Source organism: Aricia agestis, chromosome 21 (assembly GCF_905147365.1).
Source record: "Aricia agestis chromosome 21, ilAriAges1.1, whole genome shotgun sequence".
NCBI lineage: Eukaryota > Metazoa > Arthropoda > Insecta > Lepidoptera > Lycaenidae > Aricia > Aricia agestis.
Window position 1 is genome coordinate 5681458 of NC_056426.1, and position 72089 is coordinate 5753546.

General features: G+C 35.8%; 1 protein-coding gene across 1 annotated transcript; it reads left to right on the plus strand.

Moving 5' to 3' along the window:
* Positions 1 to 21683: 21683 nt before the first annotated feature.
* LOC121737716 (muscle segmentation homeobox-like) lies at positions 21684 to 47093 on the plus strand. Its single transcript, XM_042129402.1, has 3 exons — positions 21684 to 22316; positions 45185 to 45369; positions 46587 to 47093. The coding sequence occupies exons 1-3, from the start codon at positions 21689 to 21691 to the stop codon at positions 46821 to 46823; spliced, it is 1050 nt and encodes a 349-aa protein (XP_041985336.1). The 5' UTR covers positions 21684 to 21688; the 3' UTR covers positions 46824 to 47093.
* Positions 47094 to 72089: the final 24996 nt, after the last annotated feature.

Consider the following 72089-nt stretch of genomic DNA (forward strand, 5'->3'; position numbering starts at 1 on the left):
CTTGTTACGTAAATTCTTATCTCTACCATTATCAATTACAGGGTGGCTATATTATAATTCTAGATATTACTAGCTGTCCCGGCAAACGTTTCTTTGCCATATAAAGTATTTCGCCCGTATTATTTTATTGAAGTGACTAAATAAGTATGTCACCATGGCACCGTCCATCGCTATCCCGTCGCACAAACAATGGTCGCCGTCAGTCTCGAGTTGTAATAATTTACTATTATTTATTAAACAAATGCACTTATCCTGGGTACTTTTTATATTATTATTAAAATATAAAAAGTACCCAGTAGCCGATTCTCAGACCCACTGAATATGCACATAAAATTTGGTTTAAATCAGTAAAACCGTTTCGGAGGAGTACGCGGCCTAACATTGTGACACGAGAATTTTATATATTATAAGATGACGCCTGCAACTTCTTTGCGCCAAAATTTGTGTATCGCGCACTGTACACTTTCCTGGGTTGAAAAGTTACATTATTCCTTTCTCGAGACTCAAACTTCAGTGTATCTTTACATCATACACGTGGGAGAGCCATGCTTCGGCACGAATGGGCCGGCTCAACCGGAGCAATACCACGTTCTCACAGAAAACCGGCGTGAAACAGCGCTTGCGCTGTGTTTCGCCGAGTGAGTGAGTTTACCGGATTCCCAATCCCCTACCCTATTCCCTTCCCTACCCTCCCCTATTACTCTATTCCGTCTTAAAAGGCCGGCAACGCATCTGCAGCGTTTCTGATGCTGCGAGTGTCCATGGGCGACGGAAGTTGCTTTCCATCAGGTGACCCATTGCTCGTTTGCCCTCTTATTTTATTTTTAAAAAATCAGCAAAATCGGACAAGCGGACAGCGGTTTGGGCGTGAAGAGGACACACCGTACCACCGTAAAATAGAGCCCAATATGATCCACTACAATGCTTCTAATTTAAATGCCATCAACTGCGCTATAAAGATTAAGAATATTTTTATTTTAGGAAACATTTAGATAAAAAATAATATAATAGTTTGTAACTTGTATCCTTACATAACCATAAAATTAAAAAAATCTATCAGAAGAAAGTTTCCTAAGATTATCTTGGTTCTCACAGTGCGAACTGCGAACTATCTATACTCCATCGTCTATACTGTATGTATGTTTGTCTCAGTAATGATAATGGGTATACCCGGGGCCCACGTTAGTTAATTACAAATTAGAAAACGCCGGTCGCCGATAGCGCAGAGATAGCCGTATACCGGAGGACCATTCTGCTAGAGACATTAAATTGTTTTAATGGACTTATCCTTACTATTTCATACACTACATAGTACATGATACCACAGAATATATTATAATAGTACTCCGATAGATGCGTAATATGTCCGTATGTCCGTCTGTCTGTAACCTCTTCACGCCTAAACTGCTGAGCTGATTTTGTTGAAATTTCGTATGGGGATACTGGATACTTTGAGTCCCAAAAGAGGACATGGGATACTTTTTATCTCAAAATGTACGGCCCCAACGCGATAAACGTAGTAAACGTGAAATGCGCACGGTGCTGACAAATATGCGATCAGCTTTATGTGGTCAGAATCCAACAAGAAGGGTTTTGTGACACTTTGAGCCTGGGGAAATTGGTAAGTGTTTGTCGTAAAAATGTGCGGTTTTTGCTTCATCAACGAGTTTAGACATTATTGATATTTGGATCGCACGTATTGTGTTTCTGGGAAAACTAACTCTTCAAAATTTTAGTATGAACTAAAATATTAGTATGAACTAAAATATATGTAATACAAAACGAATTAAAATGGAGTATACAACCATTTCCAGTACAAATAATAAAAACTAAGGAAACGTAACTCCCATACTATTACCGTTTTAAAGGTTCCTTTTGAACTGTCATGTAACGTCAGCCTGATACCGCTCAAGGCCACCTAAATATGTTGCAAATGTATTGAAATGTGTACCTTAGGTACACATTTTTTACAAGTATTGTAGAACATGTTTTTTGACGGAGTTACTTTTCCTTAGCTTTTATTATTCGTAGCGATTCCAGTAGAATGCCCCCGCTAGGCGTGCACTGAGAGAGCTGTAAAGGTCTAACTAGGGGCGACACACGACACCGGCCCTTATCGACGACAACTTTACTTATCCCACTATACTATTCTGTATACACTATACATTATACGTATATAGAGCTAACTAACCTTGTGTAGGAAAGATTACGCTTGGATTTGTTAAGATTTCGCGAATATTTTCAGTAATTTAAAGAGAATAATGTAATGTAGATTGTGACATGGTGTGACAAGGAGTGGGGTATGGCCCCCCCATACTTAAGCCACACTGTTAAGCTTTGTGACATCACATTTCAAATCTAATAAATTGAATCGCGATCGGGGTCTACAAATCATGAAATGAGTGTGACGTACCTACCTTAATATTTAAAATGATCCCTACTTACAGTAAGGTTGTCAGACGTCCGGATAAAGCCAGACACAGTCAGGCTTTTTGATTGCTTGTCCGGCCAAAATTAAGGGGAGTCCGGCTTTTGTAGAGCTTTGAATCGATAATTTTATAATATGAAAATCTACTATTTTGAGACGGTTTTACACCTAATAAAATGTTAAATTGTATCAAAATTGTTTTATTAAAACAGAAAATTACGAACTCCTACACTAAGGGCCGCGTTACACCGGAATGGCAGGGGCGAGGCGAGCACTTTCATGCCTGTTTTCACCAACCGCCTCCTAACGCTAAGTGGTCCCCTAGCGGCCATTAAGGGTACATATCCTTCAAGATTTCACGAACTTTTGTGTGTCACGTTTGTTCTTAGGGGGTAAGAACTTTTGCAAAACATTACTTTTTTTTTAAATGTGTTTGTTTTAAGAGATATATTTTGACCCGCAAAGATCGCTAGGGAACACTTAGCGTTAGGAGACCGTTGGTGAAAACAGGCATCAGTGTCATAATTATATGACACTGAAAGGGCTTGCCTCGCCGCTGCCATTCCGGTGTAGCGCGGCCCTAAGTGTTCAGATTCTCAGTACTCGATAGCAGGACATTTTTGTACAAATGTCCGGCCGAGCTGGTGGCTTTGTCCGGCTTTTTGGTTAAGCGACATGGCATTTGGCAACCCTACTTACCAGTATAGTAGTGTGGCTCTGTACCTACTTAATATTCATATAACATATTAGTATAATACAGTAGTGGATTAGTGTGTTGACTGTGGCTGTCGACTGTCGGCCATCGCCCAGATTACGTGTACCCAATTAGCCTAAAAGGTTCAAATAATTTGTTGAATCAGCGGTCAAACAGTGAAGACCGTCAGCAAAACAATGGAGTTAAAATATTGCCATCCATACTACGAATAATAAAAACTAAGGAAAGTAACTACGTCAAAAACATGCTCTACAATACTTGTCAAAAATGTGTACCTTAGGTACACATTTTAATATATTTTCAATATTTAGGTGGCCTTGAGCGGTATTAGGCTGACGTTACATGTAACATGAAAGTTCGAAAGGAACCTTTAAAACGGTAATAGTATGGGAGAATACGTTTCCTTACTTTTTATTATTCGTAGCATCCATAGGATACTTTTTTATCCTGGAAAAATGTATGGTACCCGTGTGATAACAATTTTGGACAAAACTACTTTAAAACTCGGAAGAGGCAGTTTTTATCCCAGAAAATGTAAGGGTTAATAACCTTTTTTGAAGTCGATTAAAAACAACAACTCTGGATGCAGTTGCTTAAAACCCTTCATTTACCGGGATAAAAATTGTTTTTTTTTTATGAAATAAGGGGGCAAACGAGCAAACGGGTCACCTGATGGAAAGCAACTTCCATCGCCCATGGACACTCGCAGCATCAGAAGAGCTGCAAGTGCGTTGCCGACCTTTTAAGAGGGAATAGGGTAATAGGGGAGGGTAGGGAAGGGAAGGGAAGGGAATAGTTAAGGGTAGGGAAGGGAATAGGGTAGGGGTTAGGGGATTGGGCCTCCGGTAAACTCACTCACTCGGCGAAACACAGCGCAAGCGCTGTTTCACGCCGGTTTTCTGTGAGAACGTGGTATTTATCCGGTCGAGCCGGCCCATTCGTGCCGAAGCATGGCTCTCCCACGTATAAAGTCCTTTCCCGTGACTCAAAGAATCTCCACGACATAGACAGTCAACACTTTTGCAATTTATAATATTAGAGTCTAGCTAGTGAAAGATGAGACTGGAAAAAGGCGGCAAATTAAAAAAATCGACGTATAGCAACCCTGTCTATAGCCGGAATTATAGTTTTAACTTTTACGAACTACGAATAATAAAAACTAAGGAAATTTATTATTCGTAGATCAAAACAATAATTCCGGATATACACAGGGTTGCTAAACGTTGATTTTTTTAATTTGGCGCCTTTTTCCTGTCTCATCTTTCGCTAGCTAGACTCTAGTATGGATTATTGTAATTTTCAATAGCCGGGTCCACACCAGACGATCCAACGCGCTCCAATCGCGCGCGGCATGGACCCGGCTAAGAGCGCGTTCAGACGTGCGCGTTTTCTACTCGCGCGGATTCATCATTTATAGCAATTTCACATGTGCTGAATACGCGCGAGCAAAAAACGCGCAGAAAACGCGCACGTCTAAACGCGCGCTAACGACAACTTTTTCTCATTCATGGGCCCATCACCATCTTTGCGTTTGCTGACGGTACTTGCTTGTGTAGCTCGATAAATATTGTCAGTCATGGCAATTAGCATTGGCCCTGTGCTTCAACTAAATTTTAAGGTTAATATGCTCAAATGTATTCTGATTATTTGAACACTGGCCCCGAAAAAACAAAACTTATAAGGTAAAACGAATGAAGGGTATATAAAATTCGTAAGTCGTAACATTTTCCGAAAAGTATACAGGATGTAACAAAATAAAGTGATAATACTTTATGGTATGTATGAATCCCCTGCATGGAGTTCACTGTGAAAGTAGTAGCGCTGGAAGAGTAACTTTTTTTATGGATGGGCAAATTGATGACTCTGAGGTGAATCACTATAAAATTACATTATTTTCAGCACTGCCATAATATTTAATATTCACAGTGAACTCTTTATAAGAAACACACTCGCTACACCGGAATGGCAGCGGCGAGGCGAGCACTTTCAGTGTCATATGGTTTTAAACTTTATCTTCATTATTGTAATACATAGTATCGCTTGACTTGAGAAATTGGCCACGGGCGGCCGTAGATTTTCAAGCGATACTATGTATTACATTGTATCGCTTGAAAAATCTCTCTGAAAAACCTCGCCGCTGCCATTCCGGTGTAGCGCGGCCCTTAGAGTCAAAACTCTAATTATCACATTGTTTTGTTACACTCTGTATAACCAGAATCCTTGACGTTCGAAAAGTCACTTAACGGACAAAGACGAAACATTGGATAACTATGACTTCTGTATCTATAAATAAGGGGATGAATATATTGCGTTAAAGGCCACATCCAACCGTGCAATAGCGAATAACAACGATTTGCCACTGTCTGTTGTCTAGGGGTCGATTCAGGGGCCGTACCACGAAACTGTTTTGAGACTCAAACAATCGAACGAAAATGCCGCATTCTACTCTAACAAACGTGAAATGACGTTGTTAGAGCAGGACGCGGCGTTCTCGTCCGATTGTTTGAGTCTCAAAACGGTTTCGTAGTAGGCCTACTTATCCGAACTAGAGATCGCCCAATGGTCGAAATTCGACCTTACTTGCAACGACATTAGGACTACTACCTACATTTTGTAAAAAAATATTGACTTCATCACAGTTTTTTTCAATTCTTGTCTCTGGGACTCAGCTGATCTCAGACTGGCCGTTTAAGCATTGTCTCATAGTATCTAAAATTAAATAAAAAAAAAACAGTAATCCATTTTCAATTTGTCAACTTGTTGTCAACAGACTTCAACCATAAATAAAAGAGTATAACTCGTATGTATAGGCTTGTCACTCAAAAATCTGTCATTTTTCCTAGTAGTGGTGTCGTAGTGTGTGTAACGTTTTATTTGTTAAAAATATATATGATAAAAGCATAATTTTAAAATAATATTAGCTCGATGCACTCCTTCACCATATGAACTATAACTGTGAGAAATTTCATGCACCTACGTTTCCCAATTTTTCGTAAAAAGGGTTACAAAGTTTTTCTCTCACGTATTAATATAATATAGATGTCGCTTCGATCGTAGACTGTTCAGTGTTCACTCGGTCATGAGGATGTGTAAAGTGCACCACCATTCGAAGTCGCATTTGAGATATTATGAGAATCGAGACCCTAAACGAGGATGAGTTGGGAAATTGAGCATTGCATTTGCCTCATGTCTGCTTTTATCGTGAGGGCCACTTTGCTAAATATTAAACTTAGTTGGCGTCTAGTCACCAACATACAATAACTTAACTGCATCAGCTTGCTTGCCGGTTCGCCAGAATGAAAAAGTTTTATTCTATAATTTTGAAAAATTCTTACGCGTTGAATGAACTCTTTGATTGAAAATGTACTTCAAAGTCTTACTACAAAAGATTTAAGCACCTGTTGAACAGTTGATTAGAGAAAAATTTCAGTAAAAAATGGTCTAAGAACAACTGTTTAACAAATGTTTAGTTTTTGTGGTAAGACCGTTCATTTTTAACTCACGAGTAACTATTTTAAAAAAAATGTCTATATGCGACCGTATACTTTACACCGCGGTTTTTGGTGTATTGTAGGAAAAATACTGACAAATACAGCTTGTATGAGTAAAAGTAATCGTGTAAAAGCAGAATTAATAATATTTTACCTATACAAGCTGTATTTGCCAGTTCTTTTCCTGCAATATACCGAAAAAACTGCTATAAACTCCAGTTTATTACCGAGCAGAAACTTTGCACAAACTTTTTTCTACCATCTTGTCTTTGTGCACTCGTGCCAGTTACAAAGCCAGTGGCCACACCAGCAGCTGGACACAATGACTATCTAATTGCTATTCCTTGGGTTTTTTGGGACCACCTTCGTGGATGTTTTGTGGTGTGCTATTGAGAATTAATGGGTTTTTAGATTTATTGGTACTTCATTGAAGCGGTGGTCAAAGTATTTTATTGGTATTATGTTTGGGTAGAATATAGGCAGAATTTAGAAGCATTCTTTGATTTTCCATAGTCATCTGAAGTGGTTTGGTGATTTGACGATGATGATGTTTATCGAACGAACAGAGTTTCCGCCCAGAGCCTGTGGCCAATACGTTTTCTTTATCGCCTCTTTATCATAAAGTTAATATACTTAGCGGAATAGAGAAACAAAGGCCCGAGCAAGAGAGATATTACTATCAGTAACACTGCGTGGTAAAAAGAGACGTGTGATACATGACATCCAGTCGGCACGTGCCCCACGTTGACAATTTAATCTCATAGAAATCATGTTCAATCAGCTTGTGTAAGTGTATGCGTACACACATTTTTACACACAGATGAAACCAATTTCGGTTTCGTTTGAAATGAAGCATGGCTCTCCCACGTCTAAAATAGATGACGTCTAAAATAGAGAATATAGTTTATAGAGCAAAATAGGCCAAAAATTGTGATTTTTGTATGGGAGCCCCCCTTAATTAGGGTTCCGTACCTCAAAAGGAAAAAACGGAACCCTTATAGGATCACTTTGTTGTCCGTCTGTCCGTCCGTCCGTCTGTCAAGACCCTTTTTCTCAGGAACGCGTGGAGGTATGAAGCTGAAATTTATATCAATTACTCAGGTCTACTGTCCCTTGAAGCTGTGAAAAAATCAAACTTCTAAGCCAACGCAATCAAAAGATACAGCCGTTTATGCCGCAAATTTTCGACACTTGCAAGGGAATCAAAACCTACAGGGTGCTTCCCGTGAACTGAGAATCTTGAAATTTGGTACGAAGCAACGTCTTATAGCATAGATAAAGGAAAAATTACGAAAACCATAAATTTTTAGTTACATCACATAATATATTTTTTTTTAATAATTTTAAACTTACTACCCATTTCCTCATAAACGCGTAGAGGTATTAAATTGAAATTCATACCAAATACTCAGGTCTATAATACCTTTAAGCTGTCGGAACCCTCGGTGCGCGAGTCCGACTCGCACTTGGCCGGTTTTTTTTTATTTTATTATAATATTATTATTAATTATCAAAGTACACATATAATTAAGACCTTGGTGAAAATTTCAAGTGCCTACCTGTTGCCGTTGTTGAGATAGAGCAAAAAATCACGTTTATTGTATGGGGCCCGCGCGGCAGAATTGTGCTATGACGTCACAAGCGGTCGCGGGACTGTTAGCGGGAATCGATATTTTTGACTGCAACAAAAACTAGTGTATTTGTATACACACAGGCTTTACTGTGACAAAATTTCAAGCAATTTGGCATACCTAGTAACATTCCCCATTCTATAAAGAATTGATAAAGAAAACGTCTTATCCAAAGGGCCTCAAAAGCATGCCTCTACGTAGCTACTAGCTACCATCAAAACCTCATTTTTTGAAGTCTTTTGAAATGCAAGATGCAACGTCTTTGTACCCACTTCAAAACCATTTCATCATCTCCAGAAAATTCTTTTATAAATTATAGTAAATTCAAAATTAGGTAGGTACTTTGAAAAATTTTGGATCCCTTTTGACGAAAAATGCGGAAACGTAGGTTTATGAAATTTTGCAAAGTTATAGTTTATATGGTGAAGGAGTACACCGAGCTAATATTATTTTGAAATTATGCTTTTATCATACTTTCTTTAACAAATAAAACATTACACACACTACAATGTGCACACTGTCATCTAATTATAATAATCGAATAATAATCGAATTATAATACTCTTTTGTTTTAAATGGTTGAAGTCTGTCGTCAAATTAAAAATGGATTGTTGTTTTTTTTATTAAAGCTGAAATAGTCAATACCTACATACTTTAAACGGGGAGCCAAAAGATGAAGATAATAATTAAGGTCGAATTTCGAACATTGGGCGATCTCTAGTACACATAAACCAGCGTTATGATGTACCTAACTGATAAAATATAATAAATTATAATTCCATTACGCGGCGCCGGCGACGATCAAACATGGCACACACAAGACACTGCACAAACATAATTTGAATACTGGCGTTTCGCAAGCCATTGTAGAGGTAGTATTGTCAAGATGAACTGTGTAATGTGAAGACACGATCTACTGTTATAAAATATGTTTTTTTTTCTTATGAAATAAAACGAGCAAACGGGTCACCTGATGGAAAGCAACTTCCGTCGCCCATGGACACTCGCAGCATCAGAAGAGCTGCAGGTGCGTTGCCGGCCTTTTAAGAGGGAATAGAGTATCGGAGGGTAGGGGATTGGGCCTCCGGTAAACTCACTCACTCGGCGAAACACAGCGCAAGCGCTGTTTCACGCTAGTTTTCTGTGAGCCCGCGGTATTTCTCCGGTCGAGCCGGCCCATTCGTGCCGAAGAACTTTAAATTATTTTTCAAACTAGATAATAGTAATATGAGGGAGCTTTCCAAATAAAGAGTCTTTGATCAGTAATTTATTGTCACTTTAAGACCAGCCCATTGTTGGAAATTTCACACAAATAAACCTATTCATAGTCTTCGAGAGTACCGGTGCATAGCAATAGTCATCAAAAAACAAAATAGCCTTTGAATGGCCGGGGCTATCAATAGGCAATTCAGGCCATCAATAGGCAGAGGGCGTGACGCCGTAGATCACGGGGGCCGTGAAATAGGCGCCATGTGGTGCTCATTAGACCAACTTACTGTTGTAGTATATCGAAATTTCAGATAAAACGCCTTTTGAGGACGTTCGATGGACGCAGATATCTTGTACGTTTTTATACAAATTGATAAGTATTTGAGGTTTAATTGTATAGAAATCTACAAAATGTAGTTAAATAATAATAATAATTAATTCATGTATTTTGAATAATTATACAGTAATTAAGCTTTCTTAAAAGATAAGTCACTTATGTATTCAAGCAAAGTGTGGTTGTGGCAAATGGGTTTTAAACTTAAAAAAGCCCTCTGTATGTGTGTGTGAATATTTAAACAAAGTAATGATTCTTTATGAGCATCCGGAATAAAATAAATAAACGGATTAAGAAGATTTACTCATCAATATAAATTCAACCCACAACTTTAAAAGTCACTACTCTCACTTTCGACCCAAAAGTGTTTTATCTGGCAATTACACCCACACTCGGTCAGGCGGCGTTTTACAATCGGGGCCGAAGCCACAATAGACGAATTTGTTTCTAATCGCCCCACAAAATGGCCCACAAAAAACACGCCACTTGTGTTTCTAACAGACTGACCGACGACGTTTACCGCGCTTGAATTTTGAGTGTTCGAATTTGGAACGTTTTGTTTTTTTTTTTTGCGTTAAGATCTTGGGGTAAGAAATAAGAATGTAAGTAAAAGTTAAGAGATGAATTACCAAAAGTTTTTGTTATTGCAGAAGCAACAAGGAAACGTAGTGCATAATCGAAAGCAACAAATGCATTGTTTGCTTGGCATAAAGCTAACTAAAAACTGCCAAGTCCTGCTAAGAATTCAAGGAATAGAGTTCCTAAAAAAGTTAAATAATCAGCAGTAAGATGCCTTATCACAAATTCTATCGGCTTCGTTCTCTTGACTCTATATTGTCTGGTCCTTCGAGTCGGATGAATAAGAACAAGCTGCTGGTTAACCAGGAAGAAAATCAGCCCTTCAAGGTCGAAGAGTAAGCAAGTTTTCGTCGGAAGAATAAGAAGAACGAAGTACTTGCCAGTGCCAGTTTACCAAGTCGAAGAGGTTTGAAGCAACGGACTAGCGTTGTAACGTTGAATCCACGCATCGTCGGCGTGTTGATTCCGTTGAACGACAACGGATATTCGTTTTGCCGTTGAGTCTACAATATCAGATATTAAAGATCGTCATCCAAACCAACCAAAGGCATTAGGCAAGTGCTGAAAAGTATCAATCAACCTTTGCCAGCAAACAAATAAAATCAATTACTAAAACAAACAAGATGGCGGAGTCAGCCATTTTGTGAACAATGTTAATTGGCGGGGTTTTCGCGGAATATTCGCCGGCAAAAACTGTTATCTGCGTCGATTAAAATTCCGCATTAAAATCGAACAAATAAGCGCTTTTTGTCGACCACGCCCGCCGGCCATGGCCACAATGTTATGGTCAGAACCATGAAACGAGCCTCATACAATCTTTGATATCCCTACTAATACTATCTTAGATAGTCACAATATTTACATGGATGGTGCCTGTACGCCATCGCCAACGCCGAATCATCTCGTTTGAAAATATTATTCCACCAAAAACATGAAATGTAAAAAGGCAGCCAAGCCTATCTAATTATATATTATGCAATCTTTCTATCGTAAAAAGTTTTCAGATCACATTTAAGCCAAGACTTTAACTTATTTTGTAATTTTAAATAATATTCAGTGAGTGTATCGATAGTTTTCTTTATTTTATAATAATTATAGCGACTTGGCAAAGAGCACAAACCTGTAAATTAGCGCTGAATTATCTCGCTGGAAATCTTATTTTCTTCCTCCAAAATCTTTCCAAAGACTAGGATCTCTAGACCTCTGCATAGAATAATTGATTAATAGGCAAACAGTTATTCCGTAATCTATACGTATTTACATGCCAAATTTCATCAAAATCAGTTCAGTACGTGTTAAAAATTACAGACAAACAGACAAAATTTTACATCCATAATTTTAGTATGGATAGATTTATTTCACTCCGAAATCGTCTATTTGCCGGTGAAAACATAAAAACATTTAGACATGGCGCGGCGCTAAATCAAACGAAATGTAACACGGACGATATTTATAACCCACACGTGAAGTAGAGTGTAGAACATGTAGAAAGACGGTAGGTAGATTAAAAGACTTAACCTTTGGTAAAGATAATATAATTTTAAGTAGAAGCTGTTCTAGAAATTATGATTATGTTCCAGAAGGACGAAGAAGAGCCTTTGTAATAAGTTTAACTATTAACAATAATATACTTATATACATCTAATATATAAAATTCTCGTGTCACAGTTTTCGTGTCAAAACGGCTTGACCGATTTTGATGAAATTTTGTGGGCATATTGAGAAGGTCTGAGAATCGGCCCACATCTATTTTTCATAACAAAAAAAATATATATGGCAAAACAACGTTTGCCGGGACAGCTAGTAATATTATAAAACAAAGTCGCTTTTTTCCCTCATGTCCCTTTGTTCCCCTTAATCTTTATAGCTACGCAACGCATTTTGATGATTCTTTCAGTGTTAGGTAGCCCATTTATCGAGGAAGGCTATATGCTATATTTTATCTCGCTAAGACTAATAGGAGCGAAGAAATAGAGGAAAATGTGGAAAAAACGGGGAAAATTATTTGAAAGGGATAACTTAAACGAGCTAATCTCAGGAGCTACTGGTCCGATTTGAAAAATTCTTTCAGTGTTAGAGATATTTTATCAGGCTAAGACTAATAGGAGAATGTGGGAAAAAACGGGGGAAATTATTTGAAAGGGCTTATCTCGAGAACTACTGGAGCAATTTTTATGTTATTTGGCACAGATAAAAAGTAGACCACGTGAAGGATTTTCAGTGGCTATATATTTTATACCCGTGCGACGCCGGGGCGGGTCGCTAGTATATTATATGACAGCGCGTCGGGATAATAGTGTGATTTATGGATAGAGCTACATCATAATTTTGACGTCACACCAAATTCTGTAATGGCAGCCACATTATGACAACCATATGAAAATAAGTTGCGATTGTTTGATAAAGTGCGCGAGCGTTACACGTGTTTCTTGGAGCATTTAGTTTAAATCCTTATAGTACTGAAGTATGGAGGATTCTGATAAAGGTATCCGTCGAATGCCTTTATATATAATATGTATTATCAATAATATAAAAATAATAGATATTATCCATACTGAATATACAAGGTGTGACAAACAAAGTAAGTAATAATAATTTAGAATCTTGAATCGTGAAATTAGCGCAGCTGAAAGATATACTTGGGATTTCTATGTTTCTATGAGAAATGCCCCAAATTCATGAATTTGTCTATAATATTACGAAAATAAAAAGCTACTTTTTTATCCTGTTTTTCTGCATCCTGTACATTTCTAGTATAAGCCTTTTAATAACCAAAAGAAGGTTTAATGTTATATTATGTAGTTTGTATTTGTTCAAACAAAATTTAATAAATGCCACGTCTATTAATTCTATAGCGTGTTTATTGGTTACAGAACTCTATGAAATAGAGATCCTAGTACAATGTAAAGCCCGTAGGCTATGTAGGCTGTTACCTGTTAGGTAAGTCATACTAAAACTACTAAAGACACCCTGACAATACTATAGTACCGTATATATCATACTTTATATATTATCATTTTATTTATGTGCATCTTATAGATCTATGAAAGCCATGCTTCAAAACATCCATGACCATTCAAATTTCGAACACTATTTTTTCACGAAAATTTGAAAGCTAAAGCCTATGCATTGACGGTACGTCCATCCATCCAATTATTTTTTAACATTTCAAATGTCTACATCGTAAAATTATTAGGTATTTCAGCACAATTGCAATGACGATGACAGTTGAAATGTCAAAAATGGGAAAATCCATGGTCCACGTCTACCCAAGACATGGACCATGGATGAACCATCAATGATCTAAAAAAAAATTCCTCTGATAAAATAGTACCTACACACTTCATACAAGCGCTTCAGACGAATCTACGAACAAAACCTTATAATATAAAATACAAATTCGCATTTAAAAGAAAGTTATCATAAGAAACCATAAGATAGAAAGACGAGACTTTTTATAATAAATCAATCAGTGACACATAATTAAACTGAACTTTTAGGAAGAGGATAATTAGCAGACATTTTGCCGGGTGCGTTTTTTTTGCTTTTTTTATTTTTATGATTTATGACATGTGTAACACGAGTCGTTGTGATGTTACAAATTGTGCGGCGCTGTTGATGTCATGATGACATAGCGTTGTAAGAATGTCGATGTTTTGTCGATAAAATAATATCGATATTTTTAAAGCTTTCTTTTGCAAGTGTTAAGGCCTAAGGATAAATCCAATTGAGCAACTTAGAATTAATATTATAAGTTCCTAAAATCAATCAATTCGGCTTTTAGCCGTATACAAATATGTAGTCTGCGTATGTAGTTAGTGTCTACCTAAAAATGATTTAATAGTTACCACATTGACTAGGCAATGCACAATAAATAAATGCCCCAAAATTTCCTTCAATATCAAAAACTGTAAGTTACAACTTAAAATCATTAAATCGTTTGAAGAAAATTTTCTTTTAATTTCTGCTTTTATCGATAACACGAACACATCACTATTGCTTCTGATATAAGATACTTAAGCATTCAAACGCATACTTCCTTGGCAATTAAGTATAGGAAATCTCGAAACTCTTCTTAAAACCCAATTAGGGAGCCACCCCATTCGTAAACTCTATTCCAACGTCACAAGGTCTATTTTTGAGTAAAAAAATCATCAACCCTTAAGTAATTCGGTACGAAATATTCGGTCGGAGAATATTTTGACATTCGTGTTAATAGTCCTCAGGTGTGTACAGGAATTCGTGAAATGTGTTCCCGATAATACATCATTACTGTTTTTGTTTATACCCACGGCCACTAACTTACTATTTGTAGGTAAATATTGACGTTGCCATTTTGACGGAAGACGCAGATCAGCGGGGCTAAAATGGTCGCTTTAAAGAATCATGATATGAATCATTATATGATTCATTTTTCTAAAATCGAAAAATGCAACTCTGCTTGCAATTCTTTTCTGTATTTTTGTACTGATTTGACATTTGTCAGTTTGACAGTTTTGACAATTCATTTGCTGAATTGATTGAGAGGAATTGCTAAATGTGACCATTTTAGCCCCGCAGAATGATATTTTAAAAAAATATGTGTGCGGTGTAACAATTGGGAACTAGTCTACAAGTATACGTCTAGTCGCACGCACACAAGCACCGTGCTGAAGTCTGCCGAACTGAAACGACGTCAGACGATATTATGTTAGGTTTATTTTCGTTACGGATTTTCTTAATTCGATCACCGCGCTCAAAGCGCGCGATAAAAGCTATGCAATAACGAAAACTGAATGCAGTATGTAAAATCTTGTTTAAGATAGTTAAAAGTACGTAATATTATTCTATTATTATTGATTTAAATAAGGAATCAAGATTGAAAAACAGAAGAGTGAGCGAACCTAGCTCTACCTATAAATGCCTCAAGCTCTTAAGTCCAGACTCTTAACTTTTTAACGCAAACTTTTTTTTAACACAAATCCTAGTTCGTCATTAAAACTCATAAGTCACAACTTTTGCCATAAACACTTTGCACAACTGGCTTGCCACGAAAAAAAAGCAAAAATTTCGAAAATGGAAGCATTTTTTCCCCGCGCAACGTAAATCATACAGCGGCATTCCTGGCGCGCCAACGACTCCAGCTATATTTGGAACCATACCGCATCATTAGTATGAAAACATCCATATGTTTGTTCATAATGACGTTGAAAAAATCATCGTCTCTCGTAAAATGTTGATAAATACTACAATAATAATTTAGAGATGGGGGCAAGACAGTGCTCTCGGACAATCAAATTGGCCGAGAGCACTATTTCACCACTGTACTCGGTAAGAGTTAAATCAGGCCATAATATGACTAGTAAGTATTTATTTAGTGATTTTATATCTTGTGTCAGCAATATAACTGGCGAAAATTGTATAATATTTGCTGTCAATCACCTGTAGCATTACCACATTACTGTCGAAAAATGCATAATTAGCCTGCCAACTTGGCACGGGAGTAAATATCGACAATAGACATTGTTTCTCTACAAAATCATTAATGATATACGTATTTTCAGATTAACCTTCTTCTTGAATCAACCTTGTAAAATATTAGTAAAGCACATTAAAAATCTGTGATTAGAAATGTAAAACCGGAATGCTACTTCCTAGATTACAAAATTTTCAAACTTTTCTTGAACTTTTTATTGTAAAACCACAGCAAAAGTGGTTTAGCAAACTAATAAACAAACAAACGTTTATACGTGGGAGAGCCATGCTTCGGCACGAATGGGCCGGCTCGACCGGAGAAATACCACGTTCTCACAGAAAACCGGCGTGAAACAGCGCTTGCGCTGTGTTTCGCCGAGTGAGTGAGTTTACCGGAGGCCCAATCCCCTAACCCCTACCCTATTCCCTTCCCTACCCTCAACTATTCCCTTCCCTTCCCTTCCCTACCCTCCGCTATTACCCTGTTCCCTCTTAAAGGGCCGGCAACGCACTTGCAGCTCTTCTGATGCTGCGAGTGTTCATGGGCGACGGAAGTTGCTTTCTATCAGGTGACCCGTTTGCTCGTTTGCCCCCTTATTTCATTAAAAAAAAAAAAAAACAAACCTTGAAGAAGGGAGCGTATTCCCTCTTAAAAGGCCGGCAACGCACCTGCAGCTCTTCTGATGATACGAGTGTCCATGGGCGACGGTAGTTGCTTTCCATCAGAATGACCCGTTTGCTCGTTTGCCCTTTTATTAAAAAAAAAACGTTTTATTAAAATAATGACGCACCCCAAATCTAATAAATTGAAATTAATATCTTGTGTGGTTAAAATTATCTCGTACATAAAAATCATAGCCATTTCAAAAATCACGTATCGCATTAATAATAATAAATATTTTTTTACTATTCATTCAATTTTAAACTCTATAACCACATCAATAGAAATCAATATCATCTGATATTGTGAATAAAAGCAATTTTTCTCGGCACCCCACTTAATTACCAATCTTCCCTTCCGAATACTAAACACCTATTTAGTACCAACTATTAACGGCAGAGCGAGACGGGTATATCTGCCGCATACGTGCGAAAGAGACGGAGATATCGACTAGATATCTCCCCTAATAGTGGCGTTCCCGCGTTATTTTCGGTGCTAAGTGTTAAGTGATCTGAAATGATATTAATTTCAGCTTTTAAAGAGCCGTTTAAACTATTTCGGGTGTTATTTATGAGTGTCAAATTAGAAATGACAGTTACGCGTCTTTTAAATCTATCACTGCGCCGTAATTTAGGATTTAGGAATGATTTAATTTTGGAACAATTAAAATTAAAAATGTGCCAAAAGACGCATGAAATTACGTGCCTTTGACCAAATGCTTGTCAATTCAGGTTTTGGATTAACACCAACTAGTAATGTGTCTGCTGGTCTATGATTTTGCCCTAGTTAGATGTATATTATACAAGTGTTAATAGATTGTGTTGTCAAATAAAATTAATGCCAATAAATTAGTACAAATAAGATGTTGCAGCAACTTTGCTAACGTGGAAATTTTAAAATATAATATTAATTATTACTATTTTATTTTAAATCGGGCAAAAGAGCCCACCATACATTCCCACCACTGCAACTCCTGTGTCGCCAGGATCAACAGTGGTAACCAACCACGAAAACCCTTTGATATGATCTCAGGGTTGCCCGAGGGACAAGCTAAATCTGTCTTGGGACCCGCAACGAAATTAATCAGAAGAAATGTAGGAGTAGGAGATACGATTATTACTAGATGACGCCTACAACTCTGTTGCACCAATGTTCGTTTATTACGCGGGAACCGTACATTTTTCCGTCATAAAAAGTGTCCTATAACCCTTTCCGGGACTCAATATATCTCCAAATCAAATTTTAACAAAATCGGTTCAGCTGTTCGGGCAAGAAGAGATACAGACGAAAAAACTTTTGCAATTATAATATTAAGTAGGTATGGATGGATATCAGTGACAAAAACTACCCTCTATATTTCTACGGCTGCAAAGTATATCTTCATACTAAATTTTTATCCATATTTACTAGGCACTTGGTGCAGGTCGACAGGAACTCCGTCGGTATTGTGGCCAATTCTATTTTAATATTATTTTATATTAGCATGCTGTGAAGAAGTGATCAAGAAGGTCTTACACAATTGTTATATCATATAGTATAAGCAAATATTTTGTTAAATTTTAAGATGTTAGGCTAGTTTTGTGAACCTTTAATAAAATAAAAAAATATCGGTTCAAGTGTGAAAAGGTATCTAATAGTTATCTAGACATTCTAGACAAGTCATATATATTACTTATTAGTCAAAAATCAAAATATTTTACGTGGTAGAGCCATGCTTCGGCACGAATGGGCCGGCTCGACCGGAGAAATACCAGGTTCTCACAGAAAACCGGCGTGAAACAGTGCTTGCGCTGTGTTTCGCCGAGTGAGTGAGTTTATCGGAGGCCCAATCCCCTACCCTTTTCCCTTCCCTACCCTCCTCTATTCCCTTCCTTACCCTCCCCTATTCCCTCTTGAAAGGCTGGCAACGCACCTGCAGCTCTTCTATTAGTGTCCATGGGCGACAGAAGTTCCTTTCCATCAGGTGACCCGTTTGCTCGTTTGCCCCCTTATTTCATAAAAAAAATACGTCGTTACTAAGGTGCCTACCACCGGTTCGGGAACTAACCCGGCGCGGCGAGAAGAACCGGCGCGGCGTAAAAAACTCGCACGGGGCCATCTTTTACTAAAAAGATAGAAAATTAAAATTTAAAACGTATAGTAATAATATGACTTAGAGCTATTTACAATAGGTAAGTAATATAAAAAATATTCTAGTAGCCTGTAAGAACCACCCTATTCCCAAGGTGTGTTGTCGTCGATGAAATCATTGATATTATAGGTAATAAACTTTAAGTACACAAACGTTCTTTTACTACGTTTTAAAATTTATTTTTAGTATTGAGTTACGTAATTTTTTTAGCCAATTTCAGTAAAAAATACAACACAATATGTTGAAAAGGTTGAATGAATGTATTGTATTAAGTAAGTATGCAAAAATTTGCAGCTTGCATGGTGCTTGCATGCTTGAAAATGCTGTGATTAAGAAATATTCAAAATCTTATTTTAACTAAATAGGTACTTACATAAATGTATTATGTAGCTATAAAAATATGTTCCTTAAATGCTTAAATTAGCTAGCCAGTTGGATGGCTGGATGGAAACTTTTATCTCTAGGTAGAGTCATTTTAAAAAATTCGAAGATTCTCCTTGAGATATTTTTTGTAGAGCATAATACTATTATGTTTTTTGAACAGTAATATATTAATTAGTAAAAGGGTTGAAATCAATAATAAGAGATCAAATGGAACCAAAATAGAATTAGGTGTCCCACAGGGATCTATTTTAGGCCCGTTTCTTTTTCTCGTCTACATAAATGACCTACCTTATCTAGTTAAGGATAATGATAATGAAATAGTACTTTTTGCTGATGACACTTCACTTATTTTTAAAGTGAAGAGACAACAGTCTAATTACGACGAGGTAAACTGTACTCTTTCAAAAATAGTACATTGGTTTAATGTTAATAATTTACTTTTGAATTCTACGAAAACTAAATGTTTAAAGTTTACTTTGCCCAATGTACGGCAAGTTCAAACCAATGTACTATTGAATGATCAGAAAATGAATTTGGTGGACACTACTGTATTTTTAGGTATTACACTAGATAGTAAATTACAGTGGGGTCCTCATATTGCTAAACTCGCAGATAGACTCAGTTCTGCAGCATATGCAGTCAGAAAGATTAGGGAAATTTCTGACGAAGACACTGCACGATTAGTATACTTTAGCTATTTTCACAGTAGAATGTCATATGGTATCCTTTTATGGGGAAACGCTGCCGATATTAATACTATATTTGTGCTGCAGAAGCGAGCTATACGTTCGATTTACAAAATGTCTACATTTGAATCTTTGAGAGAAAAGTTTAAAGAAATTGGTAGATAATGTAATACATGTTAGAAAAAATATATGTAAATTTAAAGTCAAAGGTGACATTCATTGTAGAAACACCAGAAATAAGTACAAGCTAGATTTGCCAGTGATCAGACTTAGTAAAGTCAGTAAATCTTTTAAAGGTCAATGTATACGCCTTTTCAATAAAATCCCAGAAAACGTTAAAAATCTTTCCATTAATAAATTTAAGAAAGTAGTCAAAGAGCGTTTGTGTGCCAAAGCCTATTATAAGGTCAATGATTTCATAAATGATGGCACATCTTGGGAGTAGGATGGCTGCTTACAAGGCTACTTCTACATTATTGTACATGACTTACTATGTATGTATGTTGACATTGTATAATTTTAAGTTACAGCATTGTAAATTTTATTTTAAAAGATTAATTTTTTTACCTCACTTTTTTTTGGTAAAAAAAGTGGGCCCCGTGCGAGTTTCTTACGCCGGTTCTTCTCGCCGGGATAGTTCCCGAACCGGTGGTAGGCACCGTAGCTAATATTAACATTCTGAAAGTATTTTCTTAAAATCTACTCAGAAATAAAACATTTTTTATTTTTTATTTTATTAGTATTCGTTTAACAATAAATTGCAATATACTAAAGTAATATTTAACACTATGGAACGAAAAAAAGCTCTTGGTAAGTATACTTTCATTTTATAACTAGTAGGTACCTACGGTTACGAGAAGAACAGAAATACAGTTTATCAAAAGATTTCCAAAATGATGTTGGCTATACTTAATAAATGATAATTTAGAGTAAAATATTTAAAATGTTTGAAAAAGGAACATACCTACCTACAAAATATATGTTTTGAATTTTGATACAATTTAAATTACTTATTACCTTAATATACCAGATAAGATAAGAAACGGAAACAGAAGTAGGTAGAGATAAGAAGCTGCTTGTATAGAAAAGTATCAAAACTATACAAACAGCGCTATATCTTTACTTTGACAAGAATCACAAGACTTATAAAGTATTGCAAAATTAAAATAAATAAAATAAAAAGTATTTTCAAAATTGATAAAAAACTGAAAAACGAAATGTTGATCAATACAATATTTTTAGCTGAAGAACTTTATGTTTAGTATTTTATTATATTTTTACACGACTTTTTGATTTTCTTCTTAAAAACCGTTGACTGAATAAAAATATTGGTTAATATTGGTTAAAAATAAATAACATTTAAACGGAAGAAATAATAACGGTAAAGGAAATAAAAATAAAACTTAACCCTAAATCGGTAACGGCGGAACTGAACGACCGCAGCGACGCGAAATCAATAAAAACGCGTAGAGAATAAAATAGTTCCCAAATATTAAACGCGTGAAGAATAAAATAGTTCCCAAATATACCGCATTGTAAACGTAATTGATGTACAAAATAAATCACGGCGCTAAATCACAAAGAGTAAATAACGCAGCTAATTTGCAACGGATCTCAGGCGCATCACACGGTACGGCACACCAGCGTCCTCAAAAGGATTTAACAAGCAGCCATTCAGCGTCATTATATTTTTATACTTTATACCCGGTAAAGTGCGATCAAACGCGAACCCCTACAAAAGGTAATTATGTTTTGATTCGTACAAAAAAAAACATCGAGAGAATCACAAAGGAGACTAACGAGATAAGAGCGTGCTAAATCGCCTCCCCCCCCCGCGCCCCGCTTGGATCAATTCGTACTCGAACGGTCGATTGGCCGAGCGGGACGGCTCTATGTGGGGGCGGGGCCTGCATTAACCCCTCCCCCCGATCCGGCGAGGGTCTCTCCCGCGCCTCGCCGGCCAGTCAACCTTCAACCGCGTCCGCATGCGTACACGATCCCCGATCGCGCCAGTGACTGTGCTAAATGGAACTGACCGGCGTTCAATGTTAAAGAAACAAAATTTCGACGACAAAGAAGTGAACATGGCGATCGAGAGTGTGTCGAGGTACCCCAGCAGCCCGGCCGAGGCGACGGAGCCACCGAAGGCGACGAGGATAAGCTTCAGCGTGGCCTCCATCCTGGCCGATACTAAAGGGAGCGACGAGACGGCGGAGATGATCAGACACCACCGCTCCATCCCGGAGTCGCCTCTCCGTCAATCGCCAGGCGCGCAGCCCGAGCTGCCCGGCGGGAAGTCGCCGCGAGCGTCGCAGACTCCCCCTCTCAACCTCCACGCACCGACATCATCCGACGACGAGTACGAGGATTCCGTCAACCAGGAGGACTCTATAGTCGACGTAGAAGACCTACAGAATGGTATGCAGAGTGACGAAGAAGATAGAACGACACCGAGCGACAAAGAGCGGCACGGGCCTATAAGACCGACCCCGTTCAGTGCGTTAGCGGCGGCGGCGGCGGCCTACCACGGGTTGGGGTGGCCCAGCCCAGCCTCGGTCGTCCCGTCCTTTGGCCCGCTGTTCCAGTCGCATTTTCCTGTTGGCCACATAACAGGTATGCTAATTTCCATTCAATTTCATCCACATTTACTACTTTTTTTATAACATTTTGATTCGTCATATTATTTACACTCAAAATATTACTATCAGTATTCACCATTGGAATAGCTATATTGTCCTAATTATATCTTTCCTATTTTCTATTTTTTTACTTATTCAACACGATCAGTTGGTACCTAGAATTAGTCTTCAGAATAGCTAATTACTAAATAATAGTATAGAAGATAGAGAGTAGAAAATTGTAGAGTTACTATTGTCCTAATTCTATCTTTCCTATTTTTTATCTATTCAACACGGCCAGTCGGTGGAATTAGTCTGCAGAATCGCTATTTCTAAATAATAGTATAGAAGATAGAGAGTAGAAAAATTGTAGAGTTACTATTGTCCTAATTCTATCTTTCCTATTTTCTATTTTTTTATCTATTCAACACGGTCAGTCGGTGGAATTAGTCTGCAGAATAGCTAATTACTAAATAATAGTATATAGAGAATAGAAAAATTGTAGAGTTACTATTGTCCTAATTCTATCTTTCTTATTTTCTGTTTTTTTACCTATTCAATACGGTCAGTCGGTGGAATTAGTCTGCAGAATAGCTAATTACTAAATATTAAATAATAGTGTAGATGATAGAGAATATAAAAATTGAAGAATTTACTCTGCAATTTCAAAACGAATCTTGTATTACTTATTGTTTTTTTTTTCATTTAGCTTTTTTTGGTTATTTTTGTCAATCGCTTTTGTTACAGCCAGTTGTATCAATTCTCTACGGTATTTCAAACTTCGAACATCCCTAATAAATCATCCAGCGTTCCATTTATGTCTTTTGTTAACTTATTTTATGAGCCGCTTACTGTTAATAGCTACTGTTATTTTTACTTTTGTTTCATTCAACATATTTTTTCGGAAAGTTAACTTTAATTACTTATAGCAACAAAAGTTTTGAAAATATAATTTCAAAATGCGGTCAATTTATTTTAAAATTCATTTCATGTAATTACATCCAATTTTAGACAGTAATTATACAATCAAATCGTTTGAAGTTTTTGCAATTTATGCAAAATAATGTTTCCTTTATATGCAACACGGCAGTCCGGCGATTTTGCTACAACAATTAACATTATTAATTATTTATAATGTTAATTATTATTGTTGTATCGTGTCATTGAATTAAAGTTCAATATATCGAGTTTGGTCTCACTTAAATCTTAATAATCTTAATATTACATTTTTAACCCTTTTATTTCCATTCGTTCTCTACATTAACATTGTCGTTGGCGTTGCTGATATTTTGGTTTGGTTATTATTGATAATGACTTCGCAATTTTTTATAGCCTAGAAATATGGCCTACCTCTATTTTTAACACTGTCTTAAAGTTACACGTCAAGGGGATCTCCCTTGATAGCAAATGTACACCTGTAAACCTGTATCAAAAATGTAAACAATCGCATTTTTATTTTTATAGTTTTACTTATGACTTTAAGTTATTTTTAATCAATGTACATTTCAAGGGTCAAATCAGACCGCAACGCGACGCGTAGGTAGATACTAGATGCATTTGTAAATTTGTTATGAATTGACAAATTTCAATTGCGTGCGACGTCTTAAAAATCTGTCAAATTCATACTTTAGAAATGCATCTACGCGACGCGTTGCGGTCTGAATGAACCCTGGACAGTTGTGATTTTGATAATGATGAAGTCCCAAGTCCCAACCCACAATGTAAATAACATCATTCTTTCCGTTAAAAGTTGTTATGGGATATAAAATACCCCAAGTCATTCCCCCGTACCGTAACTATTGGTTAAGTGTTTGAGGGTTGACGCGTGAAAGCGGAACCAATTTAATAGAGTATTAAGTATTTAGACATACGGATTATTTACATCTGGATTTTTTAACCGACCGCGGCGAAAAAGGGTGTAAAGATTTTGATATTTTATGTAAGTATTGTAATGTACAGGCATAGGTATTATAAGTAAAATGTCTAATATTATAAACTAGATGGCGCCCGCAACTTTGGTGTGCCAAATTTCGTTTATCGCGCGGGAACCGTACATTTGTTCGGGATAAAAAGTACTTAAGCGTCTCCCAGACAGACGCGGCCTGCGGAGGCGGTGGCGGTCAATTGGATGACTTGGCCGCGTGGCCGCGTGTGTCTGTGTCGTTCCTAGAACTCTCAAGTCATCCAACCGACCGCCACCGCCACCGCAGGCCGCGTCTGTCTGGGAGACGCTTAATCCTATGTCCTTTCCCGGGACTCAAAGTATCTCCATAATCCATACCAAATTTCAGCAAAATCGGTCCAGCGGTTTGGGCGTGAATTGGTAACAGACAGACAGACTGACACACTTTCGCATTTATAATATTAGTAAGGATTGTATTTCAATCAACAGAAAGGCACTTTTGCATTAATAAAATTAATAATATTATATTATTGCCTATGGATGTATGAGGCTTTCAGTTAATAGTCTATATCATTCACTCGGGCTTTTTTTTTAATATTATAAGAAAAAAATATCTACAATCGACATACTTAGACCTCCTTTTTTAATCGGTACAAAAACAGTTTAGACTTTAGGACCTTTTTTGGGGGCCTGGTGTATCTCACTATACTTTTATTCTATTGATATCAGCTGCTAAAAGGATTTGCATTTTTCGTTAACTATTTTCAAATAGAGTTTTCGAAAAGCATCTAAAACCCGCAAAATCCGTAAATTTTCATTTTTTTTTTTCAAAAGTTCAGTGAAGAAAAAACTAAAGGAAGCTAGTAGTAAAATAAAAATATAATTAGGTAGATTAGTTACAAGCCATACATGTATCCTTAATATCAATTACAGAAATAATTTTAAAATAACAAAATTACTTTTAAGCAGACATAACTTATGAGTTATGATGATAATTAAAATCCTTGTTATAATATCTTTATGTGTTTATTTTGTTAATTTAATAAACATGATTATGTAATTTACAGGGTTTTTATGGCAAAAACCTTTGTACTTGGTTACTAATAACTTTTTTAATTAGTTTAGCGTTTATGAAACTCTGACTGTAAAATAACTGCGACAGAAAATAATAATCAGCGTTTGTACCATGCACTCTTAATCATGACCTATATAACCATGGGCGTACTCAGGTAGGGCCAGGAGGGGAGCAGCTGCCCCCCCCCACAGTAGATAAAATAAAAGTCAATTTTCCTGGCTAGTGGGAATTAACTAATGGGAACCAGACTGACCATTTTCTCGAAATAAATATATGTCATTAGACACCTCATACCACCATGGAGACAATTCGTTCTAAGACAAGGCATTCTTTTTTTTGGTAGTCCGTCAAAAATGACACTTCTTAAAACGGTTGCGCCACCAAAAAAGTTTGATAACCGCGGCTGGCCTAGCCTACGTGAATAAATGGGCGGCAGGTCTATTCGAACCGATTCTCATTTCATATTCCCGGCCGTTGTTTTCAAAATGGCGGTAGCGACCTCGAAATCCCTTAACCCTTCAGAACCGGTCGCAACAGAAAGCCGATAAGACCAACATAAATAACAGATCTGTCGAAACGTGGAAACAATATCCCGCGGCTCGGCTAAATCCGCCATTTTGCATGACAACTGTCACGCGGATTGCGCGTCTTGATACTTGACAATTTGTTGACAGTTGCTAATTGGACGCTGTTAAGCATTCGTGTAACCCACAAATTACGTATTATAAGTTATGAATGCAGTTATGTGCTTTAGATGATCTGGAACAAGACATTCAAAATTTAACAACAGGCGTTCAAAATTTAACAAAAAAAAAATGGACACCTAGCAACCAATTATAAAGCTATCATAACTTAGCTTAGTTAAATAATTTCAACTATCGTAAAGCACATTTTTTCGTCAAAATGTCCTTTACGTCAATTGAAATTTTTGTAATCGATATTATTTTCATCCGTATTGAAATTAATATTTTCATTAAGTTTCACTTTGGTTTAGGCCTTATAAATATAAGGAACATAGTTTAAATTAGATGCAATTACTTCTATTTCTAATATAACATAATTAAAAATGTTAATTCACGAACAATACGCTGTCATTACGTACTTTGAATTAATTATTTTATTTAAATTTCCTTTAATTAATAATTAAACGTAAAATATTATGATTTTAATATCTTTTGTAGTTCTTAATTCTTGATTGTTATATTCATTAATTTAATTTAGCAGTAAATAATCATTATGGTGTGATTATTATTATTTATGTACGTAGTTGTTAACGTAGATTGTCTACACGTTGTTTAATTACAATAATGTTATATTCTACTACAACTAACTTGTTATTATGACTAGTGTTAAATTAATATTTACAGTGTGTATCAAAACTAAGTGATAATACTTATGGGTGTGTACGTGTTCCTCGTAGAGGGTTCACTGTGAAAGTAGCAGCGCTGAAAGACCAACTTTTTTTTTACTTTTTCACTTGCTCATACAAAATTGAAAAAAAAATTGGTCTTTCAGCGCTGCTACTTTCACAGTGAACTCTGTACACAGTACAAGGAACAAATACACACCCTAAAGTATTATCACTTAGTTTTGTTACACACTGTATACAAACAATAATACCTTCATTACTTAAGAGGATTCCACACCGCCATTTTTTCCATACAAACGTTGTCCCCTGTTTCCTCCCTGGATAATGCTAGTAGAGTTATAATTTTTTTCCTGAATATCTACGGCCACTAATACAATGTCCCTATGTTTTCTTTTTTTTCATAATTTAATTATTAAATAAGATATGAACGTTCAAAAACCCAAAAAAATGGCCAGATTTTCCACTATGTTCAAACGTCCAGAAAACAGATTTGGATAGATTATACAAAAAAAGCAAAACATAGGAACACAGCTCAAGCCTTTTTTTAATCTTTAATGAAAAAGTACTTAAATCGGTTAAGTTTTGGAGAAGGAATCAGGGGACAACGAATCGTTGATTTTGTGGATTTTCTGCAGTTGTCTCTATCGCGTTCTGCGGTATAGGCTTGAGGTAAGGGAGACAGCTATAGATATTACACGTTCTTTTTTTTCATTTCTCTAGCCGCTGTGCTATCCTCTTAAGCCAAGATAACTTTAGATTTTCAATACTGCATGATCTATGTACTTTATGTGAACGAAAAATGTACAATTTCCATGCGGTAAATGATTTACCGTTCGAACGTAGTTGAGGGCAATATAAACATGTCTAAGTGTCTAAGCACACTAGGCCGAAGTTACGCGGCGTAAATTCCACATGATTACGCCCGCAATATATTTTAAATTACCGATGACGTTTCGTCCGTATTTTGTATGCGTTTGACATTGCGGACGTAATCATGCGGAATTTACGCCGCGTAACTTCGGCCTAGTGTGTTTTAACACTAAAATCAATAGAATGACAAAGAGATAATCTTTTCTTTTCACTTATCAACCGTCAGACTTTCGGCAAGATTTTTAATAATACAATTCGACCAAAATTTATAAAATGTCTACTTTTACTTAGCTGTATTCAAATAGCCCTAAGTTTAACCCCAAAAGTTTTAATTTAAATACTGTAAGTCTGTTGCGTGCCTAAAGGACATAAATATAGGTTGAGATAAAACTAAGAACACGCTTGATCAATTATCGCACTTGAATCGTAAAATTTGTCCTTATAACTCTATAATTAAGTCGTATTTACCTAATTCCACGTTATAATTGTACTAATAAAATTATAACCAATAATAATAATCATTACGAGCGTTAATTTTATTAATTGTTAAATAATATGAAGGCAATAACAATTAAAAACTTGAGCAAACGGAAAAAATCTATAAAACAGTTGAGTGCTTAATTAGTAATGAAATATCTTTTAAACAAGCACGGTTTAGTCTCTAAAAGAGTTGAGCCATTTCAGATAATAATCAGACAACAATAATAATTGTTATTGATACTTTCGAGTATCAAAACTACTTAATCTTCCTCAAACTTTCTGTCAATCTTGACGCACACTGCACAGCCTGTCAACTCGAAATAAGCATTTTTATTGTAATATTTGTCTGTCATAATTTTTTTTTAATATTTAGAACAAAATATCTTTCTACTTTTCATTTCTACAACTTTATGTGCCTGATCTGCCCGGTGGTTTTTGCCAGCTTTCTGTTGTAATACCTAGATACAGTTTTGTTTTTTACTTGTAAATACAAAGTAAGAAGATATAATTACCATAAATATTATCAAGGTGTGACTCTTTTGCCTATCTTAGACAATTAATAATAAATAACTACAAACAATAGATTCTTACTGGAAAATTACTAATTATAAATTATTTAGTATCTAATTATATTTAATTAATGATTCTTTTATTACACTTTTGCGCAGGGCCATAAAAACAGCTATTGGTTGCCATTGCTTAACATGTTGCCGTTATGTCATTTAAGAAACGAAAAATAAGTTGTTACTTATTTTTCGTTTCTGAAAAAGATGTTTCTTTTGCCAGGGCATTTGCATTGTTTTATCGTAAAATAATATGACTGCAGTTGTTCATTATCAGTTCATTCTTAATCTTTAGCTAATCGTAGTTAATAAAACAAACGATGATACCATAAAATATGGTGCAAGTTTAAGTCTGACTTGGATATTTTTTTTGTTATCTTCTAAATAGACTTAACTCTGTGGTCCCCACAGTTGTATAAATCTCTTTAAAACTATCAACTGGTAGCCGTGTTGCTCTTCTTTGTGGCTCGTCTGAGAGCTTCTGCATTGCACCCATCCAAGGTGTGGCATCGTTTACGACCATTTAATTCTCTCATAAAAAAAGCTAAGCCCAAAATGACTATAAAGTTAAAAATGTTGATTTAATTGTTTATATCGCGTGATCAAACAACATTCGGCATTGGACGTGTTGAACCAAAACTTTTACTACTGTCGTAAAATTTTACTACCTAATGACATCGCCTACATGAGCTTGATCTATAAAAATAGCGGCTTAAGAGCTCACCTGACTCTAAAAATCAAACATCGTCCTTCTCTCTTCACACTCACGCCCGTCTTTCATATGCCAGCTGAAAAAGGACGGCGCGGAATCATCGCCAAGTTAGTTTTACTTGAATAAAACACGAACTATAATGATTATGAAAAAAGTGTTTTGAGCAAATTTAGGTTTTATCAATACCTTTTTAGATATTAAAAAATATTAAAGAAAAGACAGCAAACTTCGAAGATCCAAGCAAAAATGTGTCTAAAACAAGGTTTTTTGTAAAAAAGAAACCATCGAGCATTTTTTGAGTAATCGTGTTTTCGTCTTGACTCTTGAGCATTTAATCTTTATGAACTGAAGTTACTTGTGTCAAAAAATCAGTTTTCTAGACCTTACAGATTTTGAGATCTAGGTTTAAGTATGTAGTCAAGTTAGGGTCATATGGGCTCTTAATACTGAAATGTCTTTTTAACGGGCCTCTTTTTGAAATATAAGATCGTTTATGTTTCAATTTCTTACGTACCAAGTTTCATAATAATCTTCTTGATAAAACTGAAGAGAAAGCTCATAATAATATAGCTATAAATTATGAAATAAAAAAATAGACACGAAAAAATAAATAAACTGGTGTTCGCAAATCAAAATTACAAAACATTTTAATAAAACTTCAAATAGTACGAAAAAGCAGTCTTGATACTTTAAGGGAAATTATGATCGCGCTTCTACGCTCGGTATTCGCTCGCGAACTCACAGAAAGTACGTCTGGTCATGCGATCAGCGCCCTTGTAACGCGAGCGCGTCACGAATACGCTTTTTATTTATTTTTCATTTTATGACTAATTAAGCCTAATTTTTTACGTGCGGCTGTAAATATGTCAAATGCTTCCATAAAGCGATTAATCTTCGCTTAAATAATTGCTTTTGCACGTACCGAGCGATAATTACAAACATAATTACATAATGGACGTGATAAAAAAATCGAGTGAAATCACGATTATACTAAGTATTTTTGAAGTAGTGCGCGGGGACCGAGATTTACACGATGTTTTAGAAATGTACAAAAAAGATTTAAAAAATATTATATTTTATTTTCTAAATATTAATAAAATGGAGGAAATCGTATTGCAATCACCTGATAAACTTAAATCTTAATGTGTCATTTACAAAATATATAATCTAAATTACTTGTATATATCTAACAAGTTGCAACCTTTAAGGAAATATTATAAATAAGTTAAAATGTGCAGTTTCCCGTATTTCCCGTAATCTATCCTATATATATAAAACTCAAAGGACACCATGTCAGTCAGTCAGACTGACATGGTGATCTATCATCGCACAGCCCAAACCACTGGACCGATCGGGCTGAAATTTGGCATGCAGGTAGATGATATGACGTAGGCATCCGCTAAGAAAGGATTTTGATCAATTCTACCTCCAAGGGGTTAAAATAGGGGATGAAAGTTTGTATATAATAATACTTTTTAACGCGAGCGAAGCCGCGTGATTCTAAATGTATGCCTTTTTGGTTAAAACCCTATAGATACTAAATTTCTCGGAAATTCTATGAGCCGTTACATTTATTTGCTAGTACCTACACAAGATCTTTCGAAAAAATATCTAAGGTGTAACCGTGGAAAATGAAAAAGCCGATAAAAACTCGCGATAAAATCGAGAGCATTTTAATAAATCATGGTAGCAAAGCAGAAAATGAACGCGACGAAATCAATTTATTTGTGGCGATAATGAAGGCGTTTTGATAACACAAATTGGATAGGATGATTATGCTTTAATCAAGTCCACCGAAGCGTTGCGATTCTGTATTACTGGAGTCTACAGCGTATATCGTTGGTAATAAAGACTAACAGCACATAGTCGAAGCAGAGCGAAGCATGATTCCGAAATCCGAATATCGAAAGTCTTTTTATATTCACAATGTACCATTTGTATACACAATGGATACTATTAAAATTGTCTGTTTTATTTTAGTAAATCGGTACCAATAATATGATATGGTCTAGTATTAGAAGTAAATAACATATTTTGACCACATGTATACTTTCTGTGAAATTGTAATTATAATATTTTACATTGGTCATTATATACGTAACATGGCATGTCATTCTTATATTATTCCCTTTAGATACGTGTTACGTAACAAAAGATTTTATGTATAGTAAACTTTGCTGGTTTTTTACTTACACAAAAGAATTAAATTACTATAAGACTTTGGGATTTTGCTTCCGTGCACTTCGGCTGTGCAAGTGTGAGCTTATGCCTGCCATACACGCTACGGTCTACCGGAGAGGTCTACCAGTACAGGTACTTATGCCTGCACACTACGCAGTTTTTTGGACCTGCGCAGGCGACCGGCGCAAAACTTATTCCGTGAGATCTATTCTTCTATTACGTGAGACGTCATGCAAATCTGTCAATTCAATATAAATTTATAAATGCATCTACGTGTTGCGTTGCTGTCTGAATTGACCCTAAGGGTCGTATAACAGCCGTATTAACGCGTATTTACCTCAAGAGCCTATTGTGCGATAACTGGTTTCATTGCGGCTGGTCGTGGTTGAGTAGCTAATTGATATTATATAGCCCTTTATACGTTCGCTTGGATGTTTGTTACAATAAACTGCTGGAGTAATGCTCGTTACCCTGGTTTTTAAAATCAGCTTTAATAATACTAGCTAAAAGCCGAGCTTCGTGAGGGCTCGCGTCGTCACACCTTGACTGACTGATGATGACACATATACATTTAATAAAAATTTGTATGCTAAAGCACAAATCAATAGGCGTGATAGTTTTTCTGTAAAGTGTACCACAAAATGTTCAGGTTGTGGGATAATTATACTAGTACTGAGTACTGATTAAACATCTCACCTACCTAGTATCTACCCTACTGTAAAACTTCGAAATTCTGCTATATTTTCTACATTCTAAAAAAGAGTAAAAGCCCTAAGCTAATAAAGAATACCTAGCTCTACAGTCTACATTTCTATGAACATCCATAATCCATGATGAACCAATACAAGGGATTACTGACGAGTAGATGGGCAAATGATTGTGTTGATGTTTTTAAGCGTAACCAGCATGGTATTATCGCGAGCAGAAAGCACTTGTTTTTTTTTTCAGAAGTCATTCGATATTTTTTAGGTTACAGAAGAAGCGGGCTACATAACATGTTTTCTCACTTTATCTAATCACCCATTAAGTACACGAACATAATAATTCTATAACCAGTTCCAAATGATTAACGAAATAGTTGTAAATGATTACAAACACAATTTGCAAATTCTCTAACGAGTATCGGGATGTCATATTGAGATTAACATTTTATTAAAGATTTTAATTTCTTCATTAATTAAGTAGTCATTTGCCAATACCCACAGCCTTATTAATATTATCTTGCACCTGCTCGTAATTTATTCAACAATGGGAAATGTCAACGAGTTGTAAAAGGCTCAAGAACGGTTGTTCCAACTATTCCGAAATGTCATTATGAATTCAAAGTAATTGTTTTCAAAACTTTTTTTCAGAACATATCTAAACATTACGAAATAAAACATGGCTTAATACAGCTAATGAAGTATAGCAATGAAGACTATTCATATCTAGAAATACAATAATCTTTGACTAATAAATATTGAAGACCAAAAACTTATCTTTTTTTGGTGCAAATCTTCCGTGACCGCCACTGAATGTTAGCCAAAAAAACCTAATTCCTAAATGCAAACCAATGCCTCGTTCTATGTTTAAAAAATGTAGAACATTCCGAACGAATTAGGAATGATATCTATTAAAACCACTTAAAACATTTGAGTTTCCGCTGTAATCTTGCGTCTAATTAAGCCTAATCTAAGATGTTTTGGGACAGGTGAACGAAAATTATACGGGTTGTATTAAACAAAGGTTTGTAAATATAAACTTTTTATGCCGCTGTAAAACCCACGATAAGAGATGAATGTAATATGTTCACTTATCTTTATTGGTAAGGAATCCGTTGTTTGGTTATCATGAAGGCTGTAGCCAAATCAAAAGCTGAAAACAAAGAACAAGCCAAAAAACTATTAAAGTTAAAGTTCGTAGTGTCATTAAGAGTTTTATGCACTATATATTAGAGTTTTATGCACTACTAGCCGTCCTGGCAAATGTTGTTTTGCCATAAAATGATTTTCCCTGTTTTCCTGCTTTTCTCTTGAAGTTTTTTCTGTTTTTTTTATATAGACCTCATGGAGCCTGAGACCTTTCCAACGAATGCAAAACCGTGGAAATCGGTTCGTGCGTTCTGCAGTTATAGCGTCAGGAAGGAAAAAAAGTATTATTTTCGGCTGATAAATCTGAATTCCAATAATAATGAATAATTACCAAGTAGGCAAGGCAAGAATTAACTTTAATGACTTACATTACAGTGCAAACCCCGAGATAAATACGTCCATATTTGTCTATCAGAATAACTGTAGGACTTATCGTGGACTCGTTAGTGCTCGTAACCCTAAACCCTATTGCCGCGCACATAAATGAGCACTCTAACACAATGAGATACGTTTTAATTTTGCGTGGCTGGCTTTTACGCGTTTTTTCCGTAGTACTCGCTCGATTGCGTCTCCTAATTGGCTTGCCATCTGTTTTAATTCACCTCGCGATAGTTTTACAAGTATTTTATTGACTCGTGGCTCCGCCTGGCGGCTGAAGGTGTAACTGAGCGGGTAATCGATTCCTACATTACTGGCGTAAGGATGGGCCGTTAATGGCCACATTGGGGCCAACTAGAATGAATGAAGTACAAATTACAATACTTTACATTAAAGCAGGCTCTATAATTTACTTGTGAGGTATATTAAGTTAAGATTATTTTCATGTTCATCTCAAATAGTTCGTACCTTGAAAGAAAATGACGCGGGAAAAGTTGCTCTACCACACAAACTATGATGCCCTATTTACCCAATTATTGGTGAAATATTGATCGATTCTTAGTCAATGCTTATTACATCATAAGAGGAATGCGAAATTTCGAGTTTCTAGCTCAAAGGATTACGGCAGTCAATTAGCTAGATTAAAAAATAGAACAGTATTTCTATATAAAAATTTGCTTACATTCAGGAATGTGTGTACATATTTCTAAAATACTTACATGAAACAATAAATATAATTCTGTATTGTTTCTATCCTATCCTATTTTTAAAATGATTGGTAAATGCTTGGTCGACGCGCAGAAATGTATAATATTCTTATTAAACTCTTTCTTACCTGTCTATGTGGGAGGTCAAAGACTTTAATTTATTTATTGTTCACCATGGAAAAAAGATATCACGAAAGTAACACTAAAATTTAGATCGTGTTTCACAAAACAAGCAAAAACCTTTAAGAGCAAAACATAAAGATAACATTTTCCCACTTTTCGAGCATAAAAATACTATAATAGCTACCAATTAGAAAAGTAAATTATGAATAAAGCAAAAAAGTCGTAACTCCACCAACGTCGAATTGGATTCCAAGTCCATATCTTAGAAGGCAGAAGAAAACAACTTTTAGCTTGTTCTCTATGTTTTATCTATGGTCTCTAGTCTCTACCCTGAGTTATATTTTTTTACCTGGCAATGTGGGAGGTCATAGTGCACATAATTAGTCTTGAGACTTGACCCGGTGATGCGTGCCGCCATCTCTCGGCCGATGACAGCGAATAATAAATCTTGAGATAACATCACAGAAGATTATACGGTACCGGTACCCCATCACGCCATCCGTGCTTCCTGCACGAGCAAATTAGTGCAAACTCGCTAATTGACTCGCACTTGACACGTATTACCTACCTCGTAGAGCTCAAATTCCCGTGAAAATCTTATTATATACATTTTTCACGTGAAACTTAAAACCTAGACGTTGAGGTTCAATTTTCCCTGACATTCTGAAAACTTGGAGTATATTTTTAGTGTTCGCAGAAGCGCCGGTTAAAGACAATGAGCGCAGTTTAAACGCTAAGTACTAGTTTAAATGTGTCCGTAACTTATTGCTTTGTAAGTTTAACTGTTCTACGACAACGACCACACAATATGTAAACTTCATAGAAACATCAGTAGGGTGTGTATTAATAGAATTAACTTGAATTAGGTGAGCGACAATATTAAAATTATTTTAAAAATAATAGAACAAGTATCTATTAAATTTCAAGCGTGCTATAACGTTACGCCACATTCAATAAAAGTGTCCAGTTCATAATTTTTACTGTGCGGATAAAAATATAATAATTAATACATAATTGGTCGCTGTTGACCATTTGTGTACTAATCCACAATTATTATTTTTGTTGAATTATGACTTATGAGTGTAGTCTTGTTCTAATATCTAAAGAACATAATGAATTCATAATGCAATACTTACATATTTTTTTGTGGGATGGTACACAAATGCCAGCGTCGAATTAATAATGATGTGTCAAGTTTAATAAATATATTGTATCTACCATAATAGATGTGATACGAAGAGCTAGAAAAACTTGAGAAATCAAACAGGTTTTTTAATTTTCACGACCTTTAAGCGCATTGCTGCGGCATAAAAAACCACAGATAAAATAGAGAATCAACATAACCAAACACCGAGATAGTATCAATTCAAATCTCCATCAAAACGTAATTAATTTAATACTAATTATGACAAAAATTCGTTTAATGCGTCCAAACAATTCTAGATTTAATTCGATTCTTATCTCCCAGCTTGGCAGTTTATGACTCTTTGGGATTATTGCCTGATTAAAAAAAAACGATTTCCTGTGTCGCGATAAATTTAATTTAAAATTAAAAAATAAAATTATAGAACGATGACGCAATCGTGATACTTGATTAGCGCTGTTATAAAAATTATGTGATTCCCAACAAAGAGCGGCGAAAATAAATTATCGATAATTCGCATTCTTTTCAAGCGGGCGGCGGATATCGATGAATTCCCCGCACTACGTTCTTTTTTCGAACTTAATGGAATTAAACATCATTAAAGTGTGTCGAATGAGGTGATTTGTCATCGCCGCCCGCCATATTGTTGGCCAAATGACTTCTGAGAACTTCTGTAAATAAATAAATCAACTTTGACCATTAATTTGCCGATTCGAATATAATTTGTTACGATTCAATATTTAGTGTTATTAGTTTCCCCGCTGTTTTGTATGCAAATCGGACCGGGTCATTATCATTTCAATAATTTAGTCCATTTAAGAACTCAGCATTTTATATTTTTAATGAAACCGCAGTTTCATGATAATTATGCAATATATTTATGTCATTTTGTATTTGATTTTAATGGGTAGGTGTAATTATGATTTATGACACTTAAAATTTTTAAAACTTCGCGTCGTTCTATGGTTACAGTGAAGTATTAAAGTGTTCGGAATAAAATTGAAAATGAAATGATTGTTTAAAAGATTCCGACTGTAGCGGTCGTAGAAAACTTTTTATAGCCTACATCGACCCTGCTGATAATTGACATGTTTTTAATAGTTTTAGCATTTAACTGACACTAACAGTTTCGCGCGGCTCGTCCATCTTAATAAAGATTTCCGCGGCTTACTCTACATACTACCTGTGCCAAATTACATAAAAATCAGTCCAGTTGTTTGTGAGACTAGCGCGTTCAGAGTTCAAACAAACCAACTTTCTACTTTATAATGTTATTCTAGTTTCTAGATTTAACATGATACAGATGTAGTTAATGACAATAATATCGATAATAAAAATCGACATGTCACATCTCTATTACTCGTGACTCCGCTGCGTGGGCGACCAATAGCGCCCCGCTGCGCGCGCGAGGCCTCTCAATTCAGCCATTTATTAGGTAACGAGGAATTAAATAGTTATGGGCACGATTGTTATCGATATTTTTTTAATCAGCCGCAAATTACAGGTGTGTGATCTTATCGTAATAGTACTTAATGTCTTCATTCATAAGTTGCGTGGGCCGTCGCTTCCGTAGAATATGAACTTACGAATAAAGAAGAATATAGATTACAATCATACCGTACTACTAAAGATATTTCAATTTCAATTTCTTTATTTGCAAAATGTGAGTTAGTACTTAAAGATGTTAGTAGATTTCACAATGGTTTCATCACATTTACCCAACTGGGCATGCAAATGTTTAGCTTATAAACTACAATATAATAATATGAAATATTACAACACTATTCTTACAAATTAACAAAGTATAAAATATTATATATTCCAAATGTGTTAATTATAAAAGAGGCTAATTTGTGCTGTATGGATATCTTATTTAAATATTAACAATTGTCAATAATAATAAATAATTAGACATAACAATATTTATTATTATTAATCATATTATAATTCATACTTAATATAGGCAGTGTGTTATTCAAGGTCTGCTGTCTTTGCCCGTCATTTGAGGATTTAGATATACCAGACAAAAACTAGAAACTTTGTATAATTCGCAGTGTAAATATTCTTATAAGTGTTTTTTTAATTATTTATTCAGAGTAAATTAACATTTTACAATAAATATTAAAATTTGCCAAACTGTGCAACAGCGACAAATTACAAATTCGCTAAACATTAAAAAAAGTGAGAGAGTACTTCCGACTTTCAAAAAGTGTATTTAGGGAAATTCGATATGTGACTGACTCTACATTTGATACGACTTGCGTTTTATTTTGTCATATATTATGGTTACTATCATGTTGTTAATATCAATTTTAAGATGGCTTTGTAGCAGATTAAACGAGTTAACTTTTTCAGAAAAAATGGTGTACACTGTTGTTTTCAAATAGCATTTATTTAGTCAAACATAAACGTGACCGACACTACATGCAAAAGGAAGTCGCTTTCGAGAGTGTTTGTAAACACCAATAATCTTCCTCTCTGTGTGCTAAATAACTCTACTTTGTATTTTTATCGAAAGTGCATGAAACAAACTATTATAGAATGGTTACCTATAACCTGTAAGTTATTTGAAAAAATATTTATTAGCAAAATAAATTGTGACCGACACTACAGCCCAAAACGTGACCGACACTAGACTCACTTTGTGCAGGTAAAAGTCGGTAGTTTCACATGACACCTTAAAATTTATGTATCTCAGCACGTACAATATGAAGTCTAAAATTAAATAAAAGCAAATCAGTAATTAGTTAATTCATTAAAATGCTTTTTTTGAACTTAAACATCACAAAAACGAAATCACTAATAATTTATCAAAAAATAACTCGACACGAAATCTTCTAAAAAACTATTAACATAATAACCCAAGAGCCAGCGATAGGCAGACTTTTGTCATTTTTTTAACCTAAAAATTTTCCATTATATGAGCCCTATAGAGGTAAGAACGAGCAGACACTATGGAGTTTCGGTCGCTATTACTTTAGAAGGTTTCCAGTTCTGCAGGTCTACCTTACGTTCAATAAAGTTTAAAGATCAATAATTTTATCTTTTTCTTGCGATATCTGTAAGAATTTCATATTCTACTGCCAAATCTTTGTGACAATTGCTTCCCATTTCCAGACATCGCTAAATTTTGGATTATATTTGGCTTTGAGGTGGTCTGGCAGGTTCTTAAAATAATAAATTAGCTTTCTGCTTCTCTGTTTCTGCTTTCTTTAGCTATTTTCGCCATCTATCACCAAAACTAACAAACAAAAAGCTACTTTTGGGCGTGATCGACTCTATAATGTGACCGACACAAAAATATTTTTTAGAGTTTAGGTGTTATAAAAAAAGATGACAAATTTTTAATGCCGGTATCATTTGAGTAACGCCGTCACGTAGGAAAGTTTCTAATTTTACTGATGTAAAAGTAATTTTACTGTAGTTAAAGACAAAAGTAATGTTTTTTATGTGACCGACACTACAACTCGACACTGTGATCTTACAAGCCTATTATATCTTTTTAAAAATGAATTTTCTCGAATCTCAAAAGCTATATCGGTATTTAATCGTTTGAACAATCAGTGTGTAACAAAATATGACAAGAATTTAAAATACATAACGTGAAAACTAAGTCACAACTTCATCATACAAAACCACACTCAGCCGAGCTCACGACATCATCTCATAAATGGCAGCTTTGCTAGAAAAGTAATGCTTAGAAATTGTTGCTTCTTTAAAATCTTAATAGTACCATAATGTTGTGACTATAATTAAGTATATTTAATACCAAAATCAGGTATTTATTTTCTTAGTTTATGGTAGACTTTTACATGGAACTGGTCTTTATGTGTCGATACCTACTTTGAATAAAAATATATATTTTTTTTAATATTCGACACAAAATATACTTCTAAAGTGTGCGTGTGTATTACAAACACTAGAAGTATCAAAATGAATCCATGGGCTCGGTTTAAACTGGCCACTGATATCAAAGTCGCTGTCTTATTATTCCTTTTAAGTATTTTTTTTATCCAGATTAACTAAACGATTAGCAACAAAATTTCATACTTTGCCGTCGGGTAATATAACAAATTAGAGAAGTATGTCAGTCTGCTAAACACTTGTTTTCCCCGATTGTACATGTACATATAGCGTACAGTCGGTAACGAGAGTCACGCACCTAATTATAGAAGCATTCCCAATCAATTACCGACGAGACAGAACTGTACCGACAGCAGAACAGCAGAGCGACAGGTTTCAAATATATTTTTGAAAGGATAAAACCTAACGTTCTTACCACAAAAGATTTAAACATCTATTGAACAGTTGTTTTGAGACCATTTTGTAATGATTTTTTTTCTAATCAACTGTTCTACACATTGAACTAGAACGTTAGAAAAGGCATTATATACAATCGTCAGCGCGAAAATGTCTCACCCTCGAAATGAGTGAGCTCACTCATCTGAGAGCAGTGTGCCTTAGGACGCGGTGACAGTCGGACGTGTTTAATGCATTGATTACTTAAAATATGCATTGAAAGCGTAAAATGAGTGAAAGAGAAAGTAGTATATGCTATTGATGTAAGACAAAAAGGACGACAATATTTTCTCGATACACATTTAGCATGCAAAAACATTGCTACAGTTTTGATGGCGTATGCCATATCCAAGTATTGACATCGTTGGTTCTACAGGTGTTTAAATCTTTTGTAGTAAGACCGTAAGTGTCTAAACACACTAGGCCGAACACATACAAAATGCGGACGGAACGCGACGAAATAGGTCATCGGTAATTTAAAATACATTGCAGGCGGAATCATACAGAATTTACGCCGCGTAACTTCGGCCTAGTGTGTTTAGACACTAAGTTAGTCTTAAATTATACATACCTGAACGACAGGTTCAAAATATATGAATAGGAAGTTGGAAAGCTCTGCTTTTCCAAAAGAAGTAGAAAACTACGTTTTTTTTTTCAAAAAGTTATAATTACTGCACCTAAAGCAAAACTTTTTTCATTTTTCGATGTAATAGAATTAATAGTCGTTGAACATACCTGAAAAAGAAAGGAATTAAGTAATTATTAATTACATTGTATAAAATTTATAAAATAATAATGATCAGTAATAGTACGAATCTACCTGGTCCTTTTAATTTTTTTATTACCGTAGCTTAAAAATTTTATTTACAATCAAACACCATATCGATACAACTTAAAGTATAAACTTTTCGTTAACTTGTTAACGAAAGATTTAAAAACATTTAAGTACATGTTAATTGACCAAGTACATCTCAACTCTTAATTGACTTAAATCCTTTAAAACCAAAATAACACGAGCGATCAGGCGTTGTCAACCGTTGGCGCGCGGCCAAAACTAATGCGCCATTGAACACGGCTATTTGTAAAATGCTACAGTGTCATTACACCAAAATACATTTATATTACTTATAGCACTAACAAATTACTTATAATACAATAAAAATATTAGTCTAATGCGGTTGGGAGAAATCAAAACAAAAATTAATACGTTTTTCTAAATTATTTTTTTTGGCGACGGTTTCGAAAAAAATAAATTAAAAATGAATGTTTATTATTATATGTACCATATCTAATTTGCTTTAGCAATGTTTTAAAATAAATAATTTAAATACATAAATCATCATAATATTATTTCAGCGTTTTGATGGCTTCTTTCAAATTTCAAGCCATTCATAATAATAATAGAACCGAGTAGGAGTTTTTTTCTCATTTTTAGTTAGTGTTTAACGGTCTACTTACCTAACAATACTTTACAATGGGGTTCTATTAAGATAACGGACTATTATACTCCACTCAAAAGTTTATCGTGTCAATCTATTTCATAGTCTTTAATAAAGAATCAAAATAATTCGTTTCCGCGTTGTGAAGTTCCTTTATTGACTTGATGAATGGTGAAGAACATTTCTCGTTTGATCAAACATACTGAAATCCGGCCTCTTAATAACCCATTCTGAATAGATTTATTATGTTTTAGTGGGTGAATTATGATAAAATGTGCGTGTTTATGTCTTGAAATATGTTGAGCGTTTAAGATGTGCATTTTTAAAAGGCATTTGTAGATCTGATTCATATTATTAGTTATAAATCTTATAATCATTTATCACTGACTAAATTACGCATGTAAAATAATAATATAATATTGTCCCACTCTTGACAGACTATCAAAATATTTTACTTCGTTTCTGTTATTAGCCATTTCTTAATTACAATTTACAACTTAATTAGTATAAAAATAAAACGAGAAGACTTCCAGAACAAACTAATAAGACAAAGAAATTTTATCACAATTAACATGCTGATAAAATTGCAAATGCAATAAAAATATCGCACTTGTGAATAAACTAATCTTAATTGGTGTCTTAGTCGAAGCCAAGAATATATGGTAAATAGAAAAGAAAGAATGCGTCTTGTACAACAAAACAGCGTGCGGTGAACGTTTAAAATATTGGAATGAATGACATACCACGCCACATGCGATTAATGGTTGCGCGTTCACAAAAAGCAAATATTCTCATTAATATATCAACTGTCTTTTTAGAATAGTACCGTCAGCATATAAATCGGTTGAGACTTTAATTTGACGTGTCCCGAAAAAAGGTTGCACAGCGCTGGTATGCAAAAGTTCTATGAAGAAAATGCCCTCATTATTTCCTATTTTTTATGAAAAAAAATGTAAAGAGTAATCTAACAGACGTTCATTTTTTAGGGTTCCGTACCCAAAGGGTAAAAAACAGGACCCTATACTTATTTATTTTTATGGTTTAAACGTTTTGTTAAAATAGTAAATAAATTAATTGTATGGTAACAAAAAGTTACTTAAGATTAAAACGTTGATAACTTACACTTTAAATACCTGAAATATTTGTTTACTAATTATAACTTGTAAGTATTTTTACGAAAATGGAACATAAAAACTCGAACAAAATTTTGTTTTTTAAAAACCGAACTCCATGCTATAAATTGACAAAAAGTATCACTTAGCACCGTTCTATATTTAAAAAAAACACTGGCCGGCTACAAGTGAATTTAAAAAATGCATTTTAAATAAAGAACACATTATGCGTTCAGAAGCTAAACATCTGTAGTCGGTGTCTCCTGGACAATTAACAAGAGATCCAGACCAACACCCATTATTTAGTAGACTCATTTATGATGACTTTTCATTGAAGATACTTTGATCTACATAAAATTACTTTTGTTATTTTTGATTGGTTTTCTTTATTAGTTTCAACTAAGCGTTGAGTCCTTGAAAACTAAGCGAAAGCGAAACTAACTTATGTGAAAACTAAGCAATTTTTGCAGACTCTTGGATTGAAAAAAGGACATTGCAATTTTTTATTTAAAGGAAGTGACCACATCTGATACAAACACAGAATTTGCTAATTTAAACTAATATAGCTATTTAATTAATTATTTTTAAGTTTTAACCACCGATAAGAGTATTAAGACCAAACCAATAATTATTATGCTTAGCATTTATTGTATAGGGTTAAAAAAAACTTAGGCATTTCAAGACCACTGCAGTGTGTAAGCACCACTATCCATTCCAATATATTACGGTTGCTTTGACGTCCGCTAAACACGACATTAATACTCTCCGACTTTTGGCTGTCACATTATTTACTTTTTCTCCACTTTTTTCTCGGCTATTAAGCGGATGGGGGTGTTTGACAGAAGGATTAATAATACGCTGAGCTGTTAAACATTATTTTGTTTTAAATAATTATATTAAACCGCTAACTAAAATAGACGATATTTTCATGTGTTAGTTAGTACTTGGCTGTGTAAAAAAAGTTTAAGGAAATCCAACGAAAAACATTAGAAAAATATTTGACCGCGAACTAATAAATACAGGCTGAATAAAAAGTTTTAGAATCCAGTTAAAAATTTAAAAAAAAGTTTTCGAACGTTGACTGCATTTTGCGCTTTTTTTGTAAATGATTTAAACGCGTTATAGTCAAAGAGCTCGCGTCGATATTTTGTTTATATTAATAATTTATCTTATTGTTATTGCATTTTTATAAGTAAACATTAATTATGTGACCGATAGCGTTATGTTTACATTTAGGTAAATTAAACATTAATTACAATTAACGAGTTACGTAAAACGTACGTCAGTGACTTAGGGTGGGTTGCACCAACTTACTTTACTATACTTAACTGTAACTTTAATTATAACTTTAACTATAACTTTAACTACAATGCAAAATATCAAATCTTTGGTTAAAGTAAAAAACGGACGCATTATTTAACCATAAACATAGAGCTCGACAAGGCTTTAAAAGCACGTGGCAAAAAAAGGAACTAACGCTGTCATCATACAAAAACGCAATTTTTGACAGTTCTCCTTTACCACCAGCGCCCCGCCCACGTTCATATAAAGCCTTGTCGGACCAGCAACGTCTTCTGTCAAATTCTGTGGTCAAAGTTAAGGTTAAAGTTAAATTTGCCTTAACTATAACCATAACTTTAACTTTAACCATGCCTCCTGTGCAACCCACCCCTACAAGTTACAACTTTATCATATTATAATACATAATTATTATTACCGACATAAAATCTCTTTCATTTTTGTCCTTAACATGATACTAAGTATCATGTTAAGGACGGAGTGTTTCGTGCCGTATTATAGAATCAATTAACGAATATATTTGTGATAAAATACTTAAATTATTGTATAGATCGCTATCTCGGGAGCGGTTTCCGTAAATGTCGTTTTATGACCGTCTTATTAAGAAGCGGCGTTCTTTGAGTTTTTTGTTTTTATCGCTCAAAGGGCGCAACTGGAGACGCCCTTACAAATGCCTGCTTAATATTCGGACTTGATGAAATGTTTTTGGGTAAAGGTGGCTTATCAACTAAGCCGCACTTTACAGATGTAGATAAAAATTTTGCGGATTGTACGTCATTTTTGTATTCTGTGAAAGAGCGAATATATTAAAAAAATACTTGGAAATACTATTGTTATGCATGATTACCATCATGATTACGAAGCTGCCTTTAACAAAATCGAGACGTGACGACGTTTACACGCAAATTACTGCTCCATTATCATCGATAATACAACTGACTCTATTTTTGAAATTGTAGACCATAACACTATACAGTGTGTAACAAAAATAAGTGATAATACTTTAGGGTGCGTGTTCCTTGTAGAGAGTTCACAGTGAAAGTAGCAGCGCTGAAAGACGAAATTTTTTGACACAGTGAACTATCTACAAGGAACACGTACACACCCTAAAGTATTATCACATATTTTTGTTACACCCTGTATACATAGGGGATACTTACATCGGTATAACTGACTCTACTTTTCATGGACCATATACACCGTCCAGCAGCCTTACCCTAGAAACTGATACGATTTTGATTTGATTTAGATTATGTCATTGTAATGCGTACTCCCAAACAAAATCGTATCAAAATCAAGAACGTCTTAACTTATCGTGGCTTATCAGCGCAGTATCACTAACTCCACCTTCCTCCACAGACGCGAACGGCGAGCCGCCCAAACTGAAATGCAACCTGCGCAAACACAAGCCGAACCGCAAGCCGAGAACGCCGTTCACGGCGCAGCAACTTCGGGCGTTAGAGAGCAAGTTCGTCGACAAACAGTACCTGAGCATCGCGGAGCGCGCCGAGTTCTCCTCGTCTCTTGGACTATCTGAGACTCAGGTAGATATACCTATAATATGGACATTGCGTTTTTATCTTGCTAGGGTAGGGACTTAGGTAGATATACTAATTATATGGATACTTTAGTCTTTACTTTAGATGTTAGATACTTTAGGCGTTATCTCAAGCGCTAAGTTATTATTAGTCGAGCAGGCACCAACTTATTTAAACCACTAAATTCAATTTTGATGTTAGGTATAGAAATACTAAAGCCCTCCCCACACTCGCGGCGTGAATTGCGGCCGCGATACACGGGGGCTACGCGCCGTGAACACGACGCGAACAAATACGGCCCTCTACACTCGCAATCTTCGCATTTACGTTCGCGCATTTGAGTAAAATAAAATGGACGTTGAAGTCACTATTGCTGCTGCTCTAACATTGAGTGCGACTGCGAATAAAAGCGAGTGTGGATGATGTTCGCGTTCGCGATTCGCGAGCCCTTTGTCGCGGGCCAAAAAACCGACACCGGACGGGGAGAGCCGCGAAGCGCGAACGCGAAGCCGCGAAACCCTTCACACTCGCGGTTCGCGGCCGCGGCCGCGGTTCCCAAGTCCCGACAGAACGCAAGGGTTAGTTTTTGCTCCCTGCAAAATGTGCGGTCCTTACGAACTCACGGGCAGCATCTAGTATTAAGTAATTATAATAATGGCGGCCGGTTTGACACACAAGATCATGTCTATTAACCAGTAGCCCGAGATGAGAGATAAGAGAAATCAGAAACTCTTAATGACATGCCACCATTTTTCCGTCGTCCAACATAATCATTATAGATCGAAGATAATGTAATATTATGAGCTTAATAATTACGCCTTAAACAAAAAAAAAATATTTAAAGTAGATGTTTCCCGTAATGCATTCGTTTATAGCCTGGAAACCGTACATTTTCTGCAACAAAAACTATCCGATTTCCTTTCTAGATATTCAAAACAAGAAAATTCTCTATTATTAAATTTCAAAATGCTCCATTCATCGGTTAAAGTATGAATAGGTAACAAACAGACATACACACTTTCGCAGCTTCCAAAAATACTGAAGTAGACAGATTGAAGATTCTTTTTGTTAATTGTCTGTCTGGGTAAAAGTTAATCGTAGATAACAGACATATTATGTCGTAGATTAATTCTCTATCTCTATTCAATCTAGGATGTCTAAGAAGCTTTATAATAACAGTTAAGTTTCCTTAACTGATATTAATTCTCCCTTTTGTTCCGCAGGTCAAAATCTGGTTCCAGAACCGTCGCGCGAAGGCGAAAAGAGTTCAGGAAGCGGAAATCGAGAAACTCAAGATGGCGCAGTTCTCCCGCCACCCCCACCACATGTACCATCACCCCCTCCAGCAGTATTTTCCCCACCCCCTAATGGGGCGCCCCATGCCGCCCATGATGCCCCATCTGATGACGTCAGTACCGGGATCTCCTTCCCCCAGCACGCAGACGAGCGGCCAACAGTGAACAATGAAATGCTAGTGGGCTACAATAAAATGCTAGTAGACGGCAATGAAATGCGAGTAGGCGGTATTGAAATGTTAGTCGACGGTAATGAAACGTTAGTCGACGGAAATGAAATGTTAGTGGACAAAGTTAAGAGGGTTTTTACCGTGTGAAAAGTGAAATCGATCATTCGTTATTTTTGACCAGTGAATCAACTTTAAAAAGTATATGATTTAAAATGTAATTCAAAAAGTAATGGTCAGTATGGGAATTCTGCTTCAAATTAATTAATAATTATTATACTTTGATGGACATTAACTTTTTTGCTTAAGGTCAGAATAATTTTGACGTTCTTACTTTTTAAATTGTCTTTCAAGAAGTTTAAACGTCAGTATTGTATCCCAAATTAAATAAAGTTCATTTTAAAAGTTACATAATTCATGATTCACCCAGTTTTTCTTTTATGCGTTAAAGTTATTATAACAATATCATATTTACTATTCACTTTATTGTAAGCTTATTTATTTCATTTAGGTATAAAACAGTTTGTATTAAAATAATTTTCTCAAAATAGCTAAGTACTTACTTTAAACTTTTTAACAATGCACGTTTTCATACAACTACAATATAATTATTATTTTTGTTAGATATTGTATAAATATTATGTGTCTCTTCTGTATAATATTATAAACTCTCTTACTAATAAAAATTTTAGGCAGCGTATTCAAGATCCGTTGTGTTTGTAAAGACAATAAGACTATGTTTGCTTGATCGTTGTGTAAATATTTTTACTAGTAAGAGTGTAAATGTAAAAATATTGTAAATATAAAATAGAACTAAGTTAAAATGTTAATAAATAAAATATTGTCGCATATAAATTTTTACCAAAACATTAAAATTAAGTTATTTTGAAATCAGTACGCGTAGTACAAAAATACCGATTGTTCTCGAAAATAAGATTGTATATATAAATGATTATTGTATATTAATTTGTACTTGTAGTTAAATATATTATGTTCGATGGATTCTTGTTGTTTCAATTTTACATAACGCTACCTATGGTACCTTACACTTGACATGAATGTAGGCTGTTGAAACAGTATCCTATTATTATTTTCAATACTACATTATTGCTTCGTTCCCTATTTAATTCAGTAAGTTTAAGCATTATCAAACTACAAAATAATATTCTCATAAGTCATAAAATATCAAGCTAACGACATGAAATCGACTGGATGGAATAAAACGGATAGGAATGACCCACCTTTAGGATTAAACAATTTTCCGTCTTAAAAGGTTGCTGACTCCTTCACGTCATTTTTTGACAGTCCTTTGCTTTGACTAGGCAGAGAGCCTAAGTAATGTTATGGAAATTTAAAGAAACCTGACTTAATACTTACTAGCTATTTGACCGAGCTTTGCTCGGTATTCGATAAAACACGAATAAAATGACATTTTCTAAAAATGATTCCTAGTTAGATTGATTTATCGCCCCCGAAACCCCCTATATATACTAAATTTCATGAAAATCGTTGCAGCCGATTCCGAAATTCCAATTATATATAGATATATATACATTTGACATATTATTTTTTTTTGGTTAAATGGACTCTCCTTATGATACCTAAGCCCTGGAAAAAATTTGGCAGGAAGGTTTAATTGCACCCTAAATAATTACTCGTTTAAAGATATAACATTAGTACGTAACTATAATCTCAGAAGTTCAGAACAATCTAAGATCTACCAATGAAGATCCGTCTAGTCTCAAGTCCAGCGATCCCAAAGTTGTGCTAGGCCTACCTATACATAATATTATATCCATATCCATTTTTTTGCTGAAGGCAGGTCAAGTAGCCCTGATGTCACTGCGACCTTTGAGGATCTATTGTGACTCCTTCGCACTAGAGTATCATCCCCAACCCAATACAGCTCATAAATTGAACGATATGGTTGGGGTTGGTGCCACGAATTTCCTCTGTGGACGAGTATTCGTGGCGACCAAGGTGCCTGTTTTTTAATTATTTAATGTGAAAGTATATGCATCGGTCTCTCTTTTACCTCTTCACGGCCAAACCACTGAACCGATTTTGCTGAAATTTGGTATGGAGATACTTCGAGTCCAGCACAATAAACAAATTTTGGCGCAACGGAGTTGCATGCGTCATCTAGCATTGTCCAAAAGGCTCTATAAAACTATGTTATTATGCCCACTATAGCAGTTACTAAAGCCATCATCATTAGTAATATTATTACTGCTAATTTAAATTTGAACATTAAAGTTAATTATCTGATACCGAGGTCAGGTCACATGTGATAACTATATACAGGGTGATTACTTTAAAGTAATAAATTAACTTTTTTATTGTTTTGTTACGCGTACACTTGATAAGGTTCATAGAAATGAACTTCGTTAAAATAAGTCCTTAACTATTACATTTTGAGTTCAATTGCATGATATCCGGAAACAATAAGGTTAAATCCGTGCTAATATTATAAATGCGAAAGTGTTTTTTTTACATCTTTATGCCCAAACCGCTGAACCGATTTTGCTGAAATTTGGTGTAGAGATACTTTGAATCCCGGGCTAGGACATATTATAATACTTTAAATCGCGGAAAAATGTACGGTTCCTTGGCAGTAAATGAATTTTGACGCAACGGCAGGCAGGTAGTTTCAGTTTCTAAAAACGATACCTAGATACCAAGCTTTCTCATTTTTAATATAAGGGTCAACTCAGACCGCAACACGACGTGTAGATGTATTTCTGAATTTGTACTGAATTGACAGATTTCAATGGGCATTGTCCAAAAAAAAATCACATGTACTTTTTTTTTTTTTTTTTCGTTAAAATAGGGTATTTTAAGAATATAAATTAAATAATTTTGAAATTCATTGGCTAGTTTTTTCTCAATAAATTTTTAAAGTTTCGCTCTGATGTCATCATCGGCGGCCAATTGACCTCTGCAGTATGTTTCTTCCTTTCAATCTTATTTATAATGGCTGGTTCGTCAAATGCAAGTTCTCATTATGTGAAAGCTGATACGAGAAGCTTACCAAAAGTTCGAAACGTAATGTTGGTCGAATTTATTGCTAATTTAACGCCATTGAAGGTCAAACAAAGGTTAAACATATTTGTTCAAAAATATAAGTAACTAATGGGTATTTTTTTCGTTTATATACAGAAAAACGATCACTGGCCTTATTCCTCGAAATGTTTTTGTAATGAGCAAAATTAAAAAAAAATGGAAAATCCCCATTGCGTGAGACGTCTTAAAAATCTGTCAGATCCATACAAATTTAGAAATGCATCTACGCGTCACTAATATGGATATCGATTTATATAGTTAGAACTTAGAACATATTATTATATTTAAACACGCTGTATTTATAATTTTGGGTTTCAGTTTGTACCGAAAATATTTTTATCTTAATTTGTTTATATCCATTTACCTACATCGAAGCTTTGTTTGCACTAAATTCTTATCAGAATGTGCTCATCAAAATAATATTATTCAAAATAATAAATTATTACATAGCTTGCTCAAATGTCAGGCTGTCTCGCTCGTACGATTATAATAATCGATATCTTGCGATCGAAGTGGTTCGAGTTATGAGAATTGAGTCCCTGCAAATTCTGCTACTCCTACTTGAGTTTTAATAACGATTTCCTCAGCACATCATAAAACCTCCTCTTCTTCGGAAGTTGTTATTATGTGAAAATATTATGTATATTTCCGACTCGTCTCGTGGCTTGTCCTATAGTAGTACGTGTAACGATACTGGGCCAGTGTATCAGAGCAATAAAATTAATTGAACATTACAAACACTTGTTAATTATCGTTTAAATTATATTAAAAAGGGTTGAGCAACCTTTTCTGCGTATAACTTCTAAGGGGCCGTTCACAGAATTACGCGAAATTGTGATATTTTCTTAAAATCTTTCCGCATTTTTATAAATATTACTAGCTGTCCCGGCAAAAGTTTCTTTGCCATATAAAGTTTTTCGCCCGTATTATTTTATTGAAGTGACTAAATAAGTATGTCACCATGGCAACGCCCATCGCTATCCCGTCGCACAAACAATGGTCGCCGTCAGTCTCGAGTTGTAATAATTTACTATTATTTATTCAACAAATGAACTTATCAATATAAAAAGTACCCAGTAGCCGATTCTCAGACCCACTGAATTTGCATATAAAATTTGGCTAAAATCAGTAAAGCCGTTTCGGAGGAGTACGCGGCCTAACATTGTGACACGAGAATTTTATATACATATAAGATTAATGCTTCAACTTGAAATACATATCTCGAAAGAGGGTCAAAACTTATATCAAATGAGTTGTGAACCCTCCTTCGAGCTATAGCTGAAGTAAAAACGGAGCTATAAATAGATCTCACCAGTCACCAGCTATTATTCACATAAACCTATCATAAATTACTGAAAATCAGCGCTACGTTTATGCAGTATATCATGTGCTAAGTGAGAACCAATTTGTGGAAATATTTCATTTTGTTGTTCAATTTTTTTAAATGTAAAAAGGGGGCAAACGAGCAAACGGTGGAGCAACTGAGGGAAAGCAACTTCCGTCGCCCATGGACACTCGCAGCGTCAGAAGAGCTGCAGGTACGTTGCCGGCCTTTTAAGAAGGAATAGGGTAATAGGGGAGGGTAGGGAAGGGAATAGGGGTGGGAAAAAAAGGAAAAAGGGGAGGGTAGGGAAGAAAATAGGGGAGGGTAGGGAAGGGAAAAGGGTAGGGGATTGGGCCTCCGGTAAACTCACTCACTCGGCGAAACACAGCGCAAGCGCTGTTTCACGCCGGTTTTCTGTGAGCTCGTGGTATTTCTCCCGTCGAGCCAGCCTATTCGTTCCGAAGCATGGCTCTCCCACGTTTTAGGTAGGTATGGCCTGTCTCTAGCATGTCAATTCTATTGGCCTAAGAGCCAATCGGCAGCCAGACAGAAAAGCAGTAAATTTTTCAGTACACATAATATTACGGTAGGGCTTGAAATGACCAACAACTATGGAGCATAAAGAGAATTAAAATTACAAAGGTCTGGCTACCGCTGGCTTTTACTCTATATCAGCAATATTTATTGTTATCAAACTCAAATTAAGTATATTTAATATGATTAGTAAAAAGGTTGAGAATCTCTGACGTAGGTGATAAATCTCCAGATATAAATCAATGTCTAGCCATTTCTAGATCTGTGACGCCATTCTAATCGATGCTATAATAACAAATTGTAATCAACTGCTAACTATAATTAAAATAATAGACGACGGATAACAAAACTAGGTAAGCGATTATACTTTAGGGTGTGTAATGTGTCCCCCTGTATAGAGTTTACTGTGAAAGTAGCAGCACTGAAAGAGCGTCAGAAATTTTCCCATACAAAGGATTTAAAACAGTTACTCTTTCAGCGCTGCTACTTTCACAGTGAACTCAATATAAGGAACACATACATGATACACATTCTAATGTATTTTCATCTAGTTTTGTTACACCTTTTATAAAAGTAGGTAAATAAACTAGGCAAGTATAATATGCTAGGTTTCTAAAGTTTATCACTGGGGAACGGTACGGTCCACATTTTTCCGGGATAAAAAGTATACAGTGTGTAACAAAAATAAGTGATAATACTTGAGGGTGTGTACGTGTTCCTTGTAGAGACTTCACTGTGAAAGTAGCAGCGATGAAAGACCAATTTTTTTTTTCACTTTTGTATGGGCAAGGGCCTGAGCGTCACGAGTTTCCCCATACAAAAGTGAAAAAAAATGTTGGTCTTTCATCGCTGCTACTTTCACAGTGAAGTTTCTACAAGGAACACGTACACACCTTAAAGTATTATCACTAGTTTTTGTTACACCCTGTATATCTGTCGCAGTCGACTGGTTAAAAAAGGCATTAAATCAAAATAGCCCTTTGACTCAACAACGCCATTCAATCACACGGCTATACGTCGTTTAGCCGACTTGTTGACTGCAACGTTCAACCACTACAGCTAGATGACGCTTAGCTAACTGGTTAAATGGTAAATTAACTAAGGTTAAGGTAGTTTAGTGGTATTATTACACAAGCGTAATGATAACAAGCAGATTAATTGTATTCTAACTAATTTTGAACACAATTGCAATATATACCTTGGTGATGCATTTCATAATCTCGTAATTTTTCCTCGAATATTAGTTTAAATTTTGATTCACGATTCTGGCTCTTTAATAATACTTGTAACGTATATTTACGAAAAATATCCTAATACAACCACAAAACACAGGTTACTTGACGAAATATAGTAAACAAAACGCACCTAGCGCCGCGGTAGTGAGCGATGAATTAATTCAATCAAACGGCGGCTTTTGAATCAGCTGTAGTGTTGAACGTTTTGAGCGACTTAAATGTTCAATTAAAAAGCTAGACGTGTGATTCAATGGCGTTGTTCAGTCAAAGCCAACTGGTTTAAATAGCCGTTCAATCAAACAGCTCGGTTTGATTGAACGGTTATTTAAACCAGTTGGCTGCGACTTATCCTTTTTCTTTCTCGTGGCTTAAAGTCCATACTAAATTTCAGCAACATCGGTAAAGTGAAGAGGTAACATCCAATAGAATCGCTGCGCTTAGCGAGGCCAGACAAATAAAGCTATTCTATTGGTTCTTAAGACACATTTTTGGTGGAAACGCATATATTTAATTTAATTCGTGGAAAAGGAAGCGCTTTAATCATAACCCTTCCTTTTACAGTCGGCTTAATGAATTAAATTACAAAACTGAAACATTGGCTCAATTCATCAAGGGAGCTAAAACTGAACTAATCTTCTCACGGCCCATCTACACGTAATGAGTTTGTAACAACACTCAGGATCACTCGTTAATTGTGCTGAATACGTGTAAGTGGGCCGTGGCGACCACAGAACTTCTTTGTAGATGGGGGCTTAGGGAGTTTATACACTTACCAAAACTTACAGTTACCCTCATATACGGACTACGGAGAGGCCGATCCGCAGGGAGACGTATCTTGGGGTAGAATGCAGATGATAATTGATAATGAATAGGAGTTTTACATTAGATAAAGCTATTCTTAAATATGGGAAGAGGAAGTTATAACGGAAGTAAATAATCCTACCGCCCATTTATAACTATTTGTCAAAATCAAGTACCTTACTTATTACTATTTAAAATATAATAATCACTAATTTAAATTATATATAGTGATTAGTGACTAACATAATATACTTACCGATTTAAATTTATTTATTTATTTAAGTAATACAAATTATACCTTATGTCTAATTGAGAGTGTACCATAAACCTGTAAATAAATAAATATAATATCATGTAGCTTGTCCATTGACATCCGCTAACACTATGCAATGTTAGTAGGTCCCTTAACAATTAAAATACATAATTAAGCTTGCTAGAGATCGCCCAATGGTCGAAATTTGACCTCACTTTCAACGGCATTAGGACTACTACCTATATTTTGTGAAAAAATATTGTCTTTAACATAAAATTTTTTTTCAATTCTTGTCTCTGGGACTCATCACTCAGCTGATCTCAGACTGGCTGTTTCAGTATTGTCTAATAGTATCTAAAATAAAAAAAAATAAAAACTATAATCCATTTTCAATTTGTCAACTTTTTGTCAACAGACTTCAACCATAAATAAAAGAGTATAATTCGTATGTATAGGCTTGTCACTCAATAATCTGTTATCTTTCCTAGTGTGCGTGTTGTCGTGTGTGTAATGTTTTATTTGTTAAAAAAATGTATGATAAAAGCATTATTTTATAATAATATTAGCTCGATGCACTCCTTCACCATATAAACTATAACTGTGCGAAATTTCATGCACCTACGTTTCCCCATTTTTCGTAAAAAGGGTTACAAAGTTTTTCTCTCACGTATTAATATACAGATACTGATAAACTTCTCTCTTCTTCTTGTATTCGTCTGGCAAGTTGAGAAGTTTATTAGTGAGGAATAGAAGTCTTTAAAATATTCGTATGACACTATAGTCCCAGCAATCCACGAAGATGCGCCCCATCACTTTTTGGGTGAGCATCTTTCACTTTGACCGTGATGCTTTTTTATTTATTAGTCTATTTATTGTAGTGTACGCGTGCACTCATAGGTAATTGGTGTGTACCGATAAGTGATAACACTCAAATATTGGCGAAAGATTGCACACATATATTTTATACTATAAACTTTTTTTTAGGAGGAGATTAGGAGGAATAGTGGGGCGCGTCTTCGTGGATTGCACGGACTTTACAATGTTTCAGGGACTTTGCTAGAGCGTACTTGTCTTACTTCTTACACTGCCTGAAATTAGGGTAGCGATCCCTGAATAAAGTTATGTAATACGGTCTTTGCTCTAAGAACTTACTTAATAGTTAATAATATTATTATAATGTTGCGAGCTGCCTGCAGTGTAAAACTCCTTTAGCCACGCTCATTTGACGCAACTCGAGCGCGGCCGCGACGCGATCTGTCATCTCGCTATTCCGAATTCCAAATTCAAACGAATCGAAGTCGTTCCGAATTCGAAATTCAAACGACGCGAACAGTTGCTCGTTCTTAACGCTATCTTTGTTTTATTGCTAATTTCAACATTAATTTGTTTTATGTTGCATAAAGCTGAATGATTGTGGTTTAATTAAATGTTGATTAGGTTTGTACTTTCATAATAAGTAATAATTATGTTTGATGTTTTTTTTTTTACAGAAAATAGCACCGTTCTCTACGTCTTCCTAATGTCTCTGTTTCTGAGGTTATCAAAAGCTATAATGAATTAAATATATTAAACTGGGCATAAGTCAAATATTTTTTTCACATTTCCAGAAGCAACTGTTAAGCTGGTAGAAGGGACTCTACACTGGACTCTAACGATTTTTTCCACTTTTAAACTTAATATTTCACAAACGGATCCCTAAATCGGAGCATGATCTATGAATACTCATAAATACTAATAATATTATACTTGTACCATAAAATTATGTTTTTATGATTTCATGTACCTGCATTTTGTCGGCATCATTTAATATGTGCAATGTGCATCAATGCCAAATTACAGCTTTGTAGGCCTCTGAGCAAAACCGCGGACAGACAGACGGACGGACAGACATACGGACTGACAGATGGACGGACAGAACGAAACTGTAGGGGTTCCTTGTTGTCTACGGAACCCTAAAATGACGGCACCATAGTAAAATAAAACTTACTTAAATCAAAATTCCGCGTAGTCGTAAAATGCTAATCTGAAATGTGTTAGTTTCAGGAATCGGGCGTTTTGTTAGTTTTATCAGGTTTTATCTAATGTATTGTCACTCGCGTGACATATTATCATTTTATGTGACACTCGAATTGCGTGAGCTGGTGTCAAATGGAAGTAATTTTGTCATAAAACACTCCGGCAGTGCTGGCAGAACTGAAAGCAAAATCCTACTACCCAGGAGGAGCAGGCAATAGGCATACATTTTCACCGCGTGGTAGAAAGGTGGGGTATTACATCCTCTCATACGCCGCGCCGGCGGTCTATTCTGTCTTACGAATTTTTAATTGGGTCACGTGTCCTTACTCCTCACACGAGTCTAACATTATGTAGGTACTTTGTCTTAATAATTTTCGCTTATGAATTATGATACGATTTGCCTTATTGCTTGTGGTAAATGGTAATAAAAACTGGTATGGTAATAAAAATAAGACGTGGGAGAGCCATGCTTCGGCACGAAAGGGCCGGTTCGACCGGAGAAATACCACGTTCTCACAGAAAACCGGCGTGAAACAGCGCTTGCGCTGTGTTTCGCCGAGTGAGTGAGTTTATACCGGAGGCCCAATCCCCTACCCTATTCCCTTCCCTACCCTCCCATATTCCCTTCCCTACCCTCCCCTATTCACTTCCCTACCCTCCCCTATTCCCTTCCCTTCCCATTCCTACCCTCCCCTATTACCCTATTCCCTCTTAAAAGGCCGGCAACGCACCTGCAGCTATTCTGATGCTGCGAGTGTCCATGGGCGACGGAAGTTGCTTACCATCAGGTGACCCGTTTGCTGGTTTGCCCTGGACTAGGTCGACCTTGCCATAATATGTGCTTGAGAGTTGGGCAACCAACTCTCAAGCACATATTATGGCAAGGTCGGACATCAAAATCTTGTGCCAGGCACTACAGTACTTTCAGAGCGAAGTAACCACTCTTCAAAATTTAAAAGTACTGTATTTATTAAACCATCAACAACGGATGCAAAGGTTTTCTATATTGCTGTAGATTTTTATATAGCACCGTGTGTCTCGATCTTTATTTCTCAATCAAGTTAATGTGCAATAACAATTATTTATTAGTGGGCAATAATTGTTACAATTATATGTCGGGGGGACGTTGTGATAAGCTATCGTGTAATATATGGCTGTTGTTGTAACCCGCTCATGTGACCTTACGCCCATACTCAGAGATGTTTAACGATTACTTAATTTTAATTTAATGTAGACTGTAGAGTTTGTATTAAAATATCGACGGGTGAAAGCGGAAGTGGCGTTTTGGCCAAAATGACTTTTTAATTGATTGTTGTATAAAAAAAAATTCTGCGTCGAATGGTCTCGTCTATATCTCGTCTTTCTACGATAAATTCTAGTAAAGATACGACCATGGATTTTTACCACCTTTTAGCACAGACCTCAAAAAAATTTGTCGTAACTAGACGAAAAACTGCAATTTTTGGATAAAAGATAGATACGACAATGCGTGAGAAATTAGAAAAAGATACGACACAGGTTTTTTAACGGTCGAATTTGATTTGAATGAGTTACGACATTTCTGTCGCCTAAAATACAACATTCCCAAGGATACGACAATTTCGCTGTGGGAAATATTGTGTACTTTTATAGATACGACAATTTATTTCATACTTATTTCATAGGTATGAAAAAGTTATTACATTTTAAACACATAATTTTAATCTTAAACCTATACTTACAACCGACGAATATAGTTAAGTTATGTGTAAAGAGATAAGTAATGCCATTTTATTTCCCTCCCGCTCCTCTATGATACCTTCGCCGGCGCTCATTATACGCCGTTCTTAACGCCTTTTAGTTGATGCGCGAGCGTCGATTTGAGAAAACGATTTTGTTGCTGTATTCTTAACACTATTTTATCAATGCACGTTTATTCGTGGCATAAATGAAGCTTAATCAAGTATAGTGAAAGCAGAGTGGGCCTTTTTTTGATGGGCAGGGCAATCCATCATGGGTGCTCCGGGTTGAGGGTGTGCCTCAGTTAAGCTGAAGCACCCCGGGGGTATGTGGGATTATTACCCACTAAAACCACCTGCGGTTTGTCTTCAGCCGTATACGGAGGGATGTCCTGGATATGTCTAACACAGGACTCCCTCCACGACCGGACTTCCTCCAAAATAAGGGAATGCTTTGGCAAACTGAAGCATTCCCCTTGGCGCCGGGACTAGCTAAGCCGGTCAGGTTCCCATCCTGACCCGGAGCCCCGGATTAGACAGAAGTTTGGAGGCTCGCGTAACGACGCCTCTGTACTCCCATCCTACGCCAGCGGAGCGGAACGGAGGATGCAAGGACGGATCATCCTCTCGCATGCAAGGACGGTTTCGTAGAAAGGGACCGCCGCCTGCCAGGCCTCAGAGAGTGAGAGGTCCCGCCCAAGCACCGCCAAAAATCATGGTGCTGCACGGTCCAACAAACGCACACCTCGAGGGTGTACTGAGCCGTGTCCTCCGCAGCACCGCACTCATGGCAGGTTGGCGTTGGCTCCCTCCTGGCGACATTACACAAGTACGCACCGAAACATCCGTATCAGTGAGTAACTGTGCAAGGCGGAAGGTGAGGGGTTTTCTCTTGCGGCGCCGCAAGAACTAGAATGCAGAGCCTGAGCAGTACGTTAACCGTACTGGGCCTGCGCCAGGCTCTCACCCCACCTCCTCAACAGCCACTGCTATCCCAGCTTTCGGACCTGCCGGAGCTCCTCCCAATGTAGGTCTTCGCCCCGTGACCTCTCTGAAACGAGGAGGTGCAACTCGACCGTCGCAACAAGCTCCCACGCCGGGTTTTCCACCAGGGCAGTGGCTGCCGCCCAGGACGCTCACCGCAAAGACCAGCTGCGGTCTTCGCAGCTGGGCCTCTCATATATTCTTACGAGCGGTGAGGGAATCTGCCCAAATTGGGGCACCGTACAGGGCTATACTCCGACAGACTCCGGAGTAAAGCCGCTTGCAGGCTTTGCTGGGCCCTCCTATATTAGGCAGAGGCCGGCCCAGCGATGACGCCACCCTCACGACCTTCGGTCCCAACTGTTAGAAATGTGGGCCGAACGTCCACCTCCCGTCCAGGATGAGTCCAAGACATTTAAGCGTCAGACTCATCCTGACCTCCATCTCTCCGATAAGGAGTCGTGCTCCGGGTGGGGGACCTCTCCTCCCGGGTCCGCGGAAGAGTAGGGTTTCGGGCTTGCTTAGGCAAGGGATGCTCCCACCTCAGCTAGCCGCGCAGCCTCCTCGAAGGTCTTATCTCGGAATAAGACATAGGTGTGGTCGCAGTAACAGACGAGCACCATGCCCGAGAAAAGAACACACCGCAGGACCCAGTCGAAGCAAGAAACATCCAGACGCGAACCTTATGGGACACCGCACTCGACCTTCCTCCTCTCTAAGGACCCCAACCCGTCCTCGTAGAAAGCAGAGTGAGCCGGCTTCTATTGTGTTGAAAAAGTGTGCTCCAGAGTTGGCTCCGGTCTTAACACGTCTTTTTCGTTTCAGTCAGACAGTTTTGGTGTACCCGATCCCCAAAATAGGTGACCGCTCATATCCTTCCAACTACAGACCAATCGTTATAACCTCCGTCTTCTCGCAGATTATGGAATCCATTATCAATAGCCAGCTCTTTCGATACTTGGGCGGCTTGAGATTACTAAGCAACAAACAGTACGGGTTCCGAAAGGGTCGCTCGGCTGGTGATCTCTTGGCGTACCTAACTCATCGTTGGGCTCAGGTGATTGAGTCGAAGGGAGAGACATTGGCAGATCTTAGCAGATCAATGACATGTTAAAGACCAACGGCATTTATTGCTATGCAAATGATAGTACAGTTGATTCCCTATATACCAGCTCCCCCCTTATTTTTCTAAATTCCATTGAGAGTCGAAACGAACTTGTGTCTGAAATAGAGAATTCACAGGAGAAAGTCTCTGAATAGGATCGACGTTACTTATTCCAATTCCACCCCGCCAAGATACAAGTTTACGCGTTCACCACTAAAAAGTCACCAATAGTCATATATCTCCTTGTTTTCAAGGCACCTCTTTAACAATCTCCCCCAGCATTGAAATACTTGGCGTAAACATATCGAGCGAAGTCCAGTTCCGGTGTCATTTAAAGGGTGAAGCCAAGCTAGCCTCGAAAAAGCTTGGTGTTTTTAACAGAGCAAGACAATATTCCAGTCCGGGCTAACGTCTACAACTCTACAAGGCGCAGGTTCGGCCTTATATGGAATACTCTTCTCATTTCTGGACAGGGGCGCCAAATACCAACTACTCCCTTTGGATCGTATCCAACGAAGAGCCGCTTGAATTGTTGACTGCCATAGTATTTCAAACAGGCTTGACCCCTAGATGTAGCTACACTCTAATTCCTCTATCGGCTGTATCACAGGGAGTGCTCCTGCAATTTTTCGCCATCATTCTTCACGGTGTAAGACTGCCACTCATCACCTTAATGAGTGGCAGTCTTCCACCGTGCGTTTTTCACGTAATTTTCTGCTGCACACATGTAAAATTTCCGGTTTTTTTCTTATATTATAAACAAATAACAGTAAATAATCGTATTATTTCTTATAATATGTTATAATGACATTCTTTTAAAACAAACAATTCATTCACTTTAAGATACAGCATTTCATTATAACAACGTCTGTCGCCGATTTTGCACTTAAACCAAAAGTTGTAATGCAATTTAATTAAGTAAACAAGATACGGCGAAATGAAATTTGTAGCGGCATGTCATATTTGAGATACGGCAGATCCGTCGCTCAAAAAAAATTGCTTTTTTAAGTTGTCTATACGAGTACATTTCCTCTCAAAGAAATTTGAACAAAATATTTTTCTGCTGCATAAAATAGAAAAATATTTTGTCGTAACTTGTTAAAAAAAGCAATGAAATATCAACTTTAGAACAATTTGAAGAAACTCATCGTACAGGCCTCGTTAATATAAATACGTTCCAATTTTTAACGTTCTATGTTGTCCGCTGTCGATCCTGGCGACACAGGAGATACAGTGGTGGAAATGTGTGGTGGGCCAAAGCCCGTTAAATGGGTGACAGACGTGCGAGTAAGTACGCGTACTTTTGGCTCGACGCGCGGACGATCTTAATCGCCTGTGTGTCAGCAAAGAGCCGCAAGCCTCGGGCCGCGAGCCTGGGGGCATGGTAATCCAGTGTGAACGATTCTCGTGTGTCACCGACGCGAGCCGAGTAATGTCGCGAACTCCCGCGTACTTTAAGTTCGTACGTCTATCAGGCACTTTCAAGTTTATATATTTTGTTCTATTTGACGGTACTTACGTCATTTCCGGTATGAAAATTAAAAATCGGCCAAGTGCGACTTTCTGACGTTGAAGGGTTTTACGGAGCAAAAATAGGCTAAAATAGTGTTTTATGTTTTTAGTATTTGCTGTTATAGCAGCAACAGAACTACACAATCTGTGAAAATTTCAAATCTTTAGCTATAGCCGTTTTTGAGATACAGCCTGGAGACAGACAGACGGACAGACATCGAAGTCGCATTAATAGGATCCCGTTTTTACCCTTTAGGTACCGAATCCCTAAAAAGATGTTAGCCTCAGTTCTTGATGCGAGGTCTCTGGATTGGTATGTCAACGTCTCGAATATCTTTCATTCTTTACACACCGACCGCTTCCTCGCAATAAAATAGGATAGATAGGGGAATTTATAGCTTCCTCTGATAGTAATGAATGAATCTCACCAGTGTGTGATACGTCACTCATCTTAATTAGTGTTCCTCATTCAAATTGCGCTTATTGATTCGACGTTATCGAATCCGGTGGCCATCTTGAAACAGCTGTCAGTTGGCCGTAGACAACGAAAGTTTTTTTTTACATTAGTGTTAGAAAAGCAATTTTGCTGTAATGTGCGCCTTATTCATGATAAGTCATTGATGATCATCAATCATCCACAATGTCTCTGGAATCCTAATTTTTTTAACACCACCACCATAAAGAAAAAGAAACGTTCTAAATTTAAAACAGTATCATTCTTTAGTATCATTAGAAGCGGCACCTTTATAACTTAGGTAGAGTTTGACAAGTGTGACCTTTTTGTATGACACTATCTACGACTCCCTTAAAGCATTTGATTATTTCTTTTATTCACTTCTAATTGGCATAGTTTATCTACAACTGTCGAATACAGTTGTAGAATTTAATTACGATAAGGATAGGGAAAACTTTTGTTGAAAACTTGGTTTTAAAAATGGAATATTTTTGATCATGGAGAATCAATATTATATTTTTTAACCGTTATAAGTAATTTGATTATTATGATTTGGTCGCTGTTAAGCATTAGTGTCCTAATCCACAAGTTTTTTTGTTGTTAAATTTTGAATGCAGTCTTGTTCTAAATCATCTAAGGAACATAACTGCAATCATAACTCAATACGTAATTTGTATGTGGGTTAGTACACAAATGCTAAACAGCGTCCATTTATGACATATTGTGAAAAATATTCATCACAAATATACCTCAATTTCAAACCCTAATTGGTCGCTGTTAAGCATTAGTGTCCTAAGCCACAATTTTTTTTGTTGTTAAATTTTGAATGCAGTCTTGTTCTAAATCATCTAAGGAACATAACTGCATTCATAACTCAATACGTAATTTGTATGTGGGTTAGTACACAAATGCTAAACAGCGTCCATTTATGACATATTGTGAAAAATATTCATCACAAATATACCTCAATTTCAAACCCTAATTGGTCGCTGTTAAGCATTAGTGTCCTAAGCCACAATTTTTTTGTTGTTAAATTTTGAATGCAGTCTTGTTCTAAATCATCTAAAGAACATAACTGCATTCATAACTCAATACATATTTTTTTTGTGGGTTAGTACACGAATGCTTAACAGAGTCCAATTGCTTAGTGTCAAAATGGCTCTCAACAGTACCAAAGTAGCACAAGTTTTTCTCTTTTTGCTTTACTTTTAAACTATTATCTTTTCTATAACAGATGTTATATTATCTTACCTTCTAAACACAATATCACATCTACAACCGAAGGCTTATCAAAGGAGGCTTATCACACCACAAACATAAAAATGGCCAATAAAACTTTATCACCCAACTCTATACTCTATGGTCCTCTATAATTCTCTATGGCTCACTCCGCTCTATGCCCAGTAGAATTTTTACGTCGATTCAGTAGTGAATAGAATTTTATTGTTATTTTATTAGCTTCTAAATCAAAATAGAAATTTTATTTGTTGTGAACGTTTGTGTCTATATAATTTATATCCAATTGATAGTTTAAGAGATTTATAATGGATTAAGATTAAATTTAAGGGTTTTTAGGTTAAAGTTGTAGGTTTTTAAACTGTCATAAAATTTATTTATTACTTTCCAAGACGACGAGTTACCCACTTCACCTTTTGTCGGTGATAGCAAAAAGGTTTTAACGGAAATAAAAAATTTTTTTTTAAGTTTTTAACTCTATCTTCCCAGGCCTCAACTCTACATACATAAATTCTACTGAATAGTTTCAACAGATTTAGCAAGCAGTTTTGTTTGAGCGTTATATAAATAAATAATTATTATTAAACTGTTTTAATTCTGACTACATTTGAAACATTTTGAGAATTGTTTCTCTTGTTGATGTACCACCGATGCAATAAGATATTTACTTAAAAAAACTAAGAATGTTATAATAATCCTAATGAGTATCATATTAATTGCATTCGAATTTCAAAAATTCTATGATCTCTAGGTAAAACGTGTGTCGGCTACTTAATAGAGACATAAAGAAATTCGATATCAACTTTCTCAGCTGGTATTTAACTAATAAGTAATATCTATTAGGGCTACGCAAACGGGACACTCGCGACCGCAACAGCTGTGGCCGGTAGCGAGTAGCGACAGAATTTATGCAGACTGTATCGTCCGAAAGTTACAATGAAAGTGATTCTTATGTCATATCCTCCATACTAAGATTATAATCTGCCTATCTGTCTGTTACCTGTAACTTTTCTACTTTGAGACCAACGAAAACGCCGGATTTTACGAATAGGAAATACACATTAGGTAAGTATTTATACGAATTTATGAACGAAATCGTGGGAACATCTAGTGATGATAATATGATAAATTTTCAATTAAAGTGTACCAAGTGGTTGCAAGATTATAAAGAGTGAATATTATTTCATTTTGAAACTTTGAATAGTGAATAAAATACTCTTCTGAATATTATAAGCAACTTAATAAATTGTATGTCAGCTACATTTAATTTTTTTTTTATCTAGCTGTTTCAAAAATAAGTGCTTAGGTGCTGATTCGCAATAGTAAAAGTAAAAATATAAAGCAGTATTTTTACTAAATTTCTGAATAATATAGGATTTTCTGTGACCCGGATAATATCTCATTGCAGTGGCAGCTGCATCTCGTCTGCGCTATACCCAAACTATTCACTTAACTATTCGGTAACGATTTAACTATTCGGTTAAGTATTTAACTATTCGGTTAACCGTCGCCCACCGAGTTCCCGGTAGACCTCGTTATCCCATTAGTTGAGAATATTGCCGAAAATCTTATCGTTATTGCTTAAGGCGAAGCGTGTGTGTGCGAAATTCACCACAGGAACTGCGGGGCTAAAATGGTCACATATTTTAGTAATTCCTCACAATCAATTCAGCAAATGAATTGTCAAAACTGTCAAACTGACAGATGTAAAATTAGTACGAATTACTAGACATGAATTACAGCAGACTTGCATTTTGCGATTAAAAAAATATGAATCATACTATGATTCTCCAAAGCGACCATTTTAGCCCCGCTGTAATCTTTCCTAATATTACAGCTAAAGAGTTTGGGCGCTAATCTCATTAACTACTAGTTCGAATTGAAAATTCTTCTGTATTGGATAATCAAAGCGAGGAAGCATTTATACAACATCTATATGTTGTATAGATCACGCTGCACCGAAATTGCACATAGATTCTAGCCATAACCATTAATTTGCTAAATAATACAGTATATATGCATTTTCGGTATAATAAGCGTACAAAATGGTAATTGGTAATCCTTACTAATATTATAAAGTTCACGTCCAAACCGCTAAACCGATTTTGCTGAAATTCGTTATAGAGATACTTTGAGTTACATAGGATACTTTTTATCCCCGAAAAATGTAAGTATGGTAAGAGTTGTGGGCGTCATCTGGCCTCATGTGAGTTCGTCAAACAAACGTCGAAATCGGTCAAAAGTCAAAACTCGGATTGACGATTCTGTTTGATATCCGAACTGGATCGAATCTACATTAGTGTTGGATCTAAGACAGCTGTATGCCCCTTAATACTATCGGGAATCTACATAATGTCTCTATCGGCATCCATTACTCGACTCCATTCTATATTACTTCATAAACGAGTTTCACTCAATTTGTAAGGTCCGACTTGATGACGACCTAGGAAAGTATAGACAGGTGTATTGATAATGTATGAATAGTACTTTATGTTGAGATACCTTAATAAAGTTTATACTAAAGTGAGTGATATAAAAATCTTGACACCATTGTTAAGAGGAGTCCACACCGCCCTATTTTCCATACAAACGTTGTCCCCTGTTTCCTCCCTGGATAATGCTAGTAGAGTTATAATTTTTTTCCTGAATATCTACAGCCACTAATACAATGTCCCTATGTTTTCTTTTTTTTTCATAATTTAATTATTAAATAAGATATGAACGTTCAAAAACCCAAAAAAATGGCCTAATTTTCCGCTGTGTTCAAACGTCCAGAAAACAGATTTGGCTAGATTATACAAAAAAAAGCAAAACATAGGAACACAGCTCAATTCTTTTTTTAATCTTTAATGAAAAAACTACTTAAATCGGTTAAGTTTTGGAGAAGGAATCAGGGGACAATGAATCGTTGATTTTCTGGATTTTATGCAGTTGTCTCTATCGCGTTCTGCGGTATAGGCTTGAGGTAAGGGAGACAGCTATAGATATTACACGTACTTTTTTCTCATTTCTCTAGCCCCTGGTGTATCCTCTTAATAAGGTAGTTTGGTCACCGGGAGCATTCGCTTGTAATGTAACGTTACAGAGTCGAACAATACAATCAACAATGCGCACCTTGTAATGATACACATAATTTGTAATATCTTGATAGTTGCTACAACTTGTAACATCAATGCTACGAGTACGTGACAATGAAGTCAGCTAGCTATGGAATGCTCAAAATCGAATCTATAATATTACATTTTACACGCGAATGCTCGTCAGTCAGGGAGGTAGTATCGTAATGTAATGCTCAAATTCGAATCTAAAATGTGAGTCTAAAACGTGGTGAGGAAGCATCTTTAAGTTAAGATTTAAAATAATATTATAATTTCTTTGCTTTTTTTCTTTGACTTGTCTTGTTTTTATACCATACTTTTTTAGAAGCTACTTTCAATTTTAAATTACGAAACTTACGGCTAAGCTAAGCTTAATAGAAGATTAAGAAACAGGCTGTCGCGTCGATGCAATAAAAGTGTTGTAAACACAATAAGAGAAATGTCTTGATATTCATTTTTGTTTTGGAGCTGTATTATCATTTAGAGATTTTATTGAGATTTGAGCAGATAAAACAGATCCTAAATCTATGTGAGTTATGATGATTTAAATTTAGTTAAGTCTAAGGCTACGAATATTAAAAACTAAGGAAACGTAACATTCATACTTCAACCGAACCGAATTTGGTTCCTTTTTGCAGTTCGCACACTAAAATATGACAATAGCAACGAGACATTAACATTCAAATTTACGAAATAAAACCGTTGACAATAATTGTTACTTGTATTAATACACAAAATTGAGACCCGAATACATGCATAAAGTATGCATGTATTCGGGTCTCATTTTGTATTGCAGACTCGTGGAACAAATTTTTTGACACAGTTGCCTACTCATCCTTAGTTTTTATTATTCGTAGCTCTAAGGTTATAATATAATTAACGTACAGTGCTCCAAAAGTGATAATGCGCATAGGAATTTTCGTCATTGTTCGGCAAAGATCGTTTTTACCAAGCGTCGGAAGAAACCTTTTATTGCGCAAGTCCAAATAATGTGATGCCATGGCAACGCAAGCAACTTGTTGGTGGCGTTGCCATGACATGACATGATTTGGACATGCACAATAAAAGGTGTTGTGGTGCATGCGCCAAAAATAGAGACAATTGACGGACCGGCGACGTGATTACGATAATTAGCGAAGATTTGTATGCGCATTATTAATTTGGGAGTACTGTAAGTGTAAGTACTCACATATGGTTTTGCTCGATCGAGCAATCATGTAGAGTAAAAACCACGGCTCGGGCTTTCGTACACACATTCAGCATTGCTCGATAGTTTTACTCCTGTTCGAAGGAAATTAGCTACGAATAATAAAAACTAGTGTCAAAAAAATTGTCAAGCCGGCTCGATTCGAGCCTTCAAACTGGCTCGATGCGAGCCTTCGAGCTGTGAGTTTTGCGGCCTACACGGTGGTTTTTGCTCGATTTCGAGTAAAACTATCGAGCAAAACCGTATGTGAGCATATAAGTTAATTAGACACTTTGCCATATCTACGACATTGTTGAGGCTACGCGGCGGCACTTTTACACAAACCGGTAGCCGTGTTTGACTGTTGACACTCCGCCGCGGACGAACGAAACCCATTAATTTGTGGTAATTTTGGTAATTGAAAATTATAAGATTTCGAAGACGCCAACATCAAAATAAAAGGAAATATACAGTGAAATCAAGGTTTGACTGGATGACTCTTTATGTGACATTTGGTTGACATTGTCACATTTTTAACTTAGATGACATTTTGGCCACATATTTAACTTAGATGACATTGCCAAATGCCAGGAGCGTGAATCCATCAATAATTACTCTTTACAATATTATGGCGGTGATAGTTTTGATTTTAATCACAAAGTTAAATAGATTTTTATCAACTTCTACAATTATAATTCGCATACGTCGATTCGCACGCACACAAGTACCTTGCCGAAATCTGTCGAACTGAAACGACGTTAGACGATGCAATGCCGCACCGCCTTGACATTCATTACTTTCAAGTTTCAAGAATATTACTTTATTGTAAACTGTATCTGTGTATCTGGAATAGCCAATTTTTTTATCAAAATTAATTTCCTCCAACGACCTTCTCGATATAATTAATGAATGCTCAACACACGGAAGCCGTTTTACATAACACATAATAATATTTTTAATAACGTCCAATTAGTAATATTAGTTTATTAATAATTAAATCAATATTTATGTCTGTGGAATTAGTTTCGGAGGAACACTAACACATACCAATTAACTTGTGATAAATTACCTCATTACGTATTCAATGTCATAACATGTTTGCTACTGTCATCATGATCATGTCACATGTCATCTACATGTATATTTTTTTTCACTCAACGCAAAAGATCTAGGGTTTTTGACGTACCGTATCTGTGAATCTGTGAATCGGTATTAGTGCAGTTTATTAGAAAATATAAGAACCGTAATTATTGCATATCTCCCAAAAAAATAAACCCATTTTGATGATGAGTTTTGTGAAAGTACGAGGATAATTATAGTTCGTACGCAAATAAAAATTGTTATTAATTAATATGCCTATCATATCAGCAAAATTCCTAAAATGACTTTTATCTCTTAATAGTCCCAAGACGGACAATAATAATAAAGAGAACAAATTATTAAATCCTTTATCCTCCATGTTTGTCGAGAGATGTGGAAACGAAAACGAATATTAACATACAAAACTCGTTCGTCAGTCTGTTTATCGACATAATTGTAAGGAATGTGTAATGATGAAGATAAGATATAATTTTAAAATTTTCAATTTTTGACTCTTGTCTGTTTTTAACGGCTTATAAAACGTGTAAAATTTTATAAACTTTGGAAACTATTTGCGTGGAAGCACACTTTTAAATAATAAGAAGTTATTTTTTTTCAATGAAAGTTGCTTAAATGCGATAGAAGTTGCTTATGTTCAGGAGTGTATTCAATATTCATACTGCAAACTCTCAAAACGGAATATCTGTCTGTCCGTCCGTCTGTCTGTCTGGTGCCTCTTCACGTCCAAACCGCTGGACCGATTTTTCTGAAATTTGCTATGGTGATACCTTGAGTCCCGGGAAAGGACATAGGATACTTTCATCCCGGATAAATGTAGAGTGTCCGCGCGATAAATAATTTTGTCGCAACGGAGTTGCGGGCGTGTTCTAGTAAGCTATAATTAGCTTCAAGATATTACAGCATATTATATCTGTATGTGTACGAAAAGCGATGAAATCTGGTGAAGTGCGGTAGCGGTGTAATTAGGCCTGTGTCAGTGGCGACATATTATACACATTAATATACTGTATAATGTATATTATACAATTATCAAAAGTGGCTCACTACTGAGTGCTGAGTACCTACTCTGAAAACCAAAGATATACGTCTAAATTATAGGTGTGTTTTGTATACACTGACACGCATGGCCAGGCAATACAATGATTTCGCTAGAGATTACTCAGAATTGGACATTTTTAATAAAAACTTTAGTTCATTTTCAAAAAGTCTGAAAGACATCCTCCATAACTTGTTTATTTCTAACAACTGTGAAGTGTAACAACAATTTTATAATAATATAACAACACAATATCATGTTATAGTTATATTAGAGGAGCTAACCTATTAATAAATTTAGATTAGTTGCATGCACATAGTATTACGTTGCAATCCAGCTTAGATAATAATGTAAACAATAGCTTTGTATTGTTATGATTGTACTGTGTATTGTGCTTTCTCAATAAAAAAAAAAAAAAAAAAGTATAGCCAAAGGAAGTATCAAACCCACAATTAACACTTGTTTTATACCCTGTGTTATATTGTTAATGTATTATGTATAGAACCTGGTAGATAAAGTTAAGCTCGGACTTGAGGGAAAAACTACAATATTTTCGATTTCCTGAGAAAAAATATATTTTTAGTTTGTTTAGCATCAAACATGGCCACTATGGCAAAGGTTTTATCTATAATAAAATAGTCAAATTGGCAAAAGAAATCTATCATTTTGTCCCTGAAATTTGCCAGTATTACTTGTTCTGCTGCTAAGGCTAAGCCTTCACTTTTTTTCTCTCCCGAAACTAAACTCAATTTCGTAGAAAACCTATCTGTATATTTTGTATCATTGGTATTTAGTGCTTTAGCTATAGACGTAATAATTACCATATTGGACGAGTCTCAAATAAAATAAAGTGACTTAATTTAGTCGAAATTTCGTAGAAACTGGTTGGGAAGTGTTTGTGGTTTAGGCGTTTTTAATTTGGTCCACATGAGAGTGCATCCGCACGAATTGGCGGGCTTAAGATACGGGTCTCGTGAAAACCTAGCGTTGAAATAATATGTTCAGTTTCAACAAGTGAAATGGCTGGAGGGTTGTTTATTGTTTAATAACATCGGAACTCTTAATGTAACTGTTCTGGTGCTGCGAGTATCCATTATAAAACAGACAGACAGACAGACAGACAGGACGAATCTATAAGGGTTCCGTTTATTCCGTCCGGAACCCTAAAAATAGGCTACCATGGTCCCTGTGCTTGTGAACTTCAAATCTATACTAATATTATAAAGCGGAAGAGTTTGTTTGTTTGAACGCGCTAATCTCAGGAACTACTGGTGCGATGTAAAAACTCTTTCATTCTTAAATAGCCCATTTATCGAGGAAGGCTGAAGGTTATATTTTATCACGCTAAGACTAATAGGAGCGAAGAAATAAAGGAAAATGTGAAAAAAACGGTGGGAAAATATTTGAAAAAAAAAAAATATATCTCACGAACTACTGGAGCAATTTTTCTGTTATTTGGCACAGATAAGAAGTAGACCACGTGAAAGATCATAGGCTATTTTTTGTGGACTAATTTGTCTGTGAAATATCCAATTACGCGGGCGAAGCCGCGCGGAACGTCTCGTTTATAATAAAATGCGAACGTGTGCCTGTCTTTATCTTTACGTTTTCACTGCTATACCGTTTTAGATGAAATTTTGTATGGAGATTCTTTGAGTCCTCAGAAAGGACATAACATTAATTATGATAGTATTTTCAACATGTAAATATGACGTATGGTAAAACATATTTTTTGGTGTTGCGTGCACGGTGCAACATTTAGCATAAAATGTTTCCTTATTTTAACCTTTTATTTTAATTATTGCGTGCGTATATACTTTAAACCACTTAAATTTTTAAGTAGCGCTAATTTATTTTAGCTTCTGAAAAGTTACGTGATAATAAAGCTCGGATTAATTTTAATATTATAAAAAAATTATAATAAATTTTACTTTTATTATGATGTGTTGACATGCGAATTAGAAAATTTGCCGTAAAACTTTTTATTAAGCGTTTAACAATATTATTAGCGACTTATAACTTCAAACATTATATTCAGATGGGGGAAGTAAAAAAGTAATGATTATTATAATTTAGACAAACCAAAACTCAACAACCTCGCGCACGAAGAGTTCCGTAGTCCGTACCAATATAAAACAGAACTTCACAATCTATGAAAATTTCAGCAGCCTTATTTCCGAAACTGATATCAATCTGATATCAGATTTTTGACACTTTAGACATTTTATTTCTTCATATTTTAGATGTCTAAAGTGTAAAAAATCTGATATCAGTTTGATATCAGTTTCGGGAATAAGGCTGCAGGAGTATCATATCTATAGCTGTACTTGAGATATAGCCTGGAGAAAAAAAAGAAAGAAAGAAGTTTTATGTATTTTAATAATTACTAATTATCACACGATTCACGATCCAAAACACATTTATGGGCCTATTTCAGATACGGCGCGGCTGTAAATTATGTTGCTTTGTGTTTGCTGTTGTATAAGCTATAAAATAATAATATGTTATATATTGTATATGTTCTGTCGGCAGATGTAATAGTCCTTCCATAGTCCCAATTACCCAGTCCACTAGCATCTCACCCCCATAGCCCGGTATCATTTCTAAT

What these genes read in the sequence shown, in the direction of transcription:
- LOC121737716 (XM_042129402.1), top strand. Translation starts at nt 21,689, where the DNA reads ATGCGTACACGATCCCCGATCGCGCCAGTGACTGTGCTAAATGGAACT. An exon ending in TCCTGTTGGCCACATAACAG is followed by an intron (nt 22,317 to 45,184) that starts GTATGCTAATTT and finishes CTTCCTCCACAG; the next exon opens with ACGCGAACGGCGAGCCGCCC. An exon ending in TTGGACTATCTGAGACTCAG is followed by an intron (nt 45,370 to 46,586) that starts GTAGATATACCT and finishes TTTGTTCCGCAG; the next exon opens with GTCAAAATCTGGTTCCAGAA.